At 33.7% G+C, this 72,089-nt stretch overlaps 5 protein-coding genes across 8 annotated transcripts; 4 read left to right on the forward strand and 1 right to left on the reverse strand.

The window, feature by feature from the left end:
- The first annotated feature begins 24,000 nt into the window (after positions 1–24,000).
- LOC115720043 (uncharacterized) lies at positions 24,001–28,130 on the forward strand. Its single transcript, XM_061109609.1, has 3 exons — positions 24,001–24,853; positions 24,956–27,130; positions 27,235–28,130. The coding sequence occupies exons 1-3, from the start codon at positions 24,001–24,003 to the stop codon at positions 28,128–28,130; spliced, it is 3,924 nt and encodes a 1,307-aa protein (XP_060965592.1).
- A 159-nt stretch (positions 28,131–28,289) lies between these two features.
- Positions 28,290–33,481, forward strand: LOC115721153 (sodium/hydrogen exchanger 1). Its single transcript, XM_030650404.2, has 14 exons — positions 28,290–28,686; positions 28,797–28,915; positions 29,129–29,226; positions 29,356–29,415; positions 29,525–29,571; positions 29,688–29,882; positions 30,003–30,049; positions 30,237–30,303; positions 30,479–30,579; positions 30,729–30,830; positions 31,028–31,166; positions 31,242–31,304; positions 31,392–31,475; positions 31,593–33,481. The coding sequence occupies exons 1-14, from the start codon at positions 28,504–28,506 to the stop codon at positions 31,920–31,922; spliced, it is 1,635 nt and encodes a 544-aa protein (XP_030506264.2). The 5' UTR covers positions 28,290–28,503; the 3' UTR covers positions 31,923–33,481.
- Positions 32,159–33,580, reverse strand: LOC115721155 (GLABROUS1 enhancer-binding protein-like). The gene has a single exon (XM_030650405.2). It carries the CDS (start codon positions 33,368–33,370, stop codon positions 32,390–32,392), a length of 981 nt encoding a protein of 326 aa, XP_030506265.1. The 5' UTR covers positions 33,371–33,580; the 3' UTR covers positions 32,159–32,389.
- Positions 33,581–33,660: 80 nt separating this feature from the next.
- On the forward strand, positions 33,661–41,377 carry LOC115720667 (uncharacterized). Of its 4 annotated transcripts, XM_030649830.2 has the most exons (12): positions 37,143–37,299; positions 37,573–37,613; positions 37,716–37,822; positions 37,948–38,031; positions 38,274–38,353; positions 38,696–38,747; positions 39,143–39,232; positions 39,749–39,817; positions 39,983–40,084; positions 40,607–40,675; positions 40,774–40,830; positions 41,006–41,377. In XM_030649830.2, exons 1-12 carry the CDS (start codon positions 37,229–37,231, stop codon positions 41,090–41,092), a joined length of 909 nt encoding a protein of 302 aa, XP_030505690.2. In that variant the 5' UTR covers positions 37,143–37,228; the 3' UTR covers positions 41,093–41,377. The 4 variants fall into 4 exon arrangements, 1 of the variants encoding a protein (XP_030505690.2); XR_009686400.1 differs by lacking the exons at positions 37,948–38,031; positions 38,274–38,353; positions 38,696–38,747; ... (4 more) ...; positions 40,774–40,830; positions 41,006–41,377 and having other exon boundaries at positions 33,661–37,299; positions 37,552–37,613; positions 37,700–37,803; XR_009686399.1 differs by lacking the exons at positions 37,948–38,031; positions 38,274–38,353; positions 38,696–38,747; ... (4 more) ...; positions 40,774–40,830; positions 41,006–41,377 and having other exon boundaries at positions 33,661–37,299; positions 37,700–37,803.
- Positions 41,378–41,523: 146 nt separating this feature from the next.
- Positions 41,524–42,316, forward strand: LOC133035127 (uncharacterized). Its single transcript, XM_061110876.1, has one exon. It carries the CDS (start codon positions 41,584–41,586, stop codon positions 42,145–42,147), a length of 564 nt encoding a protein of 187 aa, XP_060966859.1. The 5' UTR covers positions 41,524–41,583; the 3' UTR covers positions 42,148–42,316.
- The last annotated feature ends 29,773 nt before the right edge of the window (positions 42,317–72,089 follow it).

Consider the following 72,089-nt stretch of genomic DNA (forward strand, 5'->3'; position numbering starts at 1 on the left):
AAGTCATGTAGTATCCAATACCACTGCCAAAAACCCTAGACACCCATCTTGTAACAAATCTCTAGCTTTCAATACTAAGATCAATGGAATTCAAGATCCTTGAACTGATCCCACAAATACAAATGGTTCCTCGCCCTCAGGTTGGAAGATCACCATCTTTCGCTTGCAGTCAATACTAGCAGAATACTTGGACAAGAAATCCATTCCAAGTATGATATCAAAATCTACTAAGCCCAATTCCACTAAATCAACTGTAATATCTCAAAAAATATATAATATTTAATTGGGCATATTTTATTAAATAGGTGATTATACGAATATTGGAGTAAGATTATAATCTTACTTAAGCTAATTGCGAGTTAATTAGTGTAAATCTAGTAAGTGATTAAATAAAGCGTAATTTATTAATTACGGAGTTTTTATCAGATTATGTGGGTATTGTAGATACCATTTTTGTAATAAAATATTTTTGGGTCTGGCGGCCGTGGAAACTCGACAGGGTGGTCAGGAATGTCACGACAATTGAAGTTATGTTTTATTGGAATTATACCAGACTAGTTTAGAATTCTAAGTTTCCAGTTGGGTAGGAATAGTTAGAAATGACCAAATTACCCTTAGGTTTTTATTTTAGGCTTAAGTGATTGAGGAGGGGAAAATAGTCATTTTGGTGGAATGTTAGATTTTTGTCCTAAGTGAATTTTCTAGGCTGAAGTTAGGGATTTAATATATTCTAATATTTATTTACTTAATTAAGATAAAGAATAAAACCAAAAACTAAGAGTAAATAAATCAAAAATTGGATAACCCTCACTCTCTTCCTCTTCTCCAGTTCGACAGCCCTAGAACCCAGATAAAATCTAAGTCAAATTCTTCACCAATTCAATATTTCCTTGCAGATTTGGCTAGCCCAAGGTGTTGCTCAAGTCTTGAGGTAATGCTTTCTCTTCTTCTCTTTGATTTCAAGATTTTAAGTTAGGTTTGGACTAGGGTTTGTTTGATTTTGGGTTGTGTTGTGAAATTAAAGTTAGATTATGTTTCTAGGGTTGATTTATGGTTTAATTGTGTACAATTTGTTTATCTTTTTGGCTATTTCAGCTAGAATTAGGGAAAAAAAATGAGTTTAAGAGCACAATTTTGATTCAAGCATGGTGATTTTGTGATTTGAATGTATATCTGGGTATGGGATGTTAAAATATGTTGTTTTTATGCTATGGAACTATTTTGGAAGGTTGGAGTAGGTTGGTTGAGGTTGTGGTTGGGTTTTGGTTCGAAAAACCAGGGTTCCCATTTCTACTGTAGAGAAACTGATTAACCAATTTTACATGTGTTGTAAAACCGGTCAACCGGTTTGCCAGCAGGGGAAACCCTAGTTTTTGGTTTGAAACTAGTTTTGATTGGGGTGTTTTTTAGAGCTTAGATTAGGGTATTTTAGTAATATTTAAGCTATTTTGAAACCAGTGGGAAGTTAGAGTTGTCTGGTTATGTAATTAGGGTTAGTTTCAGAGTTTGGATAAGTTGTTGATCAAGTTTCTGTTGGAAATTATTTTACCAGGATCTAGATTTACTAACAAGTATGCTGGATTAACAACCTAATATGAATTCTAAAACAATGAAAATAAACACATATAAAGTTAGAAAACCTTACAGTGGGGGCAGCGGAATAATATGACTCCTTCCGTTCAGATCTCTAGCCCTTGATTCCTTTCTGTAGCAGAGCATCACCAAGATCTGAACCTGGATCTTCTTTTCTCCTTCTTTGATGCAGAAATTCCATAGTCTTCCATACTATGATTGAGATACCACTTGATGTGTGTGGGCACTACTCATCTCACAAGGATTTCAAAATTTCTCTCTATTTTTCTCTCTTAATTTCGTGGCTTTTCATCCATATAATGATGTGCAAGAGAAGAGAACAAGGGATGCTATATATAGGGAGAAGGGAGAGCACAACTTTCCAAATAAAACAGTTTCCTTAATTACTGTGTAATCAATCAACTGCCTTATTTAGTTTGATCCACCACTTTCCTATCATAGCTAGGCTTTGATTAGCAATTACATGGCAATTAAAAATGAAAATAATAATTGGGAAACACAAAGGGAGTGCTCGGCCATAGAGGGAAATGGGCCTCACTTGGATTTTGCAGTTTCCTCAATTTTATTTCTATTTCTCCAAAAATGCCATTTTTCCAATTCTAATCATTTAAATGCCAAAACTAATTATTTAATAACTAAAATAGATTATTAAATAATTTTGTCATTTAAAATAATTATTAATTAGACATACAAAGTCTCTTAATTAATAATTAAACCTAGAAACCCTTTTCTTTACGATTTCATCCTTAAACTGTGAGAATTCATAAAGTAGACATAGTCTAACTTTTAGAATTATAATTGATTAATTAAAATCAATTAACTGAGTCTTACAAGCAGTATTGCCTCAACTAGTATGGGGACCATGGGTCTATATAACCGAGCTTCCAATAAGTCGAACCGAATTTACCAAGTAAATTCCCTAACTTATTAATTCCTCATTGAATCCACACTTAGAACTTGGAATTGCACTCTCAGTCATATAGAAACGCTCTATATGTTCCACGATATAGACACGTCATCAGTTATCCATTGTTATAACCCTAATGTGATCAATGATCCTCTATATAGATGATTTACACTGTACAGGGATTAAATTACCGTAACACCCTACAATGTATTTTATCCTTAAAACACTTAACCCTGTATAAATGATATTTCACCTAAGTGAAATGAGATCTCCACCATTTATCTTCGTTTGGTTAAGCTCGAAGGAAATCATCCTTTACTTCTATTTGCCAAATAGAAGCTATAGATTCCATATTTATGTTAGCGCTCCCACTCAATTGCACTACCGTGTTCCCAAAATGTACGTATTGCCCAGACTAAAGATTAGGCTTAACTAACAAATCAAAGAACACGAATAATACTCTTGAAATTGAGCCTAACCATATCAGGATTTCGATCATGTGATCTAGGATCAACTTATGATATTGAATTGAATAGATGTTTACGGTAAGTTTCAAAATCTAATTCAAAGTTCAATATCGGTCCATTCCAATGCATACTCCATGCATCCGATACTGGTAAACTTTGCCAATGTCCTGGAAAGGATATAACACTTTTCCAAGGTGTAAGAATACCTATCGCTGATTATACCATGTCATTCTAAATCCAGTGTTCTGACAAATCAGGGAATCAACTTTTGAACATATAATAAAGATTATATTCCACTGTGCTGACAACACTATAATCTTTAACCAACTCATATGTTCTGGACTTAAAAAGAATTCATACATTATATACCTATAATCATGAAATAAATCATGTGAACCATGCAACATAAAATGTTATTTCTGATCTTTATTAATAAGTAAATCTGATTATATGAAATGAGTTTTATTTAGGGCATAAAATCCAACAAACTCCCACTTGCACTAATATAAAACAAAAAGTCCATTTCAAATAATCATTAACACCTTGATATACCAATCAAGTGTAGTAGTAGTAAACTCCTCGTAATGGGATCTGATAGGTTGAATTAAACACAACCTCTTCTCCACCATTACTCTTCCTTAATCACAAAATCCTTGATAATGTGAAATTCCTCTCTATATGCCTACTCTTTTGGGATACTGGATTCTATACTTTTGGGCAACTACTCTTTCGTTATTCAGGAAGTAACCCTAGTAGTTAAGGCAAGTTGGAACACTGCCACAAATGTATAGAACTTTCCTTAGACTGAATAAGTATCTTTCCTGCAACTTTTAACATTCAGTCTCTTTCTGGTAGACCAAGAGATTTCAGATAGGTTTTTACACTTCTCCAAAATCGCTACTCCACCCCCAAAGTAATCACCATCTCATCAGCAGACTTTCTAGCACAAAGGCAAGTCTTGAAATCTGATGTGGTGTAGTCTAAGAGTTTTAAACAAACACCCTTATTGACTAACATATAGTTCCTCTTCTTAATCTTAAAATTTACTTGATTGTCTTCCAATGTTCCTCTCCTGGATTAATCTGATACCTACTCATTACTCCCACTCAACAGCAGGTGTCTGGTCTAAGGCATACTAAAGCATATCTGAGACCTCTCACTGTTGATTTAAGAAATTCTTTCATGGCTTTATCTTCTCTGGAATAGTTGAGACTTTTCCTTAGATAAATAAAATCTATATCTAAGAAGTTTGTGAAGCTTCTATAGATTGCCATTGGAAAGAAAAATGCATCAGCATCTCATGCTTGCATTAGAGTAAGTAATTACCAGGTATACCACAAGCCATAGGTTTAGATAAACTCAAACCTACAATACTAGGAACATGAAGTTTTGTTAATTCCATTGAATAGACTTATGAACGAAAATTTCCTTTCATGTCCTTATAATAGAAAACTTTAGGTTACTCCATGTGAATGTATCAAACCATAGTTCTATTGGCTTTCTTCTTAGTTTCTTATCTTGACAATCCATTACTTGTTTAAACTCACAATGGATTTTAATCACTAGTGTCTTCCAAGTTATAAGAAGGTGAGTTCCTAGAAACTCTCCCACTACAACAAGGTACCGTGAACTATGTCTAAGAAAACTAGATGGTATAGACCTCTTCAGTTGTGTTAAGACAACAGAGGCAGTGGGATCATCTTGTAAAATAAGATGATAGAACACTTTTGGAATCAAGAAAAAATATCTCCTTTATTTGCTACTTTATTTTCAGACTTAGTCATTTTCTTAGAAAAATAGTATTTGTTTAAAACTTTCTTATCTAATGACTATGGGATGCTCCACCCCTAATCACTTAGAATAGCTAACAAACATGCAAACCAGGGTTAGCAGTTCTAGCTTTTCTTGAGATTTCGATTAGGTCATCCATGAATCTAGTAATGGTTTACATTAAGTATACAACCATTGTATCATTCTGAAATTTTATTACCATAGAAGGATTTAGGCAACGACTAGTAACTAATCATCAATATGCAACTCGAATTTCTGGGGAGGTAAGTTTGGATATAATTCAAAATCAAATTAATGATCTTTGAACTGCATATCTACTACCTTTTTCTCCACCCCTATCAGTTCGCAAGATCTTTAACCACTTACCTTCAATATTGCTAGAAATTCATGAAATTTTTCAAACATTTCAAATTTCTTTTGCATAAGGTAAAATCTAGAGTGATCGTTTTAAGAATACAACGAAAACTCATATCCACCCCTGAATGTACATCCATCTGCGAATGAGATGAAATCACTTTCAGTGGATATAGGCATATTAACTCTTTGCAGAGAATGATCTTGTCAAAACCACTATGAACAAGATACAAATGCCTTAGATTTATAAAATATGTGGTTGAATCTTTTGATGACTTACTTTAGTTACATCAAAGAGTTCTTAGAATAGTGCAAGTGGATTCTGGTCACAGAATACTAAACTCATACAGTTTGAGTCCATTGAAAGAAAATGGTTATTAAACAATTGTAAAAGTGTAACTGTATAATTAGTAACTCTTTCTTGGACCACCACTACTAATCTAACTCTATGATTTGCCTATACAAGTAGGAGATATCTAAGATTGAGGATTTATATCATTTAGGGATAGAATTCCGGGAATATAATCATATGCGTCATCTAATTTCTTAAGAGAAAATAAGACTTTATATGATTTATAGACCATTCATCCAATGATATGTCTTTAAGCTAATTCGAAATGAATAAGCTAAGAGGAATTAGGATAATTTCGTTTTAAATAAGAATCCAACGATGCTCCGATTAGCGAGAGTCAAAGTAATCTTATTTATATAATCTTCTTGTTTCATATTGTAAAACACTAGTCTAAGGTGTCATCAATTGATGAACAGCTAGATGTTGCATATACAATATTTATCTTTCGAGATCTAACACTACTATGTTAGTCTAATGGTGAAAATCCATTAGGGATTTATCTCATTAGAAAAACAAATCAAGTTAGACCAACAATGAAGATTCGAAATTAAACTACAATTTAATAACAGAAAATAACATGGTTCAATACAAATTCATACACAATTCAGAAATTATGAAGCACATAGCAAGTAGGAATGACAAGTGAAAATACTAAAACATACAATCCTAAATAATTTCCAAGGTTTTCAATAAACTGATATCAGTGTCCCGTTTAGGCGAGAGTCAAAGCTACCATCCATTGAATAGAGTTGTCAGCTCATCTAAAATGATCAACATTCTAGCAACCTTTTATTCGATCAAGATGTGAATCCGCGTTGTCCCGTTTAGGCGAGAGTCAAGGCTATTCTATCTTATGAGCTTCCACCATTGTTTCATATTCTTGCAAGTCTTGTACAGTCGCCACCATTAGGGTGGTCATAAACTATATAAAAAAACTTACAAGATTACTTATCTTTCGAGATTAAACGGTGCTAACTTGCTAATGAACGTTCCTCCATTAGGGAGGATTACTCACTAAAACAATAGCTATGTAAAACCAACAATGGAGATCGAATATCCTTATAATAAAGCTCATTATTTAATGAAGGGTGTATTTTCTTCTAATATTTATTTTAATCCATTTATTTTAAATATATATTTATTTAATTAAAATTTCTAATTTAGAATGAAAAATTCCAAATATAAATTTTAATTTAATATTTATAAATTATACTTAGATAGATAAATAACGTGAATTATTTCCATCTTAGTAATAATTTCCATAAATATTTAGAAAATTATTCAATTTAAGTTGTTTCAAAATTAATTTGAATTAATTTACAACTCAAATTTAATTTTCTATAAATATATATTGCATTTTCGAAAATACTTTAAAATAAAGTAAAATAAATCCTGGAAAATTACTCTAATTTTATGTTGGCCCAAAATTAATTAATAAAAATTAATTTTCAACAAAAAAAAAATTTTCCTATTTAATTAAATATCTAAGAAAAATTTCAAATATTTAAGTATCATGATTAAAAAATCAACTTAAATATTAATTTTCTATTTAATTAAATATCACTAGAAAAATACTTCAAGCAAAACAGATAATATCTATCTAGACTTTCATAGACTAATTAATCTAATTTCTAATTATAATATATTTTAGTTCATTTATTTTAATTAACCATCAAATGAAAAAGTCACTGATTTAAGTTGGTCCAAAATTAAATAAATAATTTTCAACTTTAATCTATTTTTCAAATAAAATTCGAAATTTCTGCATCAAGGTGATGCAATTTCGAAATTTTGGGAAATGATTAATAAAATAAAAATAAAATATACTTTGAAAATTATTCAAACTTAAGTTATTCTGAAATAAGATTCCAAACTTAAAATAATTTTTAACTTTAATTAAATAACATGAAAATAACAATATTTAAGTATCATGATGAAAATCAACTTAGATATTGAAATTTTCAATTTAATTAAATGTATTAAATTCAAGAAATGAATAATTAAGTAAAGAGGAAACTTAATTATTAATTCTAGTTTAATACTAGGAAAATATTCTAAACTTAGATTATACCAAAATTAATTATGAGACAATTAATTTCACAATCAATGATATTTTTCTATTTAATATTAGAAATAATAACTAGTACTAGAAATAACTATCTAGAATATATCATTGACTAAGTGTTTTTCTAAAAAAATTAACTTTAAAATATTACAATGAAAAATAAATTTCATATATTTTAAAAGTTAATTATGTTGCTAATTCAATTTTAATTAGGTTGAACTAATATAATTAACCTAATACAATTATTTAAATAAGGCAAATGGGCCTTCACAATTGGGGTAGTTCATGTGAGGGGGAGCTGGGTTCAGTATGTCGTACCCACTTCTATGGCCCCCAACTCTCACACAAGGCCCAAAAGAGAGGAATTTAACCTTAAAATAAACAATTGTTATTCATTGAATAAGCCCAAATCTAATCGGGCCTAAATAAATTTCCTTATGTCAAAATTTATTTTAGCAACCTAGTCCATTTACTTAGTAAAAACTTAAATGGGCTCCCTATATGCATCTAAGCCCAAAAGCAAACATATAGGCTCACACAGGTCAAATGATTTGGATGGACCCTATCATGTTACTAGGTTTACACAGATGAAAGAAGTACAAAATTTACCTGTTACAAATTATTTATAAGATCTATCGTCAATTGAACTATGATTAAAATCAGATCATTGGATCATGATCCGTCAACAAGTTAATCATAGCAATTTAGATCAGATAAATAATAGGTTTGTTAAAAAAGTTTTGAATAAACAATATAAATAAACAAACATTGTCCATGTAACAGATGTGAATCAAGATATTAATATAATTAAATTATTATTCTTAAACTAACCAAATAAAGGAAACTAATTTTAAAATATCTAGGTTTATTTGAATCAAATTAAATATCTAATAAGATCAATGATTTAAAAGGAAAGAATCTTCAATATCACTTTCAGATCTTATAATTTAATAAAATAAACCAATTTTAAAATAGATTTGGTTAGATAATTATTATTTTAGGAATAAAATAATAAATAAATAATAATTACCATAATTATATGTCAAAATATCTCAAATTAAGCAATATTCAAATCTCTACAAAAATATCTATGTTATTTAAATATTTAAGATATGATTTATAAATTTCTAATAAGGAAAAAAATGATATATATATATATATAGAAAAAAAATATCATTATTATATTTATAATTTATCAATAATTAAATATTTAACAAAATAACAAATCTTTGAATTTGAAAAATATTATGGTAAGTATATCTATAAAAATATCTATGTTAAATTCAAATTTATTAATTATTTAATTTGCCATATAAGATAATTTTAATATAATATTTTAAATAAAAAGACAAAGTTATCCTTTAATTTAAAATATCTTAAATATCAAAATATCTAATCCTATAATTAAATAATAAATAAATATTAAAGAAGTTAACAAATTTTTAAATCTGACCATAATAGGAAATATTTAAAATTGGAAACATTCCAAAATAGAAATATTTAAAAATTGGAAAAAATTCCAAATTGAAAATATTTAAAATTGGAAACAATTCAATTTAGAAATATTTAAAATTGGAAAAATGAATTTTGGGAAACAATCCCATGAAAAAAATGGATTTTTGGGGAAAAACCCCAAAAATCGCAATTTTGGGAAACTGCTGCCCAGGAGGCTGCATGCAGCAGCCCAGGAGGCTGCCAGCAGCCCCTTACGCGCGCGGAGGAGGGGGTGACGCCGAGGAACTTCAGCGCCTGCAGCATGCTTGACCGAGAAAACTCGGTCAGTTGCAGGGTGTGCACGGGCGGAGGTGCAGGGTGCACACGGGCTTGATGCACAGCCCACGCGTGCGATTGAGCACCCATGCATACCCGAAATTCAATTTTTCCAAAAATCATAACTTTTTCGTTTTTCATCGGAATTGAGTTCTGTAAAAACGAAAATTGCTCAATTTTTCACAAGGAATCCAAATAAAATATTTTCAAAAATTGAAAAAATATTTTTCATAAAAAACAAAACTGTACAACATGAACATTCATCAAACAACACATAATTAAACATGAAGCCATCCAAATCAACACAGAAACATGCAATCATCGTTTTAATTCATATTACATGAAAGTAAATCATTACCATGGCTCTAGTGCCAGTTGTTGGAAATTATTTTACCAGGATCTAGATTTACTAACAAGTATGTTGGATTAACAACCTAATATGAATTCTAAAACAATGAAAATAAACACATATAAAGTTAGAAAACCTTACAGTGGGGGCAGCGGAATAATATGACTCCTTCCATTCAGATCTCTAGCCCTTGATTCCTTTCCGTAGCAGAGCATCACCAAGATCTGAACCTGGATCTTCTTTTCTCCTTCTTTGATGCAGAAATTCCATAGTCTTCCATACTATGATTGAGATACCACTTGATGTGTGTGGGCACTACTCATCTCACAAGGATTTCGAAATTTCTATCTATTTTTCTCTCTTAATTTCGTGGCTTTTCATCCATATAATGATGTGCAAGAGAAGAGAACAAGGGCTGCTATATATAGGGAGAAGGGAGAGCACAACTTTCCAAATAAAACAGTTTCCTTAATTACTGTGTAATCAATCAACTGCCTTATTTAGTTTGATCCACCACTTTCCTATCATAGCTAGGCTTTGATTAGCAATTACATGGATTTTGATGGGCCTCACTTGGATTTTGCAGTTTCCTCAATTTTATTTCTATTTCTCCAAAAATGCCATTTTTCCAATTCTAATCATTTAAATGCCAAAACTAATTATTTAATAACTAAAATAGATTATTAAATAATTTTGTCATTAAAAATAATTATTAATTAGACATACAAAGTCTCTTAATTAATAATTAAACCTAGAAACCCTTTTCTTTACGATTTCATCCTTAAACTATGAGAATTCATAAAGTAGACATAGTCTAACTTTTAGAATTATAATTGATTAATTAAAATCAATTAACTGAGTCTTACAAGCAGTATTGCCTCAACTAGTATGGGGACCATGGGTCTATATAACCGAGCTTCCAATAAGTCAAACCGAATTTACCAAGTAAATTCCCTAACTTATTAATTCCTCATTGAATCCACACTTAGAACTTGGAATTGCACTCTTAGTCATATAGAAACACTCTATATGTTCCACGATATAGACACGTCATCAGTTATCCATTGTTATAACCCTAATGTGATCAATGATCCTCTATATAGATGATTTACACTGTACAGGGATTAAATTACCGTAACACCCTACAATGTATTTTATCCTTAAAACACTTAACTCTGTATAAATGATATTTCACCTAAGTGAAATGAGATCTCCACCATTTATCTTCGTTTGGTTAAGCTCGAAGGAAATCATCCTTTACTTCTATTTGCCAAATAGAAGCTATAGATTCCATATTTATGTTAGCGCTCCCACTCAATTGCACTACCGTGTTCCCAAAATGTACGTATTTCCCAGACTAAAGATTAGGCTTAACTAACAAATCAAAGAACACGAATAATACTCTTGAAATTGAACCTAACCATATCAGGATTTCGATCATGTGATCTAGGATCAACTTATGATATTGAATTGAATAGATGTTTACGGTAAGTTTCAAAATCTAATTCAAAGTTCAATATCGGTCCATTCCAATGCATACTCCATGCATCCGATACTGGTAAACTTTGCCAATGTCCTGGAAAGGACATAACACTTTTCCAAGGTGTAAGAATACCTATCGCTGATTATACCATGTCAGTCTAAATCCAGTGTTCTGACAAATCAGGGAATCAACTTTTGAACATATAATAAAGATTATATTCCACTGTGCTGACAACACTATAATCTTTAACCAACTCATATGTTCTGGACTTAAAAAGAATTCATACATTATATACCTATAATCATGAAATAAATCATGTGAACCATGCAACATAAAATGTTATTTCTGATCTTTATTAATAAGTAAATCTGATTATAATGAAATGAGTTTTATTTAGGGCATAAAACCCAACAGTTTCATTGTCGTGAAATAGGACCCGGGATCGTGGAGCATGGTTCCATTCAGGTCAGCCCCCACACTTGATATTGAATTAAGGTAAGAAAAATTATTTGCACTACTAAGCATGTTAAGTGAGAACGATTATCATTGTTTGTGACTCCATTATGATCGAGGTAAAGATACGGTCATTACCATTTATTATGAAAGAGTAATTACTCGCTTGAAACTGTAGATAGGTTTCTTACTTATCGTTTGCTTTATCGAGCAACGATAGTGTCATATGTAGCTCGTGGATGATGAGTGGTAAGGATGCTTTATAAGGCATCAATGTCGGTTCATCTTATAAGACGCATAATTGTTACGTATTGTTTGATTACATATTGGATAAATGTTTGTATTGGATGATAAACTTGTTGATTATGCTATGTTGTGAATTCTTGAAATAAGCATTGTTTGTATTTTAATTGCTTTTCTTGCTGAGTCTTTGTGACTCACGGGTGCTTCATGGTGCAGGTAAAGGAAAGGGAAAAGTGGATCAGCCATGAGTCAAAGGTCTCCCAGTGATGTACATATCAATAGCGGTGTCTCGACTTCTAGTGGATAGGATCCATCCTTTTGATTACATTTTGGAGTGTAACCCTATTTTGCAATACCGATTATGAAAACTAGTTGTAAAAAGTTTGTAAACAGGGGATCCCCGTACTCAGTAGCATTTTGTATAAAAGTTATGTTTTTAATTTAATCCAAAAGTTTTAAATTAACCACACTTTTTCTTAAACTAATCTTTTAACAATTATAGATTAATTTATAAAACAACACATGTGGCGTCCTTGTGGGACAAGGCGTCACATCAGCACTCAACTCTCTACCCTTAATCCTGATTGGCATAGACCAAACCTAACTTTTGGAGATAACTAATTCTCTGCCAGGCAGTAGGGTTCTAAACCCTTTATCAAAACTATCAAACGGTCTACCTAATTTATCAATAATTATAGCCGCCACATACGAGTGAGTGGCCCCAGAGTCAAATAAAATAAAAAAATATAAGTTGTTGACCGAGAGCTGAACTGTAACAACTGAGGGGCTAGCTTCTGCTTCAGCCTGAGTAAGAGCAAACACCCTTGTTGGAGCGGGTTATGCTTCTGACATATATTCTTCTTTCTTTAGTTGCGGGTAGTCTCTTTTGTAATGTCCAGCTACTCCACACTGGAAGCATCCCCAACCTTTACACTTTCCCAAATGATGTTTCTTACAGTTGGGACATTCTAGATAAGTGTATCGGATTAGAAAACTACCCTGACGGTTGCCTCGACCTTGGTTCCCTCAGAACCTCCCATTCTGACTCAAGCCACTGGATGTAGATGGTGCCTTTCTCTTTTGATCAGTGGTTAAGTCACTACCACCCCTATCATAACTAGAGGTGGGAGCAGCAGTGGCTCCACCAACAACCTGTGTCCCTCGGGACTCCCGAATGCACTCAGCTGCGCCCTTAGCTCGTAGTGCTTTCTGTTGGGCTTTGTGCCCTAAATAAAACTTTATTTCAATGTAATCTTTTCCATTCAATTATCAATAAAGAAACAGAATTATTTTCATTACTTATTTAGTATGTCATTTGGTTCATGTGATCATTTATATGTTTATTTGATTTATAAATTCATCCAAATTTTTATCACATTGATATTCTTGTTTATTGTGTCGTCAGCACAATGCAAAGTAATCGAGATTATGTGATTAAATGTATTCCTAGATTTATCAGTACACAAGGTTTAATTGATATGATAATCTACAACATAGTTTACTTGCACCTTGGATAAGTGCTATGTCTTTTCCAGGGCATTAGTTAAAGTAAAGCTTGGGTTGGATGCATGGAGTATGCATTGGAAGGGACCGATATTGAACTTGGATTGGATATGATAAATTTACCGTAATATATATTCAATTCAATATCACCTAGTTGATCCTCGATCAAATGATCTTAATCCTGACATGGTTAGGTTCGATCTCAAGAGTATTATTTATGTTCTTTGATTTTTTAGTTAAGTCTACCTTTCGGTCTAGGTGATACGTACATTTTGGGAATATGGTAGTACAATTAAGTGGGAGTGCTAATCATAGATATTGAATCTATAGCTTCTATCTGGACATAGAAGTGAAACGATGATTTCCTTCGAGCTTGGCTAAACAGAGATAAATGGTTGAGTACTCATTTCAGTGATTATATTAGTTCACTGAAATATCATTTATAGGTGGCTAAGTGTTTTAAGGATAAAATACATTGAAGGGTGTAACGGTAAATTAATCCATATGCAATGTAGATCATCTATAGAGGATCATTGATTATTGGGATTATAACAATGAATAATTAATAGCGTATCTATATCGTGGAACATATAGAGCGTTCTATGTAACTCAGAGTGCAATTCCAATTTCTATGGTGGATTCAATGAGGAATTAATAAGTTAGTGGATTTACTTGGTAAATTCTAGATCTGCTTATTGGAAGCTCGGTTATATAGGCCCATGGTCCCCATACTAATTGAGACAAAGTGCTTGTAAGACTCAGTTAATTGATTTTAGTTAATCAATTATAATTCTAAAATTAGACTATGCCTATTTTATGAATTTTTCACTAAGATATGGCTTGATTGTGAAGAATAGTATTTTAGGGTTTATTTGTTAATTAAGAGACTTTATAGAGTCTTATTAATAAATATTATAAATGATAATTTTATTTGATAATTATTTTAATTATTAAATAAATAGTTTTGGCATTTATAGGGTTGAAAGTGCAAAAGGTGATATTTGTGAAAAATAAATAAAAAAGTTGAGAAAAATGGCAAAAACTAAACTAGTGTAGGGCCCACTATGTGGTCAGCCACTAGATGGGTATTTTACTCTATTTTTATCAATTTTTTATTCCAAATAATTCAACCCTAACCCTAGTGGAAATTAGTATAAAAGGAAGGATATAATCTCATTATCCAACTAATGCCTCCTAAGATAAAAACCTAGTTTTCTCTCTAGGTTCATGAGACCTCTTCCTTCTTCTTCTTCTTCTTCTATTTTCGAAATACTATAGCCTCTTTTCACAAACAATTTCAAGCCTTAGTGATTGAGTGCATGCCCACACTGTTGGGTTTTGTGCCCTAAATAAAACTCATTTCAATTTAATCAGATTTACTTATTAATAAAGATCAGAAATAACATTTTATGTTACATGGTTCACATGATTTATTTCATGATTATATATATAATGTATGAATTCCATTTAAGTCCAGAACATATGAATTTGTTAATGATTATAGTGTTGTCAGCACAGTGGAATATAATCTTAATTATATGTTCGAAAGTTTATTCCCTGATTTATCAGAACACTGGATTTAGACTGACATGGTATAATCAGCGATAGGTATTCTTACACCTTGGAAAAGGGTTATGTCCTTTCCAGGACATTGGCAAAGTTTACCAGTATCGGATGTATGGAGTATACATCGGAAGGGACCGATATTGAACTTTAATTAGATATATTAGAATTTACCGTAATATCTATTCAATTCAATATCACCTGTTGATCCTAGATCAAATGATCTTAATCCTGATATGATTAGGTTCAATCTCAAGAGTGTTATTCGTGTTCTTTGATTTGTTAGTTAAGCCTACTTTTGGGTCAGGGTGATACGTACATTTTAGGAACACGGTAGTGCAATTGAGTGGGAGCGCTAACATAAATATGGAATCTATAGCTTCTATCTGGCGAATAGAAAGTAAAGGATGATTTCCTTCAAGCTTAACCAAATGAAAATAAATGGTGGAGTACTCATTTCACTTAGCTGAAATATCATTTATACAGGGTTATGTATTTTAAGGATAAAATACATTGTATGGTGCTACGGTAATTTAATCCCTTTACAGTGTAAATCATCTATATAGAGGATCAATGATCAAATTAGGATTATAACAATGGATAACTAATGACGTATCTATATCGTGGAACATATAGAGCGTTCTATATGACTGAGAGTGCAATTCCAAGTTCTAAGAGTGGATTCAATAAGGAATTAATAAGTTAGGAAATTTACTTGGTAAATTCGGTTCGACTTATTGGAAGCTCGGTTATATAGACCCATGGTCCCCATACTTGTTGAAACCATACTGCTTGTAAGACTCAGTTAATTTGTTTTGATTAATCAATTATAATTCTAAAGTTAGACTATGTCTACTTTATGAATTTTCACTAAGCAATGGCGAAATTGTAAAGAAAAGAGATTCTAGGTTTATTTATTAATTAAGATACTTTATATGTCTAAATTAATAAATATATTAAATGGCAATATTATTTAATAATTATTTTTAAGTGATTAAATAATTAGAATTGGCATTTAAAAGATAATTGGAAAATTGGTATTTTTGAGAAAATGGGAATGAAAAATAACAAAATGGGAACGTTGCAAAGTGAGGCCCAATTTCCTATTCTGGCCGCCCACTATGCATAGGCTTTTACCATGTATTTTTTCATTATTTTAATGCCATATAATTCTAACCTAAACCTAGAGGGCATTCTATAAATAGAAAGTATTGGCTTCAGGAAACTCATAACTTTGCACATTGTTTTCTTCAGAGAAAAGCCAAGCCGCCCCTTCTCTCTCTTTTCTTCTCTTCTAATTTCGAAATTCCCTTGAGTGATAGAGTAGTGCCCACACACATCAAGTGGTACCTCAATCATAGTATGTAAGACTGTGGAAAATCAGCATCAAAGAAGGAGAAGAAGAGATCCAGATTCAGATCTTGATTATGCTCTGCTACAGAAAGGAATCAAGGGCTAGAGATTTGAATGGAAGGAGTCATTATATTCCGCTGCACCCAATGTAAGGTTTACTAAACTTTATATGTGTTTATTTCATTGTTTTAGAATTTATATTAGGTTGTTAATAAAACATACATGGTAGTAAATCTAGATCCTGGTAAAATAATTCCAACACACACATATCAAGTAAGTCCTCAATCATAGTGTGTAAGACTGTGAAGAATCCAAACACAAAGAAGGAGTTTCGGGCTCAGATCTTGGTGATACTCTGCTACAGAAAAGATAAAAGGGTTAGAGATCTGAGCGGAAGGATTCATTTAATTCTGCTGCAACCAATGTAAGGTTTCTCATACCTTTTATGTGTTTATTTTATATCATTTTAGAAGTTCATGTTTAGGATGTTAAAAACATACTTGTTAGTAAATCTAGATCATGGTAAAATATATTCCAACACTTTCCCCAACATGTCAGCATAGGTGGTATAATCATCTATTGTAATCATCAGGTCATGTTTGATCTTTAGATTCAACCCATACAAATACTTTTCTTACTTACTAAAATTAGTTGGCACAGTTTCCGAGGCCAACCTAGCCAACCTATTGAACTGGATTGTACATTCTGTAACAGACATATTCCCCTTCTGAGTCAGCTGAGTGAATTCTTTTCTTTTTGCGCTACAAACTGCCTCATTGTAATACTTCGCATTAAACAGCTCCTAAAACTCTTCCTAGGTGATAGTAGTGACATCCCAAGTAAGAGCCACCATATCCCACCAGACTAAGGCATCCTCCTGAAATTAGAATGTTGCATAAGCCACTCTTTCATTGCCGGTGACCCCCATAAAATTCAGAATCTGAGTAATAACAGTCAGCCACTGTTCAACTTTCATAACATCTGGACCTCTCAGAAAGACTGGAGGTACCTGCTTACGGAACCTTTCGTACAGTGGTTCCATCTGATTCACAACAGCAACCGGCCCTGCCAGAACAACAAGGGCAGGAGCCACCTGCACTTCAGATGCAGGTATTGTATGAGCACCCTGCTGCCTCAGACACCAAATCTCTTCGTCTTGCTCACTAATCATGGCTTGCATTGTTACAAACCTATTCTCCCATTCCTGGGCAGCTTGCGGTGGGTTAACATCTCCCCGAGTCCCGACCGCGTGCCCTACCTCTTGAGCCTCTACCTCAGCCATGAATATTCAGGAGAAACTGAACTCCCTGAACGCCACTGGATCTGACCGAATTACCCTAGCTTCTCGTGTTCTGCCTAGCATCCACTTTAATAGAACAACCTACGAAATCAAGAACTAGCCTGGTCAGATCGCGATCAAGAATAAATTTCTAATTATCGCTTATTTAAGAAATTAAAACATACACCTATTCAGCTATCAGGCTACTAACATGCTTCCTATCAGGCTTTTTTTATAACATACTAATAAAACAATTACTAAAGCAATAAAGGCTTACTGAACCGTGAGTCGAGCTTATCTCTGATGATGATTGTGCATAACGTGACGATCTTCGAAAGACAACCTGTTGGCTTTGATACCGAATTGTAACACCCTACTAGTTTAGACGTATCATTGTGATTTTATATTAATTGTGCAATCTATTGCTAATCAATGGGTTTGTTAAAAATTGTAATTAATTAAAACTTTACTGAATTATCCTTTTATTGAAAACACATATCCTTTGAATATACCGGATCCTGTATTTAAAATATTTATAATTGTATTACAAAATATTATAAATACAAAAATTATCATCTAGCGACTAATCAAAATACGGCCTGCTACCCCAAAGATTGTACGCTCCAGGTTTAACCGTCTCGACATGTACAATCTTCATCTGCTCGCACTCACTGCTGTTCAGCTTTCGCTTTGCCCTTTCCTACACATGTAAACGGTATTTGTGAGTCGACGAACTCGGTATGAAAAGTATAATCATACCATAAACATTACACAGATTACAATTAGGCGCCCATACACCAAATCATAACCCTATCCCGCGTCCCATGCGTACTGAGTCTAGAACGTTTGTACGACAGTACTATTGACTATAGTATCAGCCTATACTTGGTATTCTAGTCGTACCAATGTGGTAGCGTCAATCAATACTTATGCCAAACATACATTCATCAGTAATCAATATAACTCTATGTATATTGATAACGCTATTTCAATGTAATCTAACAAGCAATCATAAATATGTATACTAAATATGTAATCACATATGCATATCATTATACTAATCTTTCCTCGATTCTGAATTTAAGTGTGTCGATCAACCTGAGTGGAACTGCTGCTCGACGATTTATAGGCCCCTAAGTCACAATATTTTTAAAATTGATGAATGATACGCTAAATCACTTTTTGGGGACTTAGAACAAAAACTAACAGTTTCCCTATCAATGGATAACGTGGCAATACCCAAAATATCGCTAAAACATGAAAATCTAGGGTTTTCGAAATTGCCCCAACCGGTAAAATAAATCCTAACCGAAAAACTAGTTCTAAGAGTTCTGCCTGGGGGAACCGGTAGACCGGTTCTACAGGACCAAACTGAACCGGTCGATCGATTTAGTGTAAGAACCCCCAAAAAACCTCACAAGCATCTCAATTCAATCCTAAATCGTTATTCAACTCTCTAAACCACCTAGAATTCAAATATATCTTCAAAATCATAAAAATAATAATTAAAAGTCCACTTATGAAATTAGACCCTAATTATCTGCTTCTCATATTAAAGTTAAGCAGTCATTACAGCCTCAATCTTGCCCAGTAAGATATCCAATAATTAGTATTTTTTTCTATGCATTTGATTATTTTTCTTAATTATTTATAATTTTATAATTTTCTTTTTTATTTTATAATTACTTTCAATATATATTTTTTAAAAATAATTTTCAATATATATTTTAATTATTTTATATGTATATTTAATTTTTGCAGTATATATTTTTTATATAAGTTTAATTTATCATATATTTTACATCTAAAAATAATCATGTTCAGTAACACCTAAACATATTCAAGGAAAATAAAACTTTACATAAATTAGTTTAACACTGAATTGGCATTACACTTAATAGCGTGAAAATGGTTAGATATAGTAGGTTGGTGCATATTTTGTGTGTACATATAATTATTCTAATTATTACTAAAAAGTTATATATTTTCTTAACATGGTATTTAAATTTTAATAACAAATTATAATTTAAATATTATTTTTTATTTATAATCGTCCAGACTAAAATTATTTATAGCAAAATTGATATTAATTTTATAGAAGTTTTATTATATCTATAAACACAAATTTTTAAGTAATTTGACATCATGAAAAATAAAGTAATTTGACATGAAAAATAACTTTTACGTATTTGTAAATTCTTATACATGTTTACAAATAATATTACTGAAAAAAAATAGTCTATTATATTTGAAATTAATTACTTTTAATATAAATTAAAATATATATATAATGTTTCCTTATTACAAAAGATAATTATCATTAACACTTTATGTTTCACACCATAAAACAAAATGATATTATGAGCGTGATATTCATCGAAATATTTTAGTATTAGAATTATATTACTAAAATTATTAAAAATAAATTTTAGAATTAAGATTAAAAATGTTGGTCTAAAATCAGACTCAAAATATCATTATGTTTTCTTTTACAAGATGTATGGTCCAAAATTATATTAACTCTAATACAAAACCGCGCGAAGCGCAAATATATTACCTAGTTTATAATTAATCTTGAATATTATCAATTATATGTTTAACTAACAAACTCCAAACCTAACTCCAAACTTAATTTTTTTTTACTTTCTATTTTATGTCTATTTAAAATTTAGTTATAATTATATATTTTTTAAATTTTGAATTTACATAAAAAAAATATTTTAATTAAATTTATTTTTAAAGCAATAATTATACTTATACAAAATTATAACATATTCAACTTATAATAATCACTCTTAAAATAATTAAAATGTCATTAGTTCAATACTTTAGAAGTAATTTTTTTTTCTTTTTTTTACTTATATTTAATTTAAGATTTCAATTAATTTAATAATTTTAAAATTCTATCATATTATATTAATTAATTTTATTTTTCATACTTTTAGATTCAATTCAATCTCCATAATAACTCAAATTTAATCTAATTTGCAAAAGTGCATATTGAATTAATTATTTTAGATTGGTTACTTTTTAATATTGAATTACTTAAAAATTTTAATTCTTTTTGACATAAGTAACAACAAAATATAATAAATTATTGTTTTTTATATCTCTATTATACCCATATTTCGAGCAACAATATGGTGTTGGCACGTGTAAAAAAACTAGCTCGTGTTATAAAGCAATTAATGCATTCAATAAACTCGCATCAGAAAATACATGTGGTAGAAATATTCAAACTCACCCTTTTAAAGATAAGGGCAAGCTATGAATAATCACTACCAATTGTAAGATTGGTGAGATGAACTCATCTCGGAATTATTATACTTTAATGGTGTTTTGCGTTAGATTTGCCCAACACTTATGGAAGGACACGAGAAGTATAACTTAAAGTATACTTAGGCGCTGACAACCCTCTTTAGAATAAAGTACCTTGAGAAGATTATTTGTATTAAAAATTTTTTTAATAAAAAAATGTATAAGAGTTTTTCCATAATAACAAGTTCAATTAATATACTATCATAAAAGTTTAAAATACTTTAATTAATTTAAATTAATTTCAAAATTAAAAAGAACATTATAAAAAGTGAATCTTCTGGAATCCTGAACTAATATTGGATTTGAATTGAGTATGTCATCGTCGGGATTGTGGGAACCAAAGAAACAATTGTCTCGCTGAACCATTAACTTTGTAAATATATATATATATTGGTCAAGCATATATCGATCCTTTAATATAAGCATTCAACAAGGAAAATACTTCTCTGTGCAATCTTAATGTGTCGACGAGATATAATTTTATGATAATCTATCTTGCTACATGTTATAATTTTGATTGCATGTCATACATGCTAAAATGTAAGATAACAATTATATGCAATTATTAATCTTAAGACATTGTCAAACGTGTCTCTTTTTTTTTTTTTTTGCCAAATATATGGCAGACTTTTTTTTTTTTTTTTGCCAAATATATATAATGTTTAAGTTTTGAAGAATAATTTGAGTCACTTCATTAAATTAAGGCTAATTAGTAATTTTTTTCCCCTGAATTTTGACATGCACTACATCGTGCCTCCTGAACTTTTTTGGCCGTTAAAAATTTCCCCTGAATTGAGATTGTTAAATTTAAGGACTTTTGTCTAATTTTAGTGAAAAAATTCTAATATGGATGAAAGTTTAAGGGACATGATTTAGTACATATCAAAGTTTGAGGGGCGTGATTTGGTAGATATCAAAGTCTGGGGAGCATAGTTTAGTACATAAACAATCACTGAAACAGTAAAATTGAATGAAATTAGACAAAAGTCCTTAAATTTAACAATCTCAATAGTTCGGGGGGGAATTTCTAACGGCTAAAAAAGTCCAGGGGGCACGATTTAGTACATGTCAAAGTTCGGGAGAAAAAATTACTAAGTAGCCTTAAATTAATGACTATAAATTACTATACCTATCAATAGATATAAACTACAAATACAATATCTATTGTATTAGTCATATATATATATAAGGTGATGTTTGGTTGGGAGGAATGAGAATAAGAATAAGAATAAAATAAAATAAAATTTAAAATGCATAAAAAAATTGATAAAAAAATAATTAATTCTTTTCTCATTATGTATTAAAATGATATTTCCTTCTATTTTACAATATAATAGTCTTTCCACCAAAATGACACATTCCAACCAAATAATAGAATAAAATCCATATGAGAGCATTGTCTGCCCTCTCTTTTGCTCTGTGGCAGTTGTTATAGTTTTTTCTTTTTAACTGTTTTTAAGCGGTTTCTGATCAGTTTTTTCTTCGTTATCTTCTTCATACACTCTTTCTACCCTGTTTTTCTGCACTTGTTTCCTTTTATTTTACTATCTCAGATTGCTATTCCTTCTTGTTTACCATGGATTCTTTCCATCCTGACATGGCCAATGCACTCTCATCTCGGGAAAGAGAAGTTGTTCATCTCTCTAGTGTGGCTAGACCCCCTGTTTGTACCCCTATCAATCGCCTGCTTTGCCGAGTTTACTCTAAAAAAGGATATAATCCTAAGCAATTTCACAATTTCATTGCCTCTCAATGGTAGGTTTGATGTTTCACTGTCTATCTATGAATCTGATTCTTACTTGGTCACTTTTGGTTGTGAGGGTGATCTTAGGAGAGTTCTTTCTAAGGAACCATGGCACTTCCATAATCAACATATGATCTTATGCCTTCCAAGTGTTCTTCAGAATGCCTCTATGGAATCCTACACCATCACACCCTTTTGGGTTCAAGTGTTTCGACTGCCTTTTTTAAGTAAAACTGCTTCTCTTGCTAGGACTCTTGGTAACCTCATTGGAACTTTTATTGAAGTCTTTGAAGATTCTTTAAATGAAGGTTGGGGCCTTTTTTTGAGAATTCGAGTTGGTATAGATGTTTCTAAACCTCTTCTGCGTGGACAAATGGTGACTTTCCCTTGGATGGCTGATGACTTGTGGCTTGATTATCGTTATGAACGCCTCCCTGATTTTTGTTATGAATGTGGTATTGTTGGTCATGTCTTTGATAAGTGTGCTTTATTTATGGAGAAAATTGATGAAGGAAAAGAGCCTGATCTGTCCTATGGACCTTGGATGGAAGGTTCTGCATTACCAAAGTCTGCATATGACAGGTATCGTCAAGATTTTTCAAAGGCTGGGCCATGGCCTTTTATTACTCGGTTGGTTCGAAACACTGTTGCTCCTATTATCCCTCCTTGTGTCTCTTTGCCTGCAATTCCTCACCACATCAGTAATCATGAGAAAGGCAAGGCAATTTCTGAAAGTTCTACTGATGGATCTCTCCCACAAAACTTTTTAAATATGGCTGATGGTAGTGGCCCTTCCACTGTTAGATCTCCACTTCCTCCTTCATGTCATGAAAACGTTAAGATCTTTGACCCCTCTGATGATAGTGGTAAGACTGATAAACATTGCAATGCAGAAACTATTACCAAGACCTTTAAAGCCTCTCTTAGTGCGCCTGTTGACTTGTCCAAAAAGAATGGCTCTGCTACATCTCATGTCTCCCCAAAAAGATCGGTAGTATTATCAATGGATACTCCTCCTGCTTATGCTCATATTACTCCATCACTCAATATTGCAACAGCAAAAACTTCTATGCAAAATGAGCACTTATCTTCTGATTTACCCATCACAGCACCCTCTTCTGGTCTGGTTAACATCACCAGCAATAATTCTGATTCCACTTTGGCTCACGATGTTTATGGGAATGAAAATAGACTATCTTCTTTATTTTCAAAGAGGCAACTGGTTACTTCCAGTGGTAATATGCGTACAGTTTTAAAGCGATGTCGTACAAATGCTTCTCCACTTGCTGATGCTACTAACTCTCAGATGCATGATCAACTTGTCTCCCCCTCTGACTTCTCAAGTTTGTCACTGGAGGCTGATGGTGCTAATGCTTTTTTGGCGCGGGCTGATGTTCAGCCTCGCCAATCACCATGATCGTCATCTCCTGGAATGCTCGGGGTTTGAGCAACCCGAGAGCAGTCCGTCAGCTTCGTTTGCTCATTTCTCAAACTTCGCCTGATGTAATTTTTATTATGGAGTCTAAGCTTAGTGTTGGTTCTATTACTAAATTTCGTAATATTTTAAAATTCCCTAATGGTATAGAAGTCCCTAGAGTAGGTCTTAGTGGTGGTCTTCTTTTTCTTTGGAAATCTGATGTAAATGTAACTATTCTTAATTATGGTAAAAACTTTGTTGATTGTTATATGTCGCTCTCTGATGGCCCTTCTTGGCACTTCTCTGGCTTTTATGGTGATCCTTGTGTCTCTCAAAGGAACCTTACTTGGCAATTATTAACAAAGCTCAAGGATACTGCCCCCTTATTGCCATGGCTTGTACTGGGTGACTTTAATGAAACCATTTCTCACTCAGATAAATTTGGTGGTCCTATGAAACCTAAAGTGCAAATAGATGCCTTTCGTAAGGCTCTGGATCTCTGTGGTCTACAAGAATTAAACTTTGAGGGTGAAAGATTTACCTGGCACAACAAAAACACACGTGGTGTTAATGTGAAAGAGCGTTTGGACTATGGCTTTGTCAACTCTGCCTGGATCGATAATTTTTCCTCGCCTGTTCTTTCTCACCTGGATTTTTTTCAATTTGATCATAGAGCTTTGAAGGCAACAATCTCACTTACTTTGTACAACCCTCCACCAAAGTTTAAATCTCGGTTTAGATTTGAAAAACTATGGTTGCAGGAAGATGCTTGTTCATCTATTATTGCTGCAAATTGGATTCAAACAGGTTCTGAACCTGCATTGCAAATCTTGGATAATTTCCAATCCTGTGCAACTAAGTTACAAGCATGGCATCGATCAAAATTTGGAGACTTGCCTAAAAAAATCAGACTCTCCTAAGAAAAAGTGACAGCATTAAACAATTCTTTAGATACGTCTACTGCTCACTTTGATGACCTCAAACAAAGTGAAAATGTGTTAGACGATCTTCTGGCTCAAGAAGAAGCCTACTGGCAGCAACGTTCTCGTTCCTCTTGGCTGAAATCGGGTGACTCTAACACTCGTTACTTTCATCAAAAAGCGACCACAAGGAGGAATACGAATAATATCAAATCCCTCACAGATGATAATGGTGTTGTGCACACTTCTCACTCTGGTTTGTGTGGTGTCATTGAGAGTTATTTTCAAAATATATTCACTACTGATGGTGTTGATCGAGAAGCAGTTCACAGAGTTATTTCCACTATTCCTTGCTCTATAACAGCTGAGATGAATGCTGATTTAAGCAAACCTTTTTCTGCTACTGAAGTCTACAATGCTCTCACATCAATGGTGGATGATAGCAGTCCTGGTTTGGACGGTATGTCTGTGATGTTTTATACTAACTATTGGCACATAGTTGGTAACTTAGTTACTGCAGCAGTGTTAAAAGTGCTTAATGAGGGTGCTAGTCCTGCTAGTTTTAATCAAACTCTTATTACACTGATTCCGAAAGTTAAAAAGCCTTCTACCATGTCGCAGTTGAGACCTATCAGTCTTTGCAATGTGTTATATAAGCTGGTTTCGAAATCAATTGTGCTTCGTTTGAAGCCTTTCCTATCCTTAGTCATATCAGAATCTCAAAGTGCTTTTCTTGAATCTCGGCTTATCACTGATAATGTTCTGATTGCTTTTGAGTTATTACATTCTCTGAAGCATTTAAAGAGAGGGAAACAAGGATATGCAGCTATTAAACTCGATATGAGTAAGGCGTTTGACAGAGTTGAATGGCACTTTTTGCAAAGTATGTTGACGGCTATGGGCTTTCCTTTGACTATGGTGGATCTGATCATCCGTTGTATTAGCAGTGTCACATACTCCTTTTCAGTTAATGGTAAGGTTCAAGGACATGTTTCTCCAACCAGAGGTATCCGTCAAGGCGACCCTCTTTCGCCATACCTTTTCATTATCTGTGCTGAAGGTCTTTTTAGACTTTTGCAACAAGAGGAAATCAGAGGTAATCTGCATGGTCTTCAAATCTCTCGAGGGGCACCAGCTGTTTCTCATCTATTTTTTGCAGATGATAGCCTTGTGCTATGTCGAGCTAATCATCAATCAGCAACAGCCATCAAAAACTCACTGGACTATTATTGCAGAGCCTCGGGTCAGCGACTTAATTCTGAAAAATCAGTGTTATCATTCTCTCCGAATGCTCTCCCTTCAGTTCAAACACGAGTTCAACAAATCTTGCAAATGCCGATAAAAGAATGTCACGAAAGGTACCTAGGCCTTCCTTCCTATTCGGGCAGAGATAAGACAATTCTTTTTGGGGAGATCAAGGAAAAGTTATGGAATCTGTTATCCGCTTGGCAAGAAAAATTATTTTCGATTGGTGGAAAAGAAGTTCTTCTCAAGGCAGTTGCTCAAGCTATTCCAACATATGCTATGAGTTGTTTTCGCCTTTCTAAATCACTTGTCAATCAAATAGAAACGATGATGAACAAGTTTTGGTGGGGATCTAACTCTTCCTATAATGGAATCAATTGGAAAACTTGGAAAGTTCTCACGCAATCTAAAGTTGAGGGTGGAATGGGGTTCAAAAGTTTTGTCCATTTTAATCAAGCCTTGTTAGCAAAACAAGCTTGGAGAATTTTCTCAAACCCATCTTCTCTTCTATGTCGTGTTTTAAAGGCAAGACATTTTCATAATTGTTCTTTCTTGGATGCTGGTATGAATAATTACCCTTCCTTGACTTGGAGAGGAATTATGTGGGGTAAAGAATTGCTCATCAAAGGTCTCCGTTGGAAAGTTGGAGATGGTTCTCAAATTCATTGTGCCTCTGAACCATGGCTGTCAGGCATTACTACTTTTAAGCCTTTAGTGTTTAAAGGAGATGATAACACACTAAAAGTCTCTGCCTTGATATTGGACTCTCGCTGTTGGAACTCTCCTCTTTTAAAATATCTTTTTCTGGATTCCGATGTTGACAAGATTCTTAATATTCCTCTTGCTTTGGATGATCATCAAGATTGTTTGATGTGGCACCATGAATCCCATGGTAACTACTCGGTTAAATCAGGGTACAACTTAGCATTGTCCTTGGAGGAACAAAGCCCCTCTGTAAGCGGTATTCAAGCTCAACTCTGGTGGAAAAAATTCTGGGGTCTGTCATTACCTTCAAAGATCCGAATCTTCCTTTGGCGTGCAATAAATGAGTGTTTCCTGATGCAGAAATACTTCACACCAGACATATTGCAGCTTCAGCAAATTCCTCCATTTGCAACCGTGACAAAGAAAGTATTACTCATGCTCTTTTCTTTTGCAAACGGGCTAGACAAGTATGGCAGCTTTCTGCATTTGGCCTCGATAAAATTATATCTCCTCACATGTCCTTGAATGAAATAATCCTGCACTTGGCTGCTACTTGGTCTTCTTCAAAGTTGGAACAGTTTGCAACTCTACTTTGGAGTATTTGGAATGAAAGGAATAGAGAAATCCATGGCTCCAAACCGAAACCTGCTGATGTTCTTTTTTATTTTGCTCTTTCTTATCTTGCAGAATTCCATTCAGCTAGGAAAGATCCTGCAATCAATTCCTTAACTTTAAGGAACCAGAACTCATCAGTTTCAAAGGATTCTCCATGGATGAATCCACCTTCGGGTAGGCTGAAGCTTAATACTGATGCGGCTGTTGACAAGATGAAACATCTCTCTGGTTTTGGAGCTATCCTTCAGAATAGCAATGGAGATATTGTTGCTACTATGGCAGCCCCCTATCAAGGTTACTTTAAACCAGAAATAATGGAAGCCATGGCTCTCATGCATAGCTTGAAGTGGTTGCAAGAACTTGATCTGCCAGTACATTTCATTGAGACAGATTCACAATTGGTAGTCAATGGCTTGAAACCATCAAAAAGGCCGGTTTCTGAGTTTCATAGTTTATTAGATAATATTTCTCTTTTGGTATCCAATTTCTCTGGTGCACAGATCTCCCATGTGTATAGATCTGCTAATAATGCCGCTCACTTGTTGGCAAAATTTGCACTTTCGGCGGATACTAATTGTTGTTGGTTTGAGGAAATGCCTCTGCCTTTAATGCCTATGCCTTTAATGCCTATTGTATTTTAACTCTATGATTCAATATAAAAGCATTTTATCTCAAAAAAAAAAAAAAAAAAAACCAAATAATAGAATGAAATAAAAATTCTTTCATTCTTTTTCCATTTCATTCATTACTTCCATCCAAACACCAATTAAGTTGTATATTTTGAAAGAAAGACGCGTGGCGCTAAATGACGTACGAAATTAGTATTTCAAGTATAGTTGTGGAGTGTCCGAAGTCCGAACCGGTGTCAACTACCATTCTTCCCTCCAAATTCACCCACAAAAATCTTGAAAATGAAATTTTCAATCTTCAAACTAACTCATCAGAAATTCCATTCATGAATTCATTTATATCTTCATTACAGCCTATTACTGAGAATTCCAGTAAACAGCAGCAATGACGTTACTCGGAGCCATACCCATACCGCCACTTCATCAGTTGTCTTCATCCTCTTATTTGAGCAGCAGCACCATTATTGCACTCACCATCTTCTTCGCCCTTCTTTGTGTCTGTATCATCATTGGCCATCTTCTCGAGCAGAATCGCTGGCTTAACGAATCCATTACTGCTCTTCTTTTGGTGTGTTCAAAATTGGTGTTTTTATGTGATTTCAATCCAAAACCTTGCTCTGCTTTGCTGGCTTATTTTGATTATTTGATGGATTTTTTATGTATGCGGTTAAAATTTAGGGTTTGTGCACTGGAGGAGTGGTGCTGTTGGTGAGGAAGTCAGAGAGTTCACGTTTGTTAGTATTCAGCGAGGACTTGTTCTTTCTCTATTTGCTTCCTCCAATCATTTTCAATGCTGGGTACTCTTTTTCGTTTCTCTGAGTGATTTCTTGTGTGTGTAGTTAATACTCCATAGTTGGAGGTCAACTATGATATCATTTCGAATTAGCAGAACTCATTAATCCTGCAATTCGATGAAATTTGAGTTAGGATCTGGAGATCCTTTAAAAGAAGTAATCAAGGTTGAACTGTTGATCACTTTTCTGCTAAACAATTTCACAATCATGTTTCAGTTTCCAGGTCAAGAAGAAGCAATTCTTTAGGAATTTCTCAACGATATTGTTGTTTGGTGTGTTCGGTACCATAATATCCTTCTGCATAATATCATTTGGTATGATCTTTAGACTCAAACACTTAACTAGTTTGTTTTGTCAAGCTTGCGCTCTTAAAAGTACCATGCAGTATTAACTGATGTTACTTCAAAATCCAACTGTTTTTGTTTACTTTTAAAACTTCTCAGGTGCTTTTCTGCTGTTTAAAACAATTGGTATCACAAGCTTGAGTGTTGAAGATTACTTAGGTGACTTAATATCAATATGCAAGATTTTGTTGTTCTTTTCGTTTTTGTTATTTATTTATTTTTTTTTTAAAAAAAAAAAAGAAAAAACTGATTTTACTTTTAAACGCAGCTATTGGTGCCATACTGTCTGCAACAGATTCAGTCTGCACACTTCAGGTAATCACATAATCATATAGCCAAGCATAAGTTTTTACAAATCTTTTTAGTAAAAAAGTTTTTGCAGAATATTGACAAACTACTTTGATGGCTGATTTATCACTTTCATGTTATAGGTTCTAAGTCAAGACCAGACACCCTTTCTTTACAGCACGGTATTTGGTGAAGGAGTGGTGAATGATGCTACCTCTATTGTGCTTTTCTACTCTGTGCAAGATCTAGACTTCAGTAACATTGACGCCGGTACAGTGTTGAAGTTGTTGGGGACTTTCCTTTACCTCTTTTTCACTAGCACTGCTCTTGGTGTGTCTGTAAGTTTTCTATTGAACATTTTGGCAAGATAAATCACTAAGGCTAGATGAGATTAAAAGAGACGGATGCATGCTGTGAGTGAATTTTTATTCGCTAACTTGCTGTTTTTTATATTTCAGGCAGGTCTCGTGAGTGCATACATTATAAAAACCCTCTACTTTGGCAGGTATAAAAGCAGGTTTCACTAGCATTTCCAAGAATATGTTGTTCATTTGTGACTCATTAACAATACATTTAGGCAAACCATATTTTTTTAAATCTCCCTGATGGATCGAGTATACTAAACTCTTAACATAAACTGTCTTCTCCCGATTATGACACTTTACTGACCTGTAACATTACGTGATCAACAGACATTCTACTAATCGTGAAGTTGCACTCATGATGCTCATGGCGTATTTGTCATACATGGTGGCAGAGGTAGATAACTCAGCTAACTTCCAATCATTTTCGAAACAATTAATTTATGCTAATCAATTTCGGCCATTCATTCAAACTGTTTTTCCTTTTGCAATGTTATCATCACATTGAGTAGAGAGAAGGTTGAATGTGTTGCATCATGTTAATTTCAAGTTGACAAATATGTTTCTTGCAGTTTTTAAGTCTCAGTGGGATTTTGGCAGTCTTTTTCTGCGGCATAGTCATGTCACATTATACATGGCACAATGTTACTGAAAGCTCAAGAATAACTACTATGTAAGAACGAGTTCTTGTTCTATTCATTTTTCAAGAAACTGTCACAATTAAACACTTCCTTAAAGAGCCTTTTAAAGCTGCTCTTTTTTCAAATTGCAAAGAAAAGTATAATTTCTGTACTGAACAACTGCATTTTTTTAAAATTTCAGGCATGCGTTTGCAACAATTTCTTTCATTTCAGAAACCTTCATATTCCTTTATGTTGGTATGGATGCTTTGGACATTAACAAATGGAAAAGCAGCAGTGCAAGGTTATTTTCTTCATCTGTAAAACTTGCATTAAATGACTTGAAACTGTGTATTGATATAATTGAATCTATTAATATGACCCGACAATGGCATATTGCTTTTTCACATAGATTATACCAGTATGATTGTCCTGTGCATACTTGATGTTGTAATAACAAAATGTAGCCATGCCTGACCCTGATTACACTCTTTAATTCAGTGCAGGAACTTCAATTGCTGTTAGTGCAATATTGTTCACACTGGTTTTGATAGGAAGGGCAGCATTTGTGTTTCCAATTGCAAATATTGAAAACTGTGTGGGAAGAAGAAATGGTTCAAAAATTGAATTCAAAGAGCAGGTATAACTGCTGGCGCCTGTATCCTTGGTTCTCATTTACAATTACTCCCTAATTAGCTAACTTTTTGCTTCTTAGTTCATTATATGGTGGGCAGGCCTAATCAGAGGTGCAGTAACCATTGCTTTGTCTTACAACCAAGTAAGTTAATGGTTCTCAAGGTTCATCAGCCTAAGGAATTTTGTAGGAAATAGCCAAATGCTGATATTTTTCCCTCCAAACTTTAAGTTTGCAGAGTCTAAGGAAAAATCAACTGGTGATAGTGCATTAATGATCACCAGCACAATAATCGTCGTTTTGTTTAGCACTGTGGTAGGTCTTCTGTTATTTGAGTTAGTTTTGGTATGTCTTCTGTTATTTGTTAGTTCTTGACATCGTTTTTTGGACGTCCACGTGAGAAATTTACTCTTCCTTCCCCTCTCAAACCAGGTCTTTGGCTCTATAACAAAGCCTCTAATTGAGGCAGTAATGTTGCAGCATTCAAAACCATCTACTTCAGATGCAGCTGAAATTCCAAGCCTGGAAGATTTACATCAGCTTCTGTTTATCGAAAATGACAACTCAGCTGAGCAGGGAAACAATCAATCAGAACTCCCTAAAAGAAGTAGCTTAAGCCTTCTGATCAGACATCCAACTACAACAGTTCACTACTTTTGGAGAAAATTTGATGACAGATTCATGAGGCCGGTTTTCGGTGGACGGGGCTTTGTTCCATTTGTTCCTGGTTCTCCAACTGATGCTGCAGATCAGAATTCTTGAAACCGAAAGTAACCATATATGTTTCTAAATTCGTGCCTTTCTTTTCATGTACAAAAAGGAGCAGGGGTGGTCACTACACAAAAGCTATGTACTAAACTAAAAGTAAAGCATGGTAGCATGTAAACTGTGCACAATGAGTAGAACTTCATCAAAGATAGTCTTGCATTTAGAAGTTTCTAAAAAGCCTTAATCAGAGGTTAAAATACCATCTGGTTTATCTGCCTATAAAGATTGACTGCAAGTAACTTTGGATACTGCTACACATTTATTTTCAAACTTGAAATTCGTCACAAACAAGAACTAACAAGAAAACTTTACTGCAGAATTCTAGAGTTCTGACATGAAAAATAAGGAAAAGTCAACTTAACTGCAAGACATCAACAAATAAAGGAAAAAAAAAACATCTCACATTAATCCTAAGTACATATTCATCAATAAACATAGAGGTCTGATCGGTCTTTCTTCACCTAATGATCCGCTGGTTTCAACGCCTCCAGAATTAGAGTAGTTTGATCTGCAAGCAACTGACTCCTCTTAGCAAAAAGCTCCATCTCAGCCATATGTATTTTCTTCCACTTGGCATCCAACTCTGCTCTTTTCGACTCCGGGACCAACTCAAGCCCCTTGCTCAAAATATGCTCCGATAAGCCAAAATTGCCCAGGCTCGGAGAGGAAAGCAGCTCCTCCATTACACCCAATTTAGGAGAGGAAAGCAAATCCTCCGCCGGCCCCAAACTCGGCGAGGAAAGATTCTGCGGTGAAGCTAATGCCTTGCTACTCCTCGCAGTGCCAGTGCCATTAGCCTTGGGCTGTTCAGCTTTCACAACGAGCTTTTCACCACCACCCCAAATTTTCTTCGACAATTCAAACACTTCCTTCTCGTGAAGCTTCGTCGGGTTGTACTTCTTCCTACTAGCATTGTTCTCGTATTTTTTCTTCAACCTACGGAGCTTATCTGACAACTGGGCCTTCGTGAAATCAATCTGCAGTGACTTCTTGATGAAATCTTGAAAGGCATGCATGTCAGCCGCAGATGGGATCGATCCTTTCTTAGCAGCGTAGTCACTAATACCCTTCAAAATCACTATCTCATCATCCTCACTCCACAACCTCTGAAACAGCTTCTTCGACTCGTCACCAGTCTTCTTCGATTCATCCTCCGCAATCGCGGAACCTCCATCTGGTTCCGAACCTTTCTTCTTCGCTCGCTTCGAGTCCTTAACCTCGCTATTGCTCGGTCTCTTCACCGACGACCTGACGGTAGAAATCGGAACAGCCTTCGTTAAAGGCGTGGTTTTCGATTTCTGTGATTCCTGCTCTTCGTCTTCTTCGGAAGCCCCTTCCTCTTCCTCTTCTTCTTCTTCTTCTTCGGACGAAGAATCTTCCTCGGCTTCTGATGAAGAAGCAACGGGTGGGTCGTCCAGATGGGAAGGACGCTTCGGTGCCATGGATGAAAAGGAGGGTTTCGAGATTTCAAATTCGGGGTTAGGGTTTCAGATTCGAAATTTAGGGTTAGGGTCTCAAAACGCGGGACTGTTGACTATGACTCTGAGATGAATGCTTTTATTGGCTAAATTGCTGTTCTTTATATCTTAGGCGGAGCCTCCACGTTCAATTCATTCTCGGTCTCCGGTATTCTGCTTAATTCTTTGTTTATAATAATAATAATTAACGGATAATTAAGGCACAATTTCATTTCGTAAAAAGATTAAATTTTTACATTTAAAGAATTTATTTTTATAATTTTTCATAAAAACAACACGAAAATAATAAAAAAAAAATAATATAAAAATAGCATTAAAATAACAACAACAAAAAAATAACATACAGATAACAAAAATTTAACAACAAATTAACATGAGTGTAACATAAAAAGATTGTATTTTCTGTAAATAAAATAAAAAAAATTTGTAAAAATATTTAATAGAGGTATTGAATAATAATATGGACTGTAGCTATCTAAATGAGACATTACTATGCCTTATCCCCAAAGTGAAGGACTAGACAATGGTGGGAGACTACAGGCTCTTAAGTTTATGCAATGTAGTCTATAAGGTGATCTCTAAATGTCTTGCTAATAGGATGAAAATGAGCATGGATAAAGTGATATCTGAAAACCAGAGTGCATTCATAAAGGGGAGGCAGATTCAAGATAATGCCATTCTTAGTTTTGAAAGTCTCCATTGTTTGAAGAAGGGTCGGTTTGGGAATGGAAGAAAGATGGCCCTTAAATTGGATATGTCAAAAGCATATGACCGTGTTGAATGGGATTTTCTTGAAGGGATGATGAAGTGTCTGGGATATGATGAGCGATGGATTGGTAAGATAATGGGCTGTGTGAAGACGATTACTTTCTTAGTTTTGCTAAATGGAGAGGCTCGGGGTCACATCATACCGGAGAGAGGGTTGAGGCAAGGGGATCCTCTATCTCCGTTCTTGTTTCTTATTTGCTCAGAGGGGTTGTCCTGCTTACTTAATGAAGCAAGCCGAGCCAACAAAATTCTTGGGCTCCGTTTTGGACATCTTGAGAGAAGGTTGACACACCTTCTGTTTGCTGATGATAGTCTAATCTTTTTGGATGCAGCGGTTGAGGAAGGGAAAGCTCTTGCGGAGGTGCTTCGGATTTATTCCTCTTTGTCAGGCCAGTGCATTAACTTTAACAAATCTAACTTATGTGTTGGTCGGAAGATTAAAAGCACGGAAGGTCAGAGACTTGCTGCTTCTCTGGGGGTTACTTTTATAGAAAACCACACAAAGTATCTCAGACTCCCCGCCTTTGTTGGTAGAAACAAGAAGGAAGCTTTCGGTTTGATTTATGACAAGGTCTGGGAAAAACTCCAAGGGTAGAAACGAGAGGTGTTGATCAAATCAGTTATCCAAGCTATCACGGTTTATATCATGAGCTGTTTTAGAATAACAAACGGTCTGATTCGTGAGATTCAAGCTCTTATAGCTCGGTTCTGGTGGGGTTCTACAACAGCTAAACATCAAATCCATTGGGGTGATTGGAAGAAGTTATCCAGAGATAAATGGTCTGGGGGTATGGGGTTCAGAAATTTGGAAGACTTTAATCAAGCCCTGCTTGCGAAGCAAGGTTCAAAACTTGTTACAAATCCGGATAGCTTGTTTGCTCAGTGTTAAAGGCTCTATATTTTTTGAACTCAGAATTCTTAGAGGCTGACCTTGGTACTTGGTGTTCTAATGTTTAGAGAGGCATTCTATGGGACGTGAGCTTGTTTTTAAGGGGATGCGGTGGCGAGTGACTGATGGTAGTAAAGTTAGAATAAATGAGGATCGCTGGATTCCTAGAGGAGCCACATTCCTTCTCAGAACCCCCGCTTTGGTTCCTCCTAATACATATGTGGATTCTCTCATTAATGAAACTAGGGAATGGAAGTTAGAGACTATTGAGGAGAAGATGCATATAGACGACATTCCTTGGATTTTGGGGATTCAAATTCGGAGAGGATGTGGCGAAGATGAACTCATTTGGCATTATATTGTAAATGGGGATTACACGGTTGCTAGTGGGTATATCTTGTCACAAGTTGAGAAACAGGGAGCGGAGACTTCTAACAAAACAATTTTGAGGAAATGGTTGAAGGAGGTATGGCACTTGAACTTAACTCCGAAAATGAAGAATTTCGTTTGGAGAGTTTGTCATAACTGGGTTCCTACAAAGAGTGAATTGGTGAAGAGAGGCATCAAGATAGATAGGACTTGTTCGGGATGCTGGAGCCATGACGAGACCATTGGTCACACTTTGTGGAACTGCCCTCGACTGAAGTTTGTTTGGAGAGATGCGGGGTTCTGACACCTCTTTCCTAAAGGCCTTGGCTTGATGTCGGACCTGATGGACTTTCTCATGTTTATGGGAAAAAACTGCTCTAAACAGAAATTTGAAACATTTTTGGGTTTGAGTTGGCTGGTTTGGAGCCAAAGGAATCAACAAATTTTCCAAAATAAGAGTACTCCTTTGGAAAGCTGGACTCCTTGGGCTCTTGATTACATTGACAACGCGCTGCAGAAGGCCACTGACAGCAGAGAAGTGAAGAAAGCGAAGGGGATTAGTAGTTGGTTGGCTCCTCCGACCGGCGCCTATATGCTGAATTGTGATGCAGCGATATCTAAAGATCAACAAGGAAGTGGAGTGGCTGCTGTTATCAAGGATAGTTTGGGCCGTTTGATAGCTGCAGAAGCTCTCTTTCAGACCGACTGTGTTTCGGTTTTATTGGCTGAGTGTTTGCCTATCAGGGTGGGATTGAACCTGGTGCAGAGATTGAAGGTTAGACCTTTTTTTGTCAACTCCAATAGCCTTACCGCTATTAATCAACTGCTGTCAAAGAAAGCTCCTCGGGCAGATTGGGGGGTGCCTTTGTTGAAATTTTTTTCTACTAATCTTTTAGATGGGTGTGTGTGGGTATCAAATTTGTTAATAGAGATTGTAATAATATTGCTCACTCTTTAGTTAAGTGGGCTATTACTCACATATGTAATTTTTTTTGGTCAGAGGTTTTACCCTCTTGTGCTGCTGCCTTTATAAATGCAGAGAAGCCTGACCAGTTGTAGTTCTTTTATTTTTGCTGAATAAAGTGTTTTCCTTTTAAAAAAAAAAAAATATACAGATAACAAAATATCAACAACAAATTAATAAGATTACAACATAAAAAGACTATATTTTCTGTAAATAAAATCAAAAAAATTGTAAAAATGTTTAAAATTCCGTGAACCCGTATTTTTGTAATTTTTATGTTTTTGTGAAATAACCACTTTAATTAGGAAATTTTACATGGTATACTAATTTTTGTCATTTTTTTACAAAAATACTGTTAAGCAGTATTTTTTACTTTTTTACTGTATTTTTTTATATGTTTCATACTGCAGTATACTGTGTTAAGTTTTCACTGATGTTCTACTGGTGTTTTTTAGTTGTTCTACTGTTGTTTTAAGTTGTTCTGTTTTGTGTTTTACTAGTGTTTTATAAAAACACAGTATATTTGACAACTTTTCCGTATGACAATATTTTTGTAAAAATTAACCCAAATTTCAGTATTTCTGTAAATTTCCCCTTTAATTATCCCTTTATAAAACTCCCAATTAAAGTTTGAAAAATACAGAGCCCAAGGCCTGTAAAGTTAAATTTGGGCCAACTCTTGGATGAAGCCCACTAAGTAAGAGGCCCATTTTTGTCACACGATGCTTCTTCCTTAAACCCTTCAAACAAAAACCTCTTCGCCATCTTCATCAATCATTGATCTGTTACTGTTAATAAACCAAGTTTTGGTTTTGAAGATTTGTGATCAGAGATGGCTTTTCGAAGCTCACAGACGGTTCGTACTTTGTATCGGTCGGCATTGATTCGGGAATCCTCATATATGTGAGTATAATTTCTAATCCTAAAATCAAATGTAAGAACCAGTACGAGAATTTCAGTTCGAGTAGCTTATATACATATATAATTTTGTTTAATCAATTTAATTAGTTTCTCGTAAAATTATAAACTCAAAAGAATCTTATTTTTATATTCATCTTATTTGTCTGGGCATCCACTCAGGAACGATTTTATGATAAAACTTTAATTTAAGTTGTAATTTGCTTCTCTTAACATATGGAATTAATGTTTGTGAAGTGGTTTTGCTTGAATTGTTAGGCTTGGAAGCTCAACAAGCTATTCAAGTATTCTTTCAAATGGTACTTATCTATCTGAGACCATTAATGAAGTATCTTCTCATTTTTGTATGTATTCATGGGTTGATATCAATTAAGAAAAAAAAAAGTAATTGTTTACTGCAGAAATCGTCGCGGAAATTAATTGCAGAAATTTGTCTTCATCCTCATTCAAGGGCCAGAATCCACTTCCATGGACATATCGAAGCGCAATGACACTTCGATCCACAATGGTTAGTTTGGAAAATAAGAAATTTATACAATTAATTGGATATTGATGTTGAACTGCCTTCGAATCTTTATTAATTTATGTTTCAGTGCTGCAAAATATTTAGCATCGTTTTTGGTTTTGTTTTAGGCTGCTGAGTTAGCATTTTTTTGGAACGACACTAGGTTGGTAGCAACGCAAGCAAAAACTGCTCCTACACAAGGACGAAAATCGGTGTGATGTCTATACCTAATTTTTAATCGTGGAACACTTCTGCTTAATCTTATCCTGCTTAATGTTTTTTTTTTTTGTTTATTTGAATAAATTTAATCAATCATTCACTACGGATCCCATTTGTGAAAGAAAAATCCACGCACAAGTGTGGTTTGGGATTTTCACTTTGTGAATATGTATGCAGTCTGGAATATTTTACAGTAACAATTGCATCATACATGCATATGCTGTTATCTTTGCAGGGACTTAAAGTAGCCATGTTCAGTCCTGGGTTTGTTTATGAGCCATATGGTCCTCGTGAAGCAATCTCTTTTTGGCGGAGGTTAGTTATCTTTTAAGTGAGTTAGAGTGGTTTTGGCCCTTTTGGGGATAATGCTTTTTTATTGATCTTCGTTTCAGTATATTGTGGTTATAACAAGGTAATGGAGGCAAAAGTGCTTAGTTTCTTTGATGTTAATTTTTTTAAGAAAAATAAATTGTATTATTTTGGAGATGTGATTGTACTATTAAAATTTCATTGAATTCATTTATGTTTTGATTTTCTACTATGCAAAAATAGATCTGGCGTATATCATACTATAGATAGCTCGTCATTCCTACTTATATAACAACTGCATTTCCTAATAGAGCCCTCTTATCTGATCTCTTGATGTTTTCTGTTCAGATGGTTTACAAGACCTGGTTGGAAAAGAACGAAAGATGATATGATTTTAGAGGTGATGTTATTTTAGAGCATTGTAGAAACTGTTTTGAATTGTTTTTTGGGCGTTATTGTTGTTGGCATATTCACTTTCCTTCTTCCTTTCCTCTTGTGGGGTTTTCTTGCCACTCAAACAGCCATGTTTTTTCACAGTTCATGTATATATGTGTTATACATACATAAAAGATTATTGTTCTATTTTCTAATTATTCTTTTTAGTCCTTTTTGCTTGGTCCAATGCCTGCACCCTTTTTAAGATGTTTATTAAAGTATTCGTTAGGATCCCATATGACCAAGTATGGGATTCGTTAGTAACGTGTCATGTGGACTGAAGATCATATAAGTTAAAATCCAACTTTGATTCGGCTTGAAGTCCTTATACATGGGATGTTCCTGTTTTTCATTTTTCAGCTGAAAAATGCATATGCCATTGCCAAATTAAGAAAAACTGGATACTCGAAGCAGAAATTCTACAAAGAAGCGGTAGAATTATACAGAGAGGTTTGGATTATTGCTATCATTATATTTCCTTTGCCTTGTTATGTTTTGTATGTTATGTGTATGCTTAGGTTGACCTAGCGTTAGTAAATGTGTAGTCTTATTAAGTTTTGTAAACATTTCTATTTCTAATCAGGAAGTTTATAATTCTCTTACATGTAACTTGCATGTACTGATATTTGGACCATAACATGACTAATGGAATTGCATAATATAGATGAGGACTTTCTTGAAGCCAATGAACTATATTCTGATTTATAAATTAAATTTAGCTCTAAATCAATTTCACCTACCATCCATCATAATAAGAAACATAATCTTGTGAACTGGAATTTCACTGCCGAGATGATTATTTTGACATGAGGATTGCTGTTTGTTAGGTAAGAGGTTGGCCTCTAAATATTGTTGATGATGTAATACAAGATTATTACCTTTTTAGCTTTCCTTTAATTTGACTCTTTTTAGTTTTGTTGAGTTTTTAGCTAATGGCTTTATATTGTTTTATCTACAATTTTCCAGATCAATACTCTAATATCAAATGGAGACAAAAATGCACTTAGAAAGGCAGTTACAGAGAGGATGTACTCAGTATGCTTTTCTCCTTTCTTTTTTTCTTTCAATATAGTGTCTGCCATTCAAAATTAGGATGTTTATCTCATTTACCGTGGTCATTTCTTTCAGTAATCAGCACACTAATGACTTCTGTAATTTTAACTTCACCTTTTTCTGAGACATACTTCTCCGTCTTTTCAGACACTGAAGAATGAGATTAAACAAAGAGAATCCATATGGAACGAGGTCTACTGGGAACTGATCCAACCTATTGTCAAAATCCGAACTCTTCGAGCTCGACTGGCAAGTTTTTCTTTTGCATTTAAAGAAAAAATCACTTATAAATAAATAAATAATATGTATATATATACCATGCCATTTTTTTATATTGATGGTCAAAAATTAGAAAAGAATTTGTAATTGTAGTGGTTGGAGAGAGTCCTAATTTCCTGTTTACACTGTAGATTAAGAGTGGTGAGTGAATAGGATTGGAGGTGTTTCTGCTTGTTTTAATGGTTTTAATAAATTGTTTGTTGCTATTATCATTTATCAAAAGCTAGCTATTTTTCTCCTATATAGTAATAAAGGGAAATAAAATCATTCAATACATTGTGACTATCCAGTTAGTATTAGTGAAGTTGGGATACATCAGTTTCTCATCGAGTCTGGTAACTGCTATCTATCATGTTCTTGGTTGGTTCATTGTAGGATATTATGCAAAAGAGGACAAAAGAATGAAGTGTAAATTTCTTAAAATTAATTAAAGCCTTTATGCTTATCTTTTATTTATTTATTCAACTTTGTTTTATTATTATTGTTTTATAGATTGGCGTTGATCGAAATGACACCAATAAGGTGTTTATACAGCTTACACTCGAGTTTTTATCTAAGCAGGTAAACTGGCTGGGGTTGGATTGTTTCATTCTTTGTGTTATGCTTTTATATTTTAGTAAATTCAGTTCATGAGAACTCTGCAACATTTTTTTTTACAGAAGTTTGAAGCTTATGATTCAAATGGTAATGTAGTTTCTGGAGATAAATCTAAGGAGGTATAATTCGTTAATTTCCGCCATCCTCTTATACATGACTAAGTTTAACTCTCATTTGTAACAATATCCTCCTCAATAGATATCCTTAGTTTGGTTCCAACAGATAATAAAATTTATGATACTTCAATTCTAAGTTCCTTCTGTGCTCACTACTGATTCTTATCAATCTCCATAGGTTCTGGTTAAAGATATCTGGGTATTTGAGAAATCCCTCTTTCATCCGGGTTCTTATTGGCGTCTTTGCGGTCGGATATCGCTCTAAGCAAACTGTTCTGACATGCTGATGACAAATAAAGTCTTGTACCCAATTTTGTAAGCTGCAGATAATAATAAACTTTCTTATGATTCATTCACTTAGTTATATTATTTGATATTTATTTTTTTATTTTTTTACTCGAATGAGAAATATATCATTTATGGGGGCTACTAAGGACAGCATAAACTATCCTGAGGCAGAATGTTGAACTCCCATTCATGCTTCTTTCTTTTATGTCATCTATTGGTCACTCAGATTTCTCATTCAAAAAACAACTTTTTTGGGTACCCATTCCTCCAAGCGATTCATTCTACATTCCATCAAGCAATGACTCACGAACCTTTATTAGTTTTTTTGCTATCTTTATTTTGCAAAGAAAGAAAGAAGTTCCTTACAAGTTTCAATTTACTTCTTTATTAAGAGTGGTATCCAAGTAAGCTCCAAATTTATCCAAAGTTATCTTGATTCATTCAATTTTCATTTGAATAACATACCGTATGATTATTTTACAAAAAAGAACACAAAGAATGGATGAAAAGGAAACCCAACCTCATGGCATATGCAACAGAATTTTCCACTTCATGATGAATAGCCTAGTTTTACAAGCCATTAAAAGGGTCACTTTGGGCCATCAGTCACCATCTGATGCTGCTACCTGTGATAAATTTGGTATTAAAAGTGACCAAATAATCGAAGGAACTTCAGGTAAAAGTAGAACTTCAAGGGCTAGGCTTATGTTAGAGAACAACAATACAGAAGACTCGGACAAGAAACTCTCATCGATTCAAGGCACTAAAGTTGACAAAGAGCTGAAGAACGAGTTCAAGTCGGGTGTTGCGGATGAGATAACAGAAGAAGGAAAAACAGCATTACAACAAAAGAAGGCTCCCAAGAAAATGGTTAGTATCAATGACAGAGTCGAGGAGATACACAAAATTATGAAGAAAAGGAAGAGAAGCAGATCATTTGATAAGTTTAACTCGTTTGAGAATGGAGAAGACGATGAGTCAAAGCCTTTGAAATCAATTCTAAAGGTGGGATCTAAGATAGAGACGCATTAATATTAAAAATAGTTGATATATTTACAAGTCACCTTGCTAGGCTTTCTTTTATTTGTTTTTGTTCAACCATGTGTTAAATGCTGCTCATGGGAGAGCTACATGTACATAAATTTATGGTGACAATAACTTGTGCAGTAACTCTATCCAAGTACTGATTTGTGTAAAGCAATCCCAAAGTTTCTACAACTAAGAAATAAATTTAACCATTGTATATCATATTATATCTTAGCAGTACTAGAAATTAATAACATCTCAATAACCCAAAACATCAAATGAAAACGGTGGAAATTGTGTCTTCATACTGTTGAGTTAAATAATACATAAAAAAACAAAGATAGAGAATACCAGTTACATTATATGCTTTGAAAAATTAAGACTTCTCTGCAAGCAAAGCTAAAAAGAGATATTATCGGATAAGACTGGTGCCACTAGTAATACTGATTAATTGTGAGAAAACCTTTTAAAAGTTATATAAATAAAGCTTCTTGTAAGTCAAGCACCAATGAATAAATATTTTCTTACACTAAGTCTTAAATACAAAACTAACTACTAATCATCACATAGTTATGTTGTTCTGCCGTGTTCAATAAATACAAATACCAACTTAAATTTATGAGTATTTAAATTTATGATGACAATATCTTGTGCAGTAGTTTTAAGCGCTTGCACTCGTTGACTCTATATACTTGTTGTTATACTCAAAATTCGGCTGGAGGACACGTGTCAAGGTAAAGGGATTGTGAATCGATGCAATATCTTTTTATGGAATAACTCATTAATTGCGTAAGTATCAGAATATATTTGTAACCTGCTGACTGTAAGGCCTTAAGCAAGGAATCAATGTACAACTGACACTTAGTGTATTAGCGAGAAACCATATGTCGCTGAAGGAGAATAGCGAGGCACCGGATAAAAGTAACACATACCTTAGCTTGCACTAAGCAAACTAAAAGTAAGTTGGATCGGCTCTGTAATGACTGCTTTAGTAATTTGGATTAGTAAAGGCAATTAGCACTAATTTCTGACATTTTTATAATTATTTATGAATTTAATTATTTGTGGACCCCAATATTAGAAATGAGCATTAGAGTTATAATTTCTCAATTCCAGAGATTTTATTAAACTCTAGGGGTATTATTTGACTTATATGTGAAATATATTATTTTTGTAATTTTTGCTCGGTGACAACGGAAAATGCGATGGATGGCTAGTTTGATCACATGGGTAAGTTTAGAACCTTATTTCTTAGTGGGAAACATTTTAGAGAAAATAAAATATCAGGGTTGAGCGGGGTTATGGAATTTGACTATTTTACCCCTAGTTTTGGAAAATGCCTAAGTTATAACTTGGAGGGCATTTTAGTCTTTTGTTTAAAGGAGAGTAGGTGGCTTCCTAATTAGATGACACCTAGCAACTAAGTTATTCAGCAAGAGATTAATTAGTTAATCTCTTTTCATTTGAAGAAAATAAAGGAAAATTAAAGAAAAACTAAAGAATACAACTCTCTCTCTCTTTCTCTCTTTCGGCTAGGGAAAAAACCAGAGGAGAATCACTTCAATTCAACCTTTTTTCTGGAATTTCAGTAGGGATTCAAAGGTTCTTGAACCCAAGGTAAGCCCTAGTAGCACCCATCTTTAATTTTTAAGTTTTTCTTGGTTTGAGTATATGATTTTGAGTATTGATGGTTGTTAGGGTTAAAAGTGTTTAGAATTCAAATTTTAAGGTTCATTTGACTTGGTTTAAGCTTCTTGCAGCTTGTTTTAGTGTATGGGGTTGGATTTATGCCAATTTGAGTTTTGAACTCAAAGCTTTGGTCTTTAATGACAAGTTGAGTTTCATTGGGTTTTTCTGTGATTTTCTAGTTGGAATATGTTGTATATACATCGTTTAGGTACTCTGGAAAGTTTGGTGGCAATTGGACAAGTTTTGAGAAAATTGGTGCGTTTTTGGGGAGACTAGTATAAAAACCGGTTTACCGGTTTTACAGTACCAGTACCTGTAAAATCGGTAAACTGATTTTGGCAGGGTTTTCCGAAAAATCAGTTTTCTCAATTCTCGTCCATTTCAGTGCTGTAGTTGGGTGTTTCCCTGTTTCTTGAGTTAGTGTGATTCATAAAGAGTATAACAGAACCTAAAGTTGTAGGTTTGGATTTCCCGGATTAGGGTTTTAATCATGTGATTTACCCGGTTTTATAATGTGATTAAGGCATCCATCTAGCAAGAGACTTTCCGTTCAGGTCGGCTAGCACACTTGAATCTGGAAAGAAGGTAAGAACTGTATATAATGTGTGATATGGATATGCGAATGTATGTATATGTTTAGTGTATATGCATACTTATATGTTGTGATTCATCCACTACCAACACTTGTACAGTTGTGGTACAGAGTGGATTGGTAAAGTGTATGATGTCTGAAAGTACATCGTGGTGTTACCAGCACTGTTACGGAAAGGTACAAGGTGTCTGTAGTACAACACTTAATAGTACTTAAGGTGCGGTCCATACCTTACCTACAATAGTACGAAGGTATACTGAGTGCATGTGGTACATGGTACATGGTCGTATCCTTAGTAGAACGTTCTTACTCATCTGTTAAGCCTTGTAAATAGGTGCATGGGCGCCTAGATACAAGTTAGAAATTATATGATATGTTATATACTTTTCTTACTGAGTCTGTCGACTCACAGTTCTGCTTCCATGTGTAGGTAAAGGTAAGGATAAAGCTGTACAGGAATGAGCCTGAGCTGGGATGAAGTTGTACATGTCAAAGCAGCGGACCTGGAGTGTTCGGTCTCGGGACATTTGGAATATTATTTTGTAGTCGTTGTGCGACCAGTAATGTATTTTGGTATTTTGTGTATGAAAGCTTTTAAACGGGATACCGATACTTATAAATAGTTTTGTAAATTATTAAGTTTAATAATTAATATAAAAGTTTTAATTTGACACGTTTTTCAAGAAAATTCTTTGATTAGCAAAGACAATACTATATTTGAAAAAGCACTGTAGCGTGCCTTAACATTATGGCGTTACAATTTTGGTATCAGAACCGCTAGGGTTGTCTACCGGAGCTTGCCAAGACATGTACAATCTTCATTAGAGAAAGCTCGGTTCACGGTTCAGTAAGCCTGTATTTGTTTAGTATTTTAAATGATTATTAAAGCATGTTAGGAAGCATATTAGATTATAATTATTTATTTTAAGTGTGTTTCCTTTAATTCCATAAGAGCGGTATTAAGTTTTATGATCGCTGTCTAACCTTCCTGGCTTATGGGTTCGCAGGCTAAGTCCTATGAAATGGACGCCCGGCGAAATACAAGAAGTCAGGGTAATATGGTTGAGACCGAAGGCGGTCAGGGAAACCAAATTCCCCAGAATCCCCGTGGTCGCGGCCATGGCTGTGGTAGAGCTCAGGGTGGTCGTCTTGTAAATCCACCACAAGCTCCTCCGGATTGGGAGCAGAGGTTTGCGGAAATGCAAGATCGAATCCACCAAAAAGAAGAAGAAATTTAGAGATTAAGGCTGCAGGGTCTTCCTGCCGTGCCTCCTCAGAAAGCTCAGGCCGTAGCAGCTCCAGCGGTGCCAGCAGAACAACCTGTTGCTGGCAACTGTATGGAGCTGTTATATGAAAGGTTTCGTAAGCAAGCACCTACAGTGTTTCTGGGAGGTCCTGATGTGATGAAGGTTGAGCAGTGACTCACAGTGATTGAGCGAATTCTGAATTTTATGGGGGTGGTTGAAAATGATCGGGTGACCTACGCCACATTTTAGTTCCAAGAGGACGCTCTCGTGTGGTGGGAGTTGATAACCCTCACTCAGGACGTCACTGTTATGACCTGGTTTAATTCCAAATATTATAATGAAGCCGACCGCAGTGCTAAGCGGAAGGAATTCATTGAGTTAGTGCAGACTTAGAGAATGTCAGTTACTGAGTACACCTCCAAGTTCGATCGTTTGGAAAACTCGACGTGGGTATTGTGCCAACAGATTTTAGTAAGAAAGAAAAGTACCTGGCCGGTTTGAATGTGAAGATTAGGCATGATTTGGTGATCACTACCAATGAAGCAACAACTTATGCGAAAACGGTTGAGAAAGCCCTGAGAGCCGAGGGCGCGATAAAGTTCCTTCAGGAGCCCCGAGTGACTCCGAGTGTTGGTAGGACCCCCACCCTTCCTACTCCTGTTTATGGTAGGGATGGTGGTGATTCCACCACTGATCAGAAGAGGAAAGTTACCCCGGCATCTGGTGGCTCAAGGCAGAGTAAGCGGTTTCGTGGAAACCAAGGCAGAGGTGGACGCCAGGGTTACTCTTACCCTGAGTGCCCACGTTGTAAGAAACATCATCCGGGAGAGTGCAACCAGAAGACATGCTTTCTGTGTGGCATGGTGGGGCATTTCAAGAAAGATTGCCCTCAGGCAAAGAAAGAAGAGACGAAGTTAGAGGCAAAACCCGTACCTGCTCGGGTGTTTGCTATCACCCAAGCTGATGCTGCAACCAGTCCTTTTGTTGTGACAGGTCAGCTTCTTATCAACAACTCATTGTATACTGTATTATTTGATTCGGGAGCTACACGTTCATATGTGGCTACGAGAGTAATTGATCTTTTGGGTAGGCCTTGTGATATACTTGAAAGAGGGTTTGGAACCCTAATGCCTAGCGGAGAGTTGGTTATCTCCAATAAGCGCATTAGGTCTATGACGGTTAGGATCGAGGATAGGGAGTTGAGTGCTGACCTTATAGAATTGGAATTAACAGAGTTTGACACCATACTTGGGATGGATTTTTTGTCCAAGTATTTTAGCCAGTATAGATTGTAAGCGGAAAATGGTGACTTTTCAGCTAGAAGGTGAAGATCCATTTGTTTATGTTGAATCAGTTCAGGGGTCTCGGATCCTAGTTATATCTGTGCTAAGAGCTAGGGATCTACTACACAGTGGATGTGTAGGATTTTTAGCAGTGGTGATTGACTCCAGCAGACCCGAAACAATTGGGTCTGAGGTAGTTAGAGTGGTTAAAGATTTTCTCGAGGAGTTGCCGAGATTGCCGCCGCAACGAGAAATAGATTTTGTGATTGATCTGGCACCTGGAGTTTCAAAAGCTCCATATAGAATGGCTCCAGTAGAACTCAAGGAGCTTAAGTTGCAACTTCAAGGGATGCTTGATATTGGGTTTACCCGACCTAGTGTATCGCCTTGGGGAGCCCCGGTTCTGTTTGTGAAAAAGAAAGATGGTTCCCTCAGAATGTGCATTGATTATAGGGAACTAAACAAGTTGGCGATCAAGAATAAGTATGCGTTACCCAGATTCGACGATTTGTTCAATCAACTTCAAGGAAAGACAGTATTTTCGAAGATCGACCTACGATCCGGCTATCATAAACTCAGAATCCGAGAAGAAGATATACCAAAGACCGCGTTCCGAACCAGATATGGGCACTATGAGTTTCTGGTAATGTCATTCGGATTGACTAATGCTCCTGTAGCCTTTATGGATCTCATGAATAGGGTATTCAAGGATTTCCTCGATAATTGTGTCATAGTGTTTATCGATGACATTCTTGTATACTCTCAGTCAGAAGAGGAGCACGAGCATCATCCTCGAATGGTATTGCGACGACTTAGGGATCACAAGTTGTATGCAAAGTTCAAAAAGTGAGAATTCTGGTTGTCAGAGGTATCTTTTCTGGGGCATATTGTTGGAAAGAATGGAATTATGGTTGATCCAAGCAAAATTGAATCAGTGAAAAATTGGCCGAGGCCAAAATCAGTGACAGAAGTTCAAAGTTTTCTCGGTTTAGCAGGGTATTATTGACATTTCGTCGAGGGATTTTCTAAAATCTCTATGCCCTTGACCGAGTTGACTAAGAAGAATCAACGATTCGTGTGGTCAGACAAATGTGAAGCAAGTTTTTAGGAGTTGAAGCAATGTTTGATAATAGCTCCGGTGTTAGCTTTACCATCAGATCAAGAAAAATTCGTTGTTTATTGTGATGCATCTAGACAGGGTCTGGGATGTGTTCTGATACAAGATGACAGAGTCATAGCTTATGCATCTCGTCGATTGAAGGATTATGAGCAGCGCTACCCAACTCATGACCTAGAGCTTGCTGCTGTGGTTTTTGCTCTAAAGATATGGCGAGACTATCTTTATGGTGAAAAGTGCAAGATTTATACTGATCATAAGAGTCTCAAATACTTTTTCACCCAGAAAGATTTAAATATGAGACAGAGGAGGTGGCTAGAACTTGTTAAGGACTACAATTGCGAGATTTTGTATCATCCTAGGAAAGCCAATGTTATGGATGATGCATTGAGTAGAAGAGGTCCCGGGCAGATCTCCACCATTGTTATGATAGCCCCTCAACTAGCTTCTGAAATGGTTAGTACAGGGATTGAGTTTGTGGTTGGAAAGTTGCACAACTTGACACTTCAATCTGATCTGCTGTAGAGAATTAGAAAAGCACAATTAGAAGATCCCGAGATAGTCAAGGTTCGAGATGAGGTGATGGCTAGTCGGCCTAAAGGCTTTTAAGTCTCAAATAATGGAATGTTGTTGTATAAAGCTCGAGTGTGTGTTCCTAGTGTCGATGAGCTTAAAAAAGAGATACTTGATGAAGCTCACACCACACCTTGTTCACTACATCCGGGAACCACCAAGATGTATCAGGATTTAAAACCCTACTTCTGGTGGTATGGGATGAAAAGAGATGTGGTGAACTATGTGTCCAAATGCTTAACCTGGCAGCAAATCAAGGCTGAACATCAAAGGCCGACAGGATTATTGCAACCTTTAGTCCTTCCTGAGTGGAAGTGGGAGGACATATCAATGGATTTTGTAACTGGTTTGCCTAGAACCACGGGAATGTATGATTCGGTATGGGTCATAGTGGACAGATTCACAAAATCAGCTCACTTTCTGCCAGTGAAAGTTACATATTCAGTGGATCAGTATGCTGAACTTTACGTAAAGGAGATAGCTCGTCTCCATGGAGCTCCTAAATCCATTGTTTCAGACAGGGATCCAAAGTTTACACCAAAGTTTTGGGTGAGTCTTCAGAAGGCTATGGGTACCAAGCTGAAGTTTAGCACAACCTTTCACCCTCAGACTGATGGTCAATCAGAAAGAACAATTCAGATACTTGAAGATTTGTTGCGAGCCTGTGTCATGGACTTTGAGGGTTCATGGAGTAAATACTTGCCTTTGATTGAGTTCTCCTACAATAATAGCTACTAGAGTACAATAGGGATGGCTCCCTATGAGATGCTATATGGTAGGAAATGTCGTTCCCCTATTCATTAGGACAAAACTGGAGAAAGGAAGTACTTGGGTCCAGAATTAGTTCAGAGGACCAATGAAGCTATTGACAAGATCAAGGCTCGGATGCTTGCTTCTCAAAGCAGGCAGAAAAGTTATGTTGATCCGAGGCACAGAGATGTCACATTTCAGGCAGGGGAACATGTTTTCCTGTGGGTTTCACTAATGAAGGGTATTAGGCGCTTCGAGAAGAAGGGTAAGTTGAGCCCTAGGTTCATTGGACCATTTCAAATACTTGAGAAGGTTTGGCAGGTAGCGTATTGGCTAGCCTTACCACCAGCATTGTCGGTTGTTCATGATGTATTCCATATTTCTATGTTGAGGAAATATGTTTCAGACCGGACTCATATCTTGAGTTATGAAGCCCTTGAACTGCAATCAAACTTATCCAATGAAGAGTAACTTGTTCAAATCCTTGACAGGAAGGAAAAGGTTATTCGGAACAAGACCATTGCCTTGGTCAAAGTACTCTGGAGGAATAGCAAGGTGGAGGAAGCCACCTGGGAGTTGGAGTCTGATATGAGGACTCAACATCCAGAACTATTCAGGTAAGATTTCGAGGACGAAATCCTTTTTAACAGGGGGATAATTATAATGACCGCTTTAGTAATTTGGATTAGTAAAGGCAATTAACACTAATTTCTGATATTTTTATAATTATTTATGAATTTAATTATTTGTGGACCCCAATATTAGAAATGAGCATTAGAGTTATAATTTCTCAATTCCGGAGATTTTATTAAACTCTAGGGGTATTATTTGACTTATATGTGAAATATATTATTTTTGTAATTTTTGCTTGGCGACAACGGAAAATGCGATGGATGGCTAGTTTGATCACGTGGGTAAGTTTAGAACCTTATTTCTAAGTGGGAAACATTTTAGAGAAAATAAAATATCAGGGTTGAGCGGGGTTATAGAATTTGACCATTTTACCCCTAGTTTAGGAAAATGCCTAAGTTATAACTTGGAGGGCATTTTAGTCTTTTGTTTAAAGGAGAGTAGGTGGCTGCCTAATTAGATGATACCTAGCAACTAAGTGTTGGGTTTTATGCCCTAAATAAAACTCCATTTCAATGTAATCCATTTTATTCAACATCAATAAAGAAACAGAAGTATTTTTTATTCATTTGTGTATGTTTTGGTTCATCTTATCAATTGCTTGTCTATTTGATTTATAAATTCATCTGAAACCCTTTTCACATACTTGATCCTGTTTATTGTGTTGTCAACACATTGGAAAGTAAACATGACTATGTGAATAAAGATTCCTAGATTTATCAGAAGACGGGGTTTTACTGATATGACAATCTACAACAGAGTTTACTTGCATTTGGAGAAGTGCTATGTTCTTTCCAGAGCATTGGTTAAAGTAAAGCTCAGGTTGGGTGCATGGAGTATGCATCGGAAGGGACCGATATTGAACTTTGACATAGATTTATTAAACTTACCGTAATATCTATTCAAGTCAATATCCCCTAGTTGATCCTAGATCAAATTATCTTAATCCTGATATGATTAGGTTCAATCTCAAGAATGTTATTCGTGTTCTTTGATTTGTTAGTTAAGCCTACTTTTAGGTCAGGGTGATACGTACATTTTGGAAACACGGTAGTGCAATTGAGTGGGAGCGCTAACATAAATATGGAATCTATAGCTTCTATCTGGCGAATAGAAAGTAAAGGATGATTTCCTTCGAGCTTGACCAAACGAAAATAAATGGTGGAGTACTCATTTCACATAGCTGAAATATCATTTATACGGGGTTAAGTGTTTTAAGGATAAAATACATTGTAGGGTGTTACGGTAATCTAATCCCTTTACAGTGTAGATCATTCATATAGAGGATCATTGATCAAATTAGGATTATAACAATGGATAACTAATGACGTGTCTATGTGGTGGAACATATAGAGCGTTCTATATACTGAGAGTGCAATTCTAAGTTCTATGCGTGGATTCAACGAAGAATTAATAAGTCAGTGAATTTAGGTTATAAATTCTTGATCTGCTTATTGGAAGCTCGGTTATATAGACCCATGGTCCCCCCACTAGTTGAGACAATATTACTTGTAAGACTCATTTAATTGGTTTTGATTAATCAATTATAATTCTCAAATTAGACTATGTCTATTTGTGAATTTTTCACTAAGTAAGGGCGAAATTGTGAAGAAAGAGTTTTTAGGGCATATTTGTTAATTAAGATACTTTGTATGGTTCAATTAATAAATATGATAAATGACAATACTATTTAATAATTATTTATAGTTATTAAATAGTTAGAATTGGCATTTAAATTGTTGAATTTGAAAATTGGCATTTTTGAGAAAGTAAGATGCAGAATTGATAAAACTGCAAAATTTGCAAAAGTGAGGCCCAAATCCATAAAGCCTTGGCCAGCCACTTTTATAGGAAATATCATATGATATTTTCATTATATTAATGCCAAATAATTCAAGCCTAACCCTATGTGGTATGCTATAAATAGATAGTGAAGGCTTCAGGAAATATACACTTTCACATCTTGTTTCCTTCAGAGAAAAACCTGAGCCTTCTCTCTCTAAACCTAGCCGCCACCTTCACCCTCTTCTTCTTCCTTGAATAATTTCGAACCTCTTAGTGATAGAGTAGTGCCCACACACAGCAAGTGATACCTCAATCATAGTGAGGAAGATCGTGAAGAAAGACATTCAACAAGAAGGAGATTCAGCATTACAGAAAGGAGAGAAAGAGATCCAAGTTCATATCTTGATAATACTCTGCGACAGAAAGGATACAAGGGTTAGAGATTTGAACGGAAGGAGACATATTATTCCGCTGCACCCAATGTAAGGTTTCTCATACTTTATATGTGTTTAATTTTATAATCGTTTTAGAAGTTCATATTTAGGGTGTTAATCAACATACTTGTGAGTAGATCTAAGATCCTGGTAAAATAATTTCCAACAACTGGCCTCAGAGCCATGGTAATTGATTTGCTTGCAAGAAATTTGGACTTAAAACGATTTTTTTGTTATTTGGATGGTATCATGTTGTTTTGTGTGTTGTATGATGATTGATTGATGTTTGTGAATTTTCGTGAAAAATAATTGAAAATCTGTTTCTGGAATTATTTTTATTGGATATTTTGGGAAAAATTAAGCAATTTACCTTTTTACAGAACTCAATTTCGATTTTATTTGAATTAGTTATGATTTTTTGAAAATCAGAAAAATATCAGGATGGTGCAACTGTCATACGCGCGCGCATGAGGGGCTTCCCTCGGACACCACGCGCACAGACACGGAATTGTGTCTGAAAACCCTCCTTGCGCGCGCAAAGAGGCTGCATGCAGCCTCCTGCGCCGGGTTTTCACGGTCTAGCATCCCATCCAATTTTTCAATTTTTTCATGCTTTTTCATGGAATTAACTTCCGATTTTTTTGTGTAGTTTTGTATTTTGATTTTTATTTTTCAATTTTCAAATATAATATCAGAAATAAATTAATTTGAATTTTTTAAATTTAATTTTAGATATTAGTGTAATTTGAATTTGAAAACAAGTAAAAATCTATCTTTTTGCATGATTTTATATCTTATTTTTAAATTTGAGTATTTATCTTTTTTTTTTTTTAAATTTAAAAGTCAGATATTAAATATTTTTTAAATTAATTTTTTTAAAATTATTTGACCTTATTTAAATTTAAAATAAGATTACTATAATCATCTAATTTTAAATAGAAGTAAGATATTTTGCTAACTTTTAAATTTTGTTATTTTTTATTTAAATTAAATTATAAAATTTGAAAAAATATTTATTTTTTATTTTTTATTTAATTTATAAAATAACTTTAAAAATTTAAAAGGTGGTTAGCAATTATTTTTGAAATGATATTTAAGTTAGTTGAAACCTATTTTTTTTCAAAAATTGTAGGTTTAATTTCAATTTTAAATTTGTTTTATTTTATTTCAATAAAAACCGAATTTTTTTTTATTATTTATTTATTTTCGAAAATTATTATTTAAAATTAAATAATTCCTACAACCAACTATCCAATTCATCTTGTTGCAGGAGTATGTGTTTTAGCTTGTATGTAAGTTTTATAAAACCTATTATTGCTTGATCTAAACTGCCATGGGTAACTTGTTGACAGATCCAATGATCTGATTTTAACCCATGGTTCAATTGTCAATAGGTCAAGTAAATAATTTGTAACAGGTAAATTTTACAATCTTCTTTCATCTGTGTATGACCTAGCAACATGATAAGATCCATCCAAATGTGTGGCTGTGTGAGCCTATATGTTTAATTTTGTTATAGATGCATATAGATTGTTGTTGCTAAATAAAATATCATAGTTTTTGATAGATTTTATTTAGGCCCATTTAGTTTTTGGGCCTATTCAATTAATAAAAGTTGTTCATTTTAAGGTTAAATTCCTCTCTTTTGGGCCTTGTGTGAGAGTTAAGGGCCAATAGAAGTGGGTACGACATACTGAACCCAGCTCCCCCTCACATGAACTACCCCAATTGAAGGCCCATTTGCCTGATTTGGATAACTGTACTAGGTTAATTAAATTAGTTTAACCTAATAAAATTGATTAGCAACATAATTAATTTCATTTATTTTGAAATTAATTTAAGAAAAACATAGTTTAATGAATTATATTCTAAGCTAAACTATCTGTATTTTCTTGTATTTAATTAAATTTAGAATTATAACCAACTAGATTCTTTCTGAAGCTTAATTTAAATTATTTCATTAAATATTCCTATTTAAGTTGAAAATCAGTTATTTCTAACTAATCAACCTAAATTTGAATATCTTTTGAAAAACAAATTTCAAAATTAAGTTGAGGAATTTTAGGAATTGGTTATTAAGATTCTTTAGATATTTTTTTTTAAGTTGATATTTTTTCAAATATTAACTTAAAATGGAATATTTTCAAATTAAGTGGTTACAACTTAATTTATATTTAATTAAATCTAATTTGAAAGATATTTAAGTTTTTTTTTTAGATTCTTCTAAACAACTTAAACAAGATATTCTCAAATTTGTTCCATTCTTTTCGAATTTATTTTTCGAATTTAAATAATAATTGAAATTTAATTAAAGTTGATTTTTTATTTAAAACCAACTTTAGTTTGTAATTTTTCATTATTAAAATATGGAACAAATGATTAAATAAAATACATATTTTTCTTAAAAATAATGAGCTTTAATCAAAAGATATTCGATCTCCCTTGTTGGTCTTACAATAGTTAAATTTTTTCAATATAACCTCGAGACGCTAGACTTCGTCCCCCTTATGGATGGTTATTCGTTGAAAACTTTTAACACCGTAAGATCTCATTTGATAAGTGTTTTGTGAGTTTTCGTCTCTATTAGACTCTCCCCTACGGTGACTACTTAGAGATAAACTCATAAAACATGAAACAATGGTGGAAGCTCATAAAATGAGAATAACCTTGACTCTCGCCTACCGGGACAACGTTGGATTCTCATTTTGACCGAATAAAAGGTTGCTAAAATGGTTTTATTTTAGATGAGCTGAATACTCTATTCAAATAATGTTATCTTTGACTCTCGCCTACTGGGACACTGTATTTCATTATGTTGGAAACCTTGGAAAATAAACTATGTTAGATTTAGTATTTTTATAACATATGTGATTATTTGTTATTTTCTGAACTTGTGTATGAATTTGAACCAAAACCTTACTTTTATTTTTTTGATGTATTGTAGTGCCAATAACCCTCATCCCAATCCACTCCTAGTTAATATCTTAGCAAATGAACTTGAAGATATGAATAAAACTCCTGGTCAGAGTAATACTTCAAATGTGCTCATGATGAACATGAAATTCCAGAAAGCAGGTAAGCTGGGAATTGTTCACTCTGAAGAGCAAATAGTTCATAACTCCATAAATCCTACTATTTCAAGCTTAGTTGAGAAGATAAGAGAAAGTAATTCCACTTCCTCAAGTTATACTTCACAACAAAATGAACCAGCAAGAACAACAATTCACAAACGAATAAGCAGTGATGCTTTAGTCTTCGAAATATGTGTTTTAGAAAATGATAAATCCATTTAGATTCTTGATTCTGGGTCTACAAACCATGTAAGTTGTTCATTGCAATTGCTTGAGAAATGGAATTATTTGAATCCAGAGAGTTGAAACTTAAGGTTGGTAATGGTGAAATGGTTTCGGTTAGAGCTAGAGGAAAAGCCAAACTCAAGTTTCAAAACAGAATTTTGGAATTAGACAATGTCTTATACATTCCAAATTTCGGTAGAAACTTGGTTTCTGTTTCATGCTTACAATTGCAACAATACAAATTAGATTTTTCGAGTTCTGGTTCAACCATTCTCGAAATGACATTCATATTTGTGTTGCATCCATGGAACAGGGGCTTTATGTTCTTAGACCAGAAACACCATTTGCCCTACATAACGAACTTTTTAAAGTAGCTAAACCTAGAAACCACAAAAAGCAAAAGATCGATGATGATAATGAAACATATCTATGGCATTTACGTTTAGGTCATATAGGCTTTGATAGACTCAAAAGGCTAACCAAAGACGGTCCATTGAAAAATGTTGTCTTAGGTGAATTGCCAGTATGCAAGTCCTGCCTAGAAGGAAAGATGACCAAATGTTCTTTCTCTCCAAAGGGAGAGCGTGCAAACAACCCCTAGGGTTAGTGCATTCAGATGTTTGCGGACCTTTGAAGGTAAAAGCCCGAGGTGGTTATGAGTACTTTGTCACTTTCATTGACGATTACTCTAGATATGGACATATTTACCTTATGCATAAGAAATCTGAAACATTTGAAAAGTTTCAGGAATTTCAAGCATTGGCTCAAAACCAATTAGGTAAAAATTTAAAGATCTTGCGAATTGATAGGGGTGGATAATATATGGATATGCAGTTCAAAGATCATTTAATTGAACTTGGAATTGAATCCCAATACACTGCCCCAGGCACTCCACAGCAAAATGGAGTTGCAGAAAGAAGAAATCGCACTCTTTTGGAAATGGTTAGGTCTATGCTGAGTTATTCAACTCTGTCTACGTCCTTCTGGGGATATGCTATACAGATGGCAAATGACATTTTAAATGTTGTTCCATCTAAAGCAATCCCTAACACACCCGTCGAACTATGGAATGGTCGTACACCTACTTTACGCCACTATAGAATTTGGGGGTGCCCTGCTCATGTCTTGAGAAATAAAGAAGGCAAACTTGAATCACGAACTGAAGTTTGCATGTTTGTCGAAAATTCTAAAGAGACGAGGGGTGGACTGTTTTATAGTCACAAGGATAACAAAGTGTTTGTTTCTACAAATGCTACTCTTCTTGAAGAAAACTATATTAAAGACAACAAACCGAAAAGTAAAATTATATTAGAGGAAATGCTTTCAGATATAATTCCTTCCAATGTTCCGTTCTCTTCCACTCAAGAAGAGGATAATCCCACTCCCTCAGTCGAACCTACTGAGAAAACTACTACCAAAGTTCCTGTTCAGAAGATCACCGCTCCTCGTCGTAGTGGGAGGGTTTTCACAAAACCAGCTCATTATGGCTTGGATGGTGAAATCAATATGGTCGTTGGTGACGGTATTGATGACGACCCATTAACCTATAAACAGGCAATGGCTAGTCCGCAACGGAAACGATGGTCAGCCGGCATGGATTCAGAAATGGATTCCATGAAAAAGAACAAAGTCTGGGAATAAGTAGACGCACCTGATGACTATCATCCAATCAGATGTAAGTGGGTTTACAAGAAGAAAAGAGGCGCTGGAGGCGAAGTCGAAACTTTTAAAGCTAGACTTGTAGCCAAGGGTTATACCCAAAGAGAAGGTGTGGACTATGAGGAAACTTTTAATCCTGTTGTCATGCTCAAATCCATCCGAATTCTTCTCTCCATAGCTGCTGCTTTCGATTATGAAATCTGGCAAATGGATGTCAAGACTGCCTTCCTTAATGGGGTACTTGAAGAAACCATCTATATGGACAAACCAGATGTTGGGAATTATTTTACCAGGATCTTAGATCTACTCACAAGTATGTTTATTAACATCCTAAATAAGAACTTTCTAAAACGATAAAATAAACACATATAAAGTTAAGAAAACCTTACATTGATGCAGCGGAATTAATGTCTCCTTCCACTCAGATATCTAACCCTTGATTCCTTTCTGTAGCAGAGTATAATCAAGATCTGAGCCCGAATGTCCTTCTTCTTCAAGTTTTGATCCTTCGCAGTGTTCCAATCTATGATTGAGTTACTGCTTGCTGTATGTGGGCACTTACTCTTTCACTAGGGTCACGAAAAAGATGAAGGGAAAAGAGAGAGGGATTTCGGCCAAGTATAGAAAGTGGGGAAGGCTCAGTTTTTCTGAAGAGAGAAATTTCTGTCAGAAAGATGATCTGAAAACTTGTGTTTTGACTGAGCCATCTCTTTCTATTTATAGGCAACTACTAGGTTTAGGTTAGGATTATTTGGCATTAAAATAATGAAAATATTAATTTGAAAAATCAACTTAAGTGGCCGGCCATGGTGTTGTAATGGGCCTCACTTAATTTTGCAATTTTATCAAATTTTATCTCTATTTTCTCAAAAATGCCAATTTTCCAATTCTAACCTTTTAAATGCCAAAACTAATTATTTAATAACTAAAATAGATTATTAAATAATATTGTCATTTAATTTAATTATTAATTAGACATATAAAGTCCATTAATAAATAAATAAACCTAGAAAACTCTTTTCTTTACAATTTCACCCCTGCTTAGTGAAAATTCATGAAATTAGACATAGTCTAACTTTAGAATTATAATTGATCAATCACGAATCAATTAATGAGTCTTACAAGCAGAATGTTCTCAACTAGAATGGGGACCATGGATCTATATGCTGAGCTTCCAACAAGTGAACCAAATTTACCAAGTAAATTCCTACTTATTAATTCTTCGTTGAATCCACTCTTAGAACTTAGAATTGCACTCTCAGACTTATATAGAGCATATTGTATGTTCCACGATATCAATATACTATCTCATTTAACCATTGTTATAATCTTATTGTGATTTAAAGATCCTCTATATAGATGATCTACATCGAGATGAGATTTCTTTACCGTTCTCACCCCTCAATGTATTTTGCCCCTTAAAACACTTAGCTACCTGTAAATGGTGTTTAGTGATCTAATAATTAGTCAGTTAAACAGGAGCTCATCCATTTACTTCTATTTGCTAAGCTCGAAGGGAATCATCACTTGACTTCTATACACCAGTAGAAGCTATAGATTCCATATTTATGTTCAGCACTCCCACTCAATCATACTATCATGTTCCCAAAATATACGTATCACCCTGACCCAAAAGTAGGCTTAACTAATAAATCAAAGAACATGAATAACACTCCTGAGTTGAGCCCAAGCATATCAGGATTTAGATTCTTTTAATCTTAAGATCAACTACTGATATTGACTTGGAAAGATATGTATAACGGTAAGTTTGTAATATCTTAACTTAGTTGCAATATCGGTCCAGTCCAATGTATACTCCATACATTCGAAACTAGTATACTTTACTAATGTCCTGGAAAGAACATAACACTTACTCCAAGTGTGAGTATACATCATCGCTGATTATCACATTAGTGTAAATCCAATAACACTGATGAAACAGGGACCAAAACTTTTAATTCATATGATCACAATCACATTCCACTGTGTTGACGATACTGTAATTGTGAATAAACATATGATCTGGATTTAACTGATTTTGTGTGTATGAATGCAATAAACATATTTAACATATTAAACCATTAGCATGTAAAATTCATGCAAACATCAATCACTTCAAATTTCTTATATTGATAACTAATCAGATTGTAAAGAGTTTTATTTAGGACATAAAACCCAACAAACTCCCACTTGCACTAATATAAAACAAACTGTGCAAATAGGTCAATCTGATGTCCTTATCTTCAGATCAAGTGTAGTATATTTGAATCCACCCAAACTTCTGGAAACTAGTTCATAAATACACTTATGAAACATCCTTTACTATATGCTTTACTCATCAAGGGATACTGAAATCTTTATTGTTTTAAAGTACATCTGAATTAACAGAAGACATATCTCTCATATTTTAAAATATGTAATTGAGATAATACAGTGTAGACTTATCTTCAGTGATATAACTTTCTGGTATTTTCGAATAGACCAAGTTACAACTCTTCTCTTGTAGAGCTTGAATTATTATACAATAATTCCTCCACCCCCAAAGTAAGCACCATCTTATAGAAATCGAAATTGGATGGTGAGATACAAGGAAAACTGATACACAGTTCCTTAATATCTAACATATAGATCACTTTTATAAACCTTTCTTGAATATCTTCTAATGTTCCGTATTTGATTACATCTCAGATGGCTCCCACTCAATAGCAGATGTCTGGTTAAATAATACTTTTAACCTCTGATTGTTTAGAGAGTTACCTAGTTGTGACTTTTGTATTAGTTTGAAACTTTAAGTTAAGACTAAGTCATCAACATAGCAGACTAGTATTTTGAAGTGAAAAATACATGCCAGAGATAAAGTAATCAAAATTAAGATACCATCAAATTTTACGAGGATTAAGAATTCTTGGTTCAAGTCATTCGAATGGACTGAACTAGAGTTCTTTATCTTATTCTCATAATTCTGATAAGCTATAACTATCCATGTGAAATGTTAGATTTGCTTTTCAGTAGTGTTCTTAAGTACCTATCACAATTATCAACCTAATGAAGATGGGTATAGAACTTTAAAATTCTCCCACTCAATTAAGGTAGTGTGAAACTTTAACAAAGAACTTTCAAAGGTATCAAACTTTTACTTACAACAGTAAAATCGAAATGGAACATACAATCAAGATCAAGAATTTATATTGACAATAGCTGACTCATTATATTACTTGTTGGATATTTATTTTACCAGGATCTTAGATCTACTCACAAGTATGTTTATTAACATCCTAAATATGAACTTTCTAAAACGATAAAATAAAAACATATAAAGTTAAGAAAACCTTACATTGATGCAGCAGAATTAATGTCTCCTTCCACTCAGATCTCTAACCCTTGATTCCTTTCTGTAGCAGAGTATAATCAAGATTCTAGCCCGAATGTCCTTCTTCTTCAAGCTTTGATCCTTCACAGTCTTCCAATCTATGATTGAGTTACTGCTTGCTGTGTGTGGGCACTTACTCTTTCACTAGGGTTAGGAAAAAGATGAAGGGAAAAAAGAGAGAGGTATTTCGGCCAAGGATAGAAAGTGGGAAGGCTCAGTTTTCTGAAGAGAGAAATTTCTGTCAGAAAGCTAATCTGAAAACTTATGAAAGCATATATTGTGACTGAGCCATCACTTTCTATTTATAGGCAACTACTAGGTCTAAGTTTAGAATTATTTGGCATTAAAATAATGAAAATATTAATTTGAAAAAACTATTTAAGTGGCCGGCCATATGGTGTTATTGGGCCTCACTTAATTTTACAATTTTATCAAATTTTATCTCTATTTTCTCAAAAACGCCAATTTACCAATTCTAACCTTTTAAATGCCAAAACTAATTATTTAATAACTAAAATAGATTATTAAATAATATTGTCATTTAATTTAATTATTAATTAGACATATAAAATCCATTAATAAATAAATAAACCTAGAAAACTCTTTTCCTTACAATTTTACCCATGAATAGTGAAAATTCATAAAATTAGACATAGTCTAACTTTAGAATTATAATTGATCAATCACGATTCAATTAATGAGTCTTACAAGCAGAATGTTCTCAACTAGAATGGGGACCATGGATCTATATGCTGAGCTTCCAATAAGTGAACCAAATTTACCAAGTAAATTCCTACTTATTAATTCTTCGTTGAATCCACTCGTAGAACTTAGAATTGCACTCTCAGACTTATATAGAGCATATTGTATGTTCCACGATATCAATATACTATCTCATTTAACCATTGTTATAATCTTATTGTGATTTAAAGATCCTCTATATAGATGATCTACACCGAGATGGGATTTCTTTACCGTTCTCACCCCTCAATGTATTTTGCCCCTTAAAACACTTAGCTACCTGTAAATGGTGTTTAGTGATCTAATAATTAGTCAGTTAAACAAGAGCTCATCCATTTACTTCTATTTGCTAAGCTCGAAGGGAATCATCACTTGACTTCTATACACCAGTAGAAGCTATAGATTCCATATTTATGTTCAGCACTCCCACTCAATCATACTATCATGTTCCCAAAATATACGTATCACCCTGACCCAAAAGTATGCTTAACTAATAAATCTAAGAACATGAATAGCACTCCTGAGTTGAGCCTAAGCATATCAAGATTTAGATTCTTTTAATCTTAAGATCAACTACTGATATTGACTTGGAAAGATATATATAACGGTAAGTTTGTAATATCTTAACTTAGTTGCAATATCGGTCCAGTCCAATGTATACTCCATACATTCGAAACTAGTATACTTTACTAATGTCCTGGAAAGAACATAACACTTACTCCAAGTGTAAGTACACATCATCGCTGATTATCACATTAGTGTAAATCCAATAACACTGATGAAACAGGGACCAAAACTTTTGATTCATATGATCACAATCACATTCCACTGTGTTGACGATACTGTAATTGTGAACAAACATATGATCTGGATTTAACTGATTTTGTGTGTATGAATGTAATAAACATATCAAACATATTAAACCATTAGCATGTAAATTTCATGCAAACATCAATCACTTCTAATTTCTTATATTGATAACTAATCAGATTGTAAAGAGTTTTATTTAGGGCATAAAACCCAACAAACTCCCACTTGCACTAATATAAAACAAACTGTGCAAATAGGTCAATCTGATGTCTTGATCTTCAGATCAAGTGTAGTATATTTGAATCCACCCAAACTTCTGGAAACTAGTTCATAAATACACTTATGAAACATCCTTTACTATATGCTTTACTTATCAAGGGATACTGAAATCTTTACTGTTTTAAAAGTACATCTGAATTAACAGAAGACATATCTCTCATATTTTAAAATATGTAATTGAGATAATACAGTGTAGACTTTTCTTCAGTGATATAACTTTCTGGTATTTTCGAATAGACCAAGTTATAGTTCTTCTCTGGTAGAGCTTGAATTATTATACAATAATTCCTCCACCCCCAAAGTAAGCACCATCTCATATAAATCGAAATTAGATGGTGAGATACAAAGACAACTGATACACAGTTCCTTAATATCTGACATATAGATCACTTTCATAAATCCTTCTTGAATATCTTCTAATGTTCCCTATTTGATTACATCTCAGATAGCTCCCACTCAATAGCAGATGTCTGGTTAAATAATACTTTTAACCTCTGATTGTTTAGAGAGTTACCTAGTTGTGACTTTTGTATTAGTCTGAAACTTTAAGTCAAGACTAAGTCATCAACATAGCAGACTAGTATTTGAAGTGAAAAATACATGCCAGAGATTAAAGTAATCAAAATTAAGATACCATCAAATTTTATGAGGATTAAGAATTCTATGTTCAAGTCATTCGAATGGACTGAACTAGAGTTCTTTATCTTATTCTCATAATTCTGATAAGCTATACCTATCCATGTGAATGGTTAGATTTGCTTTTCAGTAGTGTTCTTAAGCACCTATCACAATTATCAACCTAATGAAGATGGGTATAGAATTTTAAAATTCTCCCACTCAATTAAGGTAGTGTGAAACTTTAACAAAGAACTTTAAAAGGTATCAAACTTTTACTTACAACAGTAAAAACGAAATGGAACATACAATCAAGATCAAGAATTTATATTGACAATAGCTGACTCATTATATTACTTCCATGTTTAAAGAAGATATGTGTTACATAGGGAATTGTGGAATATACTCCACCCCTAAGTATATACATATAGGGTACTATGGATAACCTCCACCCCTAAGTATAGAGAGATTACGATCCACCCCTAAAGGTTGTAAAGATCATGATTCTCTTAGTCTGATAGAGTTTATGTGGAGTTGAATACTATCCAGAGTTCTTTAGATATAAAAGATCGTTGAACTGCATAGTTTTCTTAACTTTTCTCCACCCCTATCAGATCATAAGATCCTTTTATTAAACAAATTCTTAATAATTGTATTAGAATGAACAATTATTGATAAACATAGAAATAATTTCTAGTGTTTATATAATATAACTCTGTGAAGAGTTGTAAATATTATAGAATTTGCATCAATAATAAAAACACTTACACATACAAACATACAAATAGAATGTGGTAATAATTGATGAAGATAAAATTAAATGAAGCTCAATCTCATAATTTGCAATGGTGATTTCGAAAATAAAACTTTATTACAAAAAAATGTATTGCAACAATATGAGAGAAACAGGGATAAATATCCCTGACTAAAATTTGAAATCCAAATTGTCTTTAAACTAAAACAATTAATTCAAAAAATTGAAGAGCTTCATCTTCATCTGGACGATTTCACCCTAGGTCCAGCTTTCTGATCCAACTCAATTGAGTTAAGTAGCTTGGCCTATAAGAAGAAGAAAACAAATAAACAAAGTTTAGTCCAGAATCATAAATCCAATTGGATAACAATTCACTAAAACTTTTAAAGTTTATAAATGGAAATACCTTGTTTCTTTGCAAGAAGTTTAGGACATTGGGGTTTCCAATGTCCTTTCTCATTGCAGTAGAAACACTTTCCTTTAAGTGCAGCATCACCGGAAGGAGCAGCCTTTTTCATGGCTTTTGTTCGCTTCTTGGTGTTCTTCCACTTCTTCTTCGATTTGGGCTTTGAAGCAGAGGCAACATTTGCTTCAGGTTTCATCGTCCCATTACCATTACCAGGATTGTGAGGTTTACTCCCTTTCTTCTTGGGTCCTCCAATCAAATTTTCATAAGTTTGAAGGTCATTGACTAATTCATGAAAGTCAATTTCCTTCTTATTCATGACATAATTTGATGTATATGGTAGAAATGCTGGAGTCAGGCTATTCAAGATAAGACTAACTTGAGTAGCACTGTCCATTTCAGCACCATGATCCTGGGCTTCTTGGAAATAACTGGACATGAGGAGAACATGATCACGCACGTTTTGATGAGGTTCCATCCGTGCGTTAATGTACTTCTTAGTCGCGTCAAAGCGTGACTGAAGTGATGCCTTACCGAATAGCTCATTCAACTTCGTCATAACTTCAGCAGCCTTCTCGGTTTTAGAAAACTGAGTTTTGAGGGTGTCAACCATGCTAGAAAGCATAAAGTATAGAGCCTTGTCATTTGCTTTCTGCCAACGCTCATACTTTTCTTTCACAGCTTTGGATGCATTATCCCCAGGCACTTCAGGTGACGGCTCAGTTAAAACAAACAAGGCACTTTCTCCTATGAGAGCAATATTAATGTTCTCATTCCATTTATTAAAGTTAGATCCATTCAGCTTATTTTCAGTCAACAGTGATAACATGGGATTCATTTTGATAATACAGGATACTACAAAATAATAGAAATCAACAAAGAGAAATTACATAATGGTTTAACACATATAAGCACATAGCAAGTAGGAATGATATGAGAAAATACTTAAAAATTCAATCCTAAATAATTTCTAAGGTTTTCAACAAACTGATATCAGTGTCCCGTTTAGGCGAGAGTCAAAGCTACCATCCATTGAATAGAATTGTCAGCTCATCTAAAATGTTAAACATTCTAGCAACCTTTTATTCGATCAAGATCAGAATCCAGCGTTGTCCCGTTTAGGCGAGAGTCAAGGCTATTCTATCTCATGAGCTTCTACCATTGTTTCGCAATTTGCAAGTCAAATATGGTCGCCACCATTAGGGTGATCTATACCATATAAAACACTTACAAACCACTTATCATGCGAGATTAAACGGTGCGAAATTGCTAATGAACGTTCCTCCATTAGGGAGGATTACTCACTAAAACAAACGCGGTGTAAAACCCACAATGGAGATCGAATATCTTAATAATAATAAAGCTCATTCTTTAAAATGTATTTTCTTTATTATTCTAATAAATAAATCTCATTAAATTCTAAATTAAGAATTAAAATTCAAAAATAAGAATTTAATATAATATTTATAAAATTATACTTAGATGGTGATTGAAATAAAATTAATTATTTCCATCTTAGTAGTAATCTTAAATATAAATATTAAGAAAATTAATTTAAGTTGAATTAAATTAAATTAATTAGCAACTTAAAAATTTCCTTTGAGAATATATTTATTGAGTTCGAAAATATAAAGTATATAAAAGATATACAATTTTCGAAAATAATAAAAATGAGAAAAGTAATACTTCAAGCAAAAATATCACCTATCTAGATTTTCTTTTGACTAGTTAATTCAATTTCTAATAATATATATTTTAAATTCATTTATTTTAAATTAATCAATTAAATGAAAAAATCATTGATTGTAGTTGGTCCAATAATTAATTAAAATAAATAATTAATTTACAACTCAATCTATTTTTCAAAATAAATTATTCGAAAATATTGCATAATTAAAATGCAAATTTCGAAATTGATTAATAAAATAAAGAAAAATATATATATTTTGAAAATTATTTAAATTTAAGTTGAAAAATTAAATTTCAACCTAAAAATAATTTTATATTTAATTAAGTGTCATGAAAAAATCAATAAATATTTAAGTATCATGATGAAAATCAACTTAGATATTTAGATTTTTCAAGTTAATTAAATGTATTAAATATTGGAAATTATTTTACCAGGATCTTAGATCTACTCACAAGTATGTTTATTAACACCCTAAATATGAACTTTCTAAAACGATAAATTAAACACATATAAAGTTTAGGAAACCTTACATTGGGTGCAGCGGAATAATATGACTCCTTCCGTTCAGATATCTAGCCCTTGATTCCTTTCTGTAGCAGAGCATTATCAATATCTGAACCTGGATCTCTTTCTCTGAATCTTTGATGCTGAAACTCCTTTGCTGATGATCTTTCTTCACGATCTTCCTCACTATGATTGAGGTATCACTTGATGTGTGTGGGCACTACTCTAATCACTAAGGATTTCGAAATTCAAAGGAAGAAGAAAGAAGAAGTGGCAGCTAAAGATAGGGAGAGAGAAAGCTCAGTTTTTTCTGATTCAGAAAGTCTGAAGAAAAGTGTATTTTTCTGAAGCCTTCACTATCTATTTATAGCATTCCACTAGGGTTAGATTTGAATTATATGGCATTAAAATAATGAAAAAAATCAATTTAAAAAAGCTACAATAGGTGGCCGGCCAAGCATTAGTGGATTGGGCCTTGGGCTTTGCAATTTTGCAATTTTAACACCTTTTGTATCTGATTTTCTCAAAAATCCAATTTCCTAATTCAACCATTTAAATGTCAATTCTAACTATTTAATAACTATAAATAATTATTAAATAATATTGTCATTTATCATATTTATTAATTGAACCATACAAAGTATCATAATTAACAAATATGCCCCTATAAACTCTTTCTTTACAATTTCGCCCTTACTTAGTGAAAAATTCACAAATAGACATAGTCTAATTTGAGAATTATAATTGATTAATCAAAACCAATTACATGAGTCTTACAAGCAATATTATCTCAACTAGTGGGGGGACCATGGGTCTATATAACCGAGCTTCCAATAAGTAGATCAAGAATTTAGCACTAAAATTCACTAACTTATTAATTCTTCGTTGAATCCACGCATAGAACTTAGAATTGCACTCTCAGTATATAGAATGCTCTATATGTTCCACCATATAGACACATCATTAGTTATCCATTGTTATAATCCTAATGTGATCAATGATCCTCTATATGAATGATCTACACTGTAAAGGGATTAGATTACCGTTACACCCTACAATGTATTTATTCCTTAAAACACTTGACCCCGTATAAATGATATTTCAGCTTATGTGAAATGAGTACTCCACCATTTATGTTCGTTTGGTCAAGCTCGAAGGAGATCATCCTTTGCTTACTATTCGCCAGATAGAAGCTATAGATTCCATGTTTATGCTAGCGCTCCCACTCAATTGCACTACCGTGTTCCCAAAATGTACGTATCACCCTGACCTAAAAGTAGGCTTAACTAACAAATCAAAGAACACGAATAGCCTCTCGAGATTGAGCCTAATCACATCAGGATTAAGATCATTTGATCTAGGATCAACTAGGCGATATTGACTTGAATAGATATTACGGTAAGTTTAATAAATCTAAGTCAAAGTTCAATATCGGTCCCTTCCGATGCATACTCCATGCATCCAACCTGAGCTTTACTTTAACCAATGCTCTGGAAAGAACATAGCATTTCTCCAAATGCAAGTAAACTCTGTTGTAGATTATCATATCAGTAAAACCCTATGTCTGATAAATCTAGGAAAACTTTATTCACATAGTCATGTTTACTTTCCAATGTGTTGACGGCACAATAAACATGATCAAGTATGTGAAAAGGGTTTCAGATGAATTTATACATTATGTACATATAATCATGAAATAAATCATGTGAACCATGCAACATTAAATGTTATTTCTGATCTATATTAATAAGTAAATCTGATTATATTGAAATGAATTTTATTTAGGGCATAAAACCCAACAAACTCCCACTTGCACTAATATAAAACAAAAAGTGCGTTTCAAATAATCTCAACACCTCGATATACAAATCAAGTGTAGTAGTAGTAAACTCCTCGTAATAGGATCTGAAAGGTTGAATTAACCACAACCTTTTCTCCACCATTACTCTTCCTTAATCACAAAATCATTGATAATGTGAAATTCCTCTCTATATGTCTACTCTCTTGGGATACTGGATTCTATACCTTTGGCAACTACTTTTGGTTAATCAGGAAATTAACACTAGTAGTTTAAGGCAATTTGGAATGGTGCCAAAGATGTATAGAACTTTCCTTAGACTGAATAAGTACCTTTCCTGCAACTTTAACATTCAGTCTCTCTCTGGTAGACCTAGAGACTTCAGATAGGTTTTTACACTTCTCCAAAATCACTACTCCACCCCCAGAGTAACCACCATCTTATCAGAAAGACTTTCTAGCACAAAGGCAAATTTCGAAATCTGATATGGTGTAGTCTAAGAGTTTTAAACACACCCTTATAGACTAACATATAGTTCCTCTTCTTTGTCTTAGGATTTACTTGATTGTCTTCCAATGTTCTTCTCCTGGATTAATCTGATACCTACTCAATACTCCCACTCAACAGTAGGTGTCTGGTCTAAGGCATACAAAAGCATATCTAAGACCTCTCACTGTTGATATAAGAAATTCTTTCATGGCTTTATCTTTTCTGGAATAGTTGAGACTTTTCCTTAGATAAATAAAATCTATGCCTAAGAAGTTGTGAAGCTTCTATAGATTGCCATTAGAAAGAAAATGCTTCAGCATCTTACTAAAGTAAGTTGCTTGCATTAGAGTAAGTAATTACCAGGTATACCACAAGCCATAGGTTTAGATAAACTCAAACCTATAATACTAGGAACAGGAAGTTTTGTTAAGTCCATTGAATGGACTTATAAACGAAAATTTCCTTTTATGTCCTTGTAATAGAAAACTTTAGGTTACTCCATGTGAATGGATTAAACCATAGTTCTATTGGCTTTCTTCTTAGTTTCTTATCTTGACAATCCATTACTTGTTTAAACTCACAATGGATTTTAATCACTAGTGTCTCCCAAGTCATAAGAAGGTGAGTTCCTAGAAACTCTCCCACTACGACAAGGTACCGTGAATTATGTCTAAGAAAACTAAATGGTATTGATCTCTTCGGTTGTGACAAGACAACAGAGGCAGTGGGATCATCATATGTTATATAAGATGATAGAACACTTTTGGAATCAAGAAATAAATATCTCCTTTATTTGCTACTTGTTTTCAGACTTAGTCATTATCTTAGAAAGGTAGTATTTGTTTGAACAAACCCTTTCTTATCTATTGACAATGGGATGGTCCACCCCTAATCACTTAGAATAGCTAACAAACCATGGTTAACAGTTCTAGCTTTTCTTAAGATTTTGATTAGGTCATCCATGAATCTAGTAATGATTTACATTAAGTATACAACCATTACATCATTCTGAAATTGTATTACCATAGAAGGAATTAGGCAACGACTAGTAACTAATCATCAATATGCAACTCGAAATTTCTATTTAATGATCTTTGAACTGCATATCTACTAACTATTTCTCCACCCCTATCAGTTCGCAAGATCTTTAACCACTTACCTTAATGGTTTTAACCATTGCTAGAAATTAATGAAATATTTAAACATTTCAAATTTCTTTGCTTAAGGTATAATCCAGAGTTATCGTTTTAAGAATACAACGAAAAACTCATATCCACCCCTGAATGTACATCCATCTGCGAATGAGATGAACTACTTTCAGTGGATATAGGCATATTAACTCTTTGCAGAGATTGATCTTGTCAAATCCACTATGAACAAGATACAAATGCCATAGATTAAAAAAAATGGTAGTATCTTTTGATGACATAGGTTTAGTTACATCAAAGAGTTCTTAGAATATTGCAAGTGGATCCTGGTCACAGAATACCTAACTCATATTCCATACAGTTTGAATCCATTAATAAAAGATGGATATTAAACACTTGAGAAAGTGTAACTGTATTGTATCTGAAATTAGAAATATAAGAAAATTTCTGTTTGGATTCTAAAATTAAAGTCAAAGACTTAAATTCAACCAAAAATAATGAGTAATTCTTTCTTGGACCACCACTACTAATACAAACTCTAAGTCAGATTTGCCCATACAAGTAGGAGATTTCTAAGATTGAGGATTTATATCAATTGGGAATAGAATTTCGGGATTATAATCATATGCGTCATATAAAATGACATGAAATGATCATAGACCATTCATCCAATGATATGTTTTTAAAGCTAATTCGAAATGAATAAGCTTAGAGGAATTAGGATAATTTCGTTTAAAATAAGAATGCAACGATGCTTCGATTAGCGAAAGTCAAAGTAATCTTATTTATACAATCTTCTTGTTTCATATCGTAAAAATACTAGTCTAAGGTGTCATCGATTGATGAACAGCTAGATGTCGCATATACAATATTTATCTTTCGAGATCTAACACTATTATGTATGTCTAATGGTGAAAATCCACTAGGGATTTATCTCATTAGATAAACAAGCCAAGTTAGACCAACAATGAAGATTCGAAATTAAACTACAACTTAATAACAGAAAATAACATGGTTCAATATAAATTCATACACAATTCAGAAATTATAAGCATATAGCAAGTAGGAATGACAAGTGAAAATACTAAAACTTATAATCCTAAATAATTTCCAAGGTTTTCAACAAGGCGATATCGCTGTCCCGTTTAGGCGAGAGTCAAAGCTACCATTCATTGAATAGAGTTGTCAGCTCGTCTAAAATGTTAAACATTCTAGCAACCTTTTATTCGATCAAGATTGGAATTCAGCGTTGTCCCGTTTAGGCGAGAGTCAAGGCCATTCTATCTTATGAGCTTCCACCATTATTTCATAATTTGCAAGTCAAGTATGGTCGCCACCATTAGGGTGATCCATACCATACAAAACACTTACAAACTACTTATCATGCGAGGTTAAACGGTGCGAAATTGCTAATGAACGTTCCTCCATTAGGGAGGATTACTCACTAAAACAAACGCGGTGTAAAACCCACAATGGAGATCGAATGTCTCTTGATAATAAAGCTCATTATTTAAAAAGAGTTGTATTTTCTTTGATTCTCTTTATTTATTCTATTTATTTTAAATATATATTTATTTAATTAAAATTTCCAATTTAGAATGAAAAATTCTAAATATAAATTTTAATTTAATATTTATAAATTTTACTTAGATGGATATAAAAATAACATGAATTATTTCCATCTTAGTAATAATTTCCAATAAATATTTAGAAAAATATTCAATTTAAGTTGTTACAAAATTAATATAAATTAATTTACAACTCAAATTTAATTTTCTATAAATATATATTGCATTTCGAAAAATTAAAGTATTTAAGAATACAATTTTCGAAAAATGCATATTAAAATAAAGAATAAATCCTGGAAAAATTATTCTAATTTAATGTTGGCCCAAAATTAATTAATAAAATTAATTTACAACAAAAAATATAATTTTCCTATTTAATTAAATATATAAGAAAAATTACAAATATTTAAGTATGATGATGAAAATCAACTTAAATATTAATTTTCTATTTAATTAAATACACTAGAAAAATACTTCAAAAATATCACCTACCTAGATTTTCCTTTGACTAATTAATTCAATTTCTAATAATATACTTTAATTCAATTTATTTTAAATTAATCAATAAATGAAAAAATCATTGATTTAAGTTGATCCAAGAATTAATTAATATAAATAATTAATTTACAACTTAATCTATTTTTCAAGATAAAATTCGAAATTCTAGCATTTAAGAAATGCAATTTCGAAAATTGATTAATAAAATAAAGAAAAAAAATAT

The sequence above is a fragment of the Cannabis sativa genome, chromosome 2, assembly GCF_029168945.1.
Source record: "Cannabis sativa cultivar Pink pepper isolate KNU-18-1 chromosome 2, ASM2916894v1, whole genome shotgun sequence".
In the NCBI taxonomy this organism is placed as follows: Eukaryota; Viridiplantae; Streptophyta; class Magnoliopsida; order Rosales; family Cannabaceae; genus Cannabis; species Cannabis sativa.

Coding starts and splice junctions, on each gene's coding strand:
- LOC115720043 (XM_061109609.1), top strand. CDS start 24,001: ATGATCGTCATCTCCTGGAATGCTCGGGGTTTGAGCAACCCGAGAGCA. Junction 24,854..24,955: donor CTTGGATAATTTCCAATCCT/GTGCAACTAAGT, acceptor ACAATTCTTTAG/ATACGTCTACTGCTCACTTT. Junction 27,131..27,234: donor ACAAAGCCCCTCTGTAAGCG/GTATTCAAGCTC, acceptor TTCCTGATGCAG/AAATACTTCACACCAGACAT.
- LOC115721153 (XM_030650404.2), top strand. CDS start 28,504: ATGACGTTACTCGGAGCCATACCCATACCGCCACTTCATCAGTTGTCT. Junction 30,304..30,478: donor TGTCATACATGGTGGCAGAG/GTAGATAACTCA, acceptor TGTTTCTTGCAG/TTTTTAAGTCTCAGTGGGAT. Junction 31,305..31,391: donor TTGCTTTGTCTTACAACCAA/GTAAGTTAATGG, acceptor CCAAACTTTAAG/TTTGCAGAGTCTAAGGAAAA.
- LOC115721155 (XM_030650405.2), bottom strand. CDS start 33,370: ATGGCACCGAAGCGTCCTTCCCATCTGGACGACCCACCCGTTGCTTCT.
- LOC115720667 (XM_030649830.2), top strand. CDS start 37,229: ATGGCTTTTCGAAGCTCACAGACGGTTCGTACTTTGTATCGGTCGGCA. Junction 37,300..37,572: donor ATTCGGGAATCCTCATATAT/GTGAGTATAATT, acceptor TTGAATTGTTAG/GCTTGGAAGCTCAACAAGCT. Junction 39,818..39,982: donor TTACAGAGAGGATGTACTCA/GTATGCTTTTCT, acceptor CCGTCTTTTCAG/ACACTGAAGAATGAGATTAA.
- LOC133035127 (XM_061110876.1), top strand. CDS start 41,584: ATGATTATTTTACAAAAAAGAACACAAAGAATGGATGAAAAGGAAACC.